This window comes from Syngnathus leptorhynchus, chromosome 15, assembly GCF_054491065.1.
Source record: "Syngnathus leptorhynchus isolate UIUO chromosome 15, UIUO_Slep, whole genome shotgun sequence".
NCBI classification, from domain to species: Eukaryota; Metazoa; Chordata; class Actinopteri; order Syngnathiformes; family Syngnathidae; genus Syngnathus; species Syngnathus leptorhynchus.
Genome location: NC_141209.1, coordinates 10,197,925 through 10,270,013, shown reverse-complemented (window position 1 = coordinate 10,270,013; position 72,089 = coordinate 10,197,925). Strand labels below are relative to the sequence as shown.

Genomic DNA, 72,089 nt, shown 5'->3' with positions numbered 1-72,089 from the left:
GTCACTCTGGTTAAAGTGTTATGAAAAAAAAGGCTGTTGGGGGCTAGGGAGTATCGAGTTGATCATTATACATGAAGAAATAACCAATTTCATCGTTTGGTTTATGTTTTACACGCGTTTTAAATTTTATTGCCGAAATCGCTTTTTCTCGCCGAGATAAGCACGTTTTCTCAAATGCCGCTCTCCCGTCACTCTGATTAAAGTGTTATGAAAAAAAAGGCTGTTGGGGGCTAGGGAGTATCGAGTTGATCATTATACATGAAGAAATAACCAATTTCATCGTTTGGTTTATGTTTTACACGCGTTTTAAATTTTATTGCCGAAATCGCTTTTTCTCGCCGAGATAAGCACGTTTTCTGAAATGCCGCTCTCCCGTCACTCTGGTTAAAGTGTTATGAAAAAAAAGGCTGTTGGGGGCTAGGGAGTATCGAGTTGATCATTATACATGAAGAAATAACCAATTTTATCGTTTGGTTTATGTTTTACACGCGTTTTAAATTTTATTGCCGAAATCGCTTTTTCTCGCCGAGATAAGCACGTTTTCTGAAATGCCGCTCTCCCGTCACTCTGGTTAAAGTGTTATGAAAAAAAAGGCTGTTGGGGGCTAGGGAGTATCGAGTTGATCATTATACATGAAGAAATAACCAATTTCATCGTTTGGTTTATGTTTTACACGCGTTTTAAATTTTATTGCCGAAATCGCTTTTTCTCGCCGAGATAAGCACGTTTTCTAAAATGCCGCTCTCCCGTCACTCTGGTTAAAGTGTTATGAAAAAAAAGGCTGTTGGGGGCTAGGGAGTATCGAGTTGATCATTATACATGAAGAAATAACCAATTTCATCGTTTGGTTTATGTTTTACACGCGTTTTAAATTTTATTGCCGAAATCGCTTTTTCTCGCCGAGATAAGCACGTTTTCTGAAATGCCGCTCTCCCGTCACTCTGGTTAAAGTGTTATGAAAAAAAAGGCTGTTGGGGGCTAGGGAGTATCGAGTTGATCATTATACATGAAGAAATAACCAATTTCATCGTTTGGTTTATGTTTTACACGCGTTTTAAATTTTATTGCCGAAATCGCTTTTTCTCGCCGAGATAAGCACGTTTTCTGAAATGCCGCTCTCCCGTCACTCTGGTTAAAGTGTTATGAAAAAAAAGGCTGTTGGGGGCTAGGGAGTATCGAGTTGATCATTATACATGAAGAAATAACCAATTTCATCGTTTGGTTTATGTTTTACACGCGTTTTAAATTTTATTGCCGAAATCGCTTTTTCTCGCCGAGATAAGCACGTTTTCTGAAATGCCGCTCTCCCGTCACTCTGGTTAAAGTGTTATGAAAAAAAAGGCTGTTGGGGGCTAGGGAGTATCGAGTTGATCATTATACATGAAGAAATAACCAATTTCATCGTTTGGTTTATGTTTTACACGCGTTTTAAATTTTATTGCCGAAATCGCTTTTTCTCGCCGAGATAAGCACGTTTTCTGAAATGCCGCTCTCCCGTCACTCTGGTTAAAGTGTTATGAAAAAAAAGGCTGTTGGGGGCTAGGGAGTATCGAGTTGATCATTATACATGAAGAAATAACCAATTTCATCGTTTGGTTTATGTTTTACACGCGTTTTAAATTTTATTGCCGAAATCGCTTTTTCTCGCCGAGATAAGCACGTTTTCTGAAATGCCGCTCTCCCGTCACTCTGGTTAAAGTGTTATGAAAAAAAAGGCTGTTGGGGGCTAGGGAGTATCGAGTTGATCATTATACATGAAGAAATAACCAATTTCATCGTTTGGTTTATGTTTTACACGCGTTTTAAATTTTATTGCCGAAATCGCTTTTTCTCGCCGAGATAAGCACGTTTTCTGAAATGCCGCTCTCCCGTCACTCTGGTTAAAGTGTTATGAAAAAAAAGGCTGTTGGGGGCTAGGGAGTATCGAGTTGATCATTATACATGAAGAAATAACCAATTTCATCGTTTGGTTTATGTTTTACACGCGTTTTAAATTTTATTGCCGAAATCGCTTTTTCTCGCCGAGATAAGCACGTTTTCTGAAATGCCGCTCTCCCGTCACTCTGGTTAAAGTGTTATGAAAAAAAAGGCTGTTGGGGGCTAGGGAGTATCGAGTTGATCATTATACATGAAGAAATAACCAATTTCATCGTTTGGTTTATGTTTTACACGCGTTTTAAATTTTATTGCCGAAATCGCTTTTTCTCGCCGAGATAAGCACGTTTTCTGAAATGCCGCTCTCCCGTCACTCTGGTTAAAGTGTTATGAAAAAAAAGGCTGTTGGGGGCTAGGGAGTATCGAGTTGATCATTATACATGAAGAAATAACCAATTTCATCGTTTGGTTTATGTTTTACACGCGTTTTAAATTTTATTGCCGAAATCGCTTTTTCTCGCCGAGATAAGCACGTTTTCTGAAATGCCGCTCTCCCGTCACTCTGGTTAAAGTGTTATGAAAAAAAAGGCTGTTGGGGGCTAGGGAGTATCGAGTTGATCATTATACATGAAGAAATAACCAATTTCATCGTTTGGTTTATGTTTTACACGCGTTTTAAATTTTATTGCCGAAATCGCTTTTTCTCGCCGAGATAAGCACGTTTTCTGAAATGCCGCTCTCCCGTCACTCTGGTTAAAGTGTTATGAAAAAAAAGGCTGTTGGGGGCTAGGGAGTATCGAGTTGATCATTATACATGAAGAAATAACCAATTTCATCGTTTGGTTTATGTTTTACACGCGTTTTAAATTTTATTGCCGAAATCGCTTTTTCTCGCCGAGATAAGCACGTTTTCTGAAATGCCGCTCTCCCGTCACTCTGGTTAAAGTGTTATGAAAAAAAAGGCTGTTGGGGGCTAGGGAGTATCGAGTTGATCATTATACATGAAGAAATAACCAATTTCATCGTTTGGTTTATGTTTTACACGCGTTTTAAATTTTATTGCCGAAATCGCTTTTTCTCGCCGAGATAAGCACGTTTTCTGAAATGCCGCTCTCCCGTCACTCTGGTTAAAGTGTTATGAAAAAAAAGGCTGTTGGGGGCTAGGGAGTATCGAGTTGATCATTATACATGAAGAAATAACCAATTTCATCGTTTGGTTTATGTTTTACACGCGTTTTAAATTTTATTGCCGAAATCGCTTTTTCTCGCCGAGATAAGCACGTTTTCTGAAATGCCGCTCTCCCGTCACTCTGGTTAAAGTGTTATGAAAAAAAAGGCTGTTGGGGTCTAGGGAGTATCGAGTTGATCATTATACATGAAGAAATAACCAATTTCATCGTTTGGTTTATGTTTTACACGCGTTTTAAATTTTATTGCCGAAATCGCTTTTTCTCGCCGAGATAAGCACGTTTTCTGAAATGCCGTTTTCCCGTCGCCTGATATTGATGCAGTTGTGCAGGCTATAAAATGCCAAGGTTCAGGGAGAAGTACTGAGTAAGACTGAATTTTATGGAATGCTGCTTTGAATGTTGCACTCTAAAATAAACAAATGTGAATATTTTCACTGGTAATTGCTGTGAAAGTTAGAAACAGATTTACAAGAGAAGAGTATTGTTAAGTGAAATATTATGTCTTATGCATGGCACATATGTCATCTATGTGTGTTTTTTTCTATGCATTAACAGAGAAGGGGCCATATATACTTAATCAAATGTCTGTTTAAAACAGCTGCCACTTGAAATTTCAAGTGTGTGGAAAATGGATTTTAAATTCGTTGATTTCTAAAGTTAGATGTGTTTAACGTCCAGGGCAGTGTTTTTAGGTTCCACAAAACTGTTGACTAAATGTTTTAAAACTTTGTACAATCACTGTAATCAGTTTTTTTTAAATGTACAATGCACGTAAATATCCATCCATCCATCCATCCATCCATCAGTACCGCTTATCCTCACAATGGTCACGGAGGCATGCTGGAGCATATCCCAGCTGTCATCGGGCAGTTGGCGGGGGACACCCTGACCCGGTTGCCAGCCGATCGCACGGCACACAGAGACAAACAACCATCCCCACTCACACTCACACTCTTAACTGTGAGGCGGACGTGCTATCCAATGCCCCACCGAGCTGCCTCCAACTTTCATTCCTTCCATATTTATCCCTCTGTAAACGCGGCCGCAACTTTGGCTTCACTGCATGTTTTGTAGAGACCGTTCTCATTCGAAAAAGAGAAAATGTCACCCAGTTTCATCGTTTCCTCTTGTACTTGCACAGGCTCCGACAGCCATTCAATCTAAAAAGAACTACCGCATCTCTTGTTTATTTTGACTTGGCGAGTGGATTTGTCGCTGCTCATTTGTTTCACCATGATTAGCTAATTTAGCATTTGCATCGCTTGACTCCTTTAGTTAGTTAGCTAACCTGTGAATGGGCAGGACAAATGTTCAGGCACTGTCAAACCTATGATTGGCTATGTAGCGTAAGTGAACCATATCATATCATTGGCTGGACACCTGTCAATTACTGATATACACTACAAAAAGGCAGAGAAAGAAAATCATTCGTCCACTTAATTAGATTAGATTACGTCTAACATTAGATATTAATCAATCAGTTTATGCAAAATGTTATTTGGTGGGCAGCATTTAGTTTCTTGTGCGCAGAGATCGCGCGACCAGTGCGCAATTTCGCAGCTGCGCAGCTTAGAGGGAACACTGCACATGAACCTTTGGTACAATGTAAAGTTGTAGCACCACAATTTTTGCTTTCCGGATAGCTGGCTCTGGCGTAACCCCGACAGCCCTCTTCAACAGGGTAGGTGGTCGTGGACCAACCTACCTCTTCTGCGTATTTTTGCTTTCCGGGTAACTGGCTCTTGTGGATGATCACCAGGCCTTCTGCGAGTTGTTTCTTCCTTGTTACATTATAAATAAGGTGATGTAGGACAGCACTAACCTGGTTGTTGGTGGGGAAACCAGCTATGTATCCTCCGATTCCAAAGTTTTAATATAATTGTCAAGAAAATTCCATACAGTGGCCCAGCAATTAAGTATTGTGGCCGAGCGGTCTAAGGTGCTGGATCTAAAGCTCCAGTCTCTCCTGAGGTGTCGGTTCGAAATACCACCACAGCCCCTTCTGCATCAATTCAGGTCTGGTCTCCTTGCCCAACTCCTATCAGTGCAGCTGCAAAGTAACAAGACCCTTCATATTGTTTCACCTCTGTTGTGTACAGGCTTCATTACATTATGAATAAAGCTCAGTCGGGAAGCACTAACCTGGATGCTGGTGGAGAAACCAACTTATCCGCCTTCACGTTTTAATAGAATTGTCAACAAAATTCAATGTCGAAACTGCAGGTGGTAGGTGGCAGAAAACGAAGAAGAACAAAATAATGAGAAAAAGAACCATAAATTAGGCTCCCGCTGTCGTCGCCTTTCGTGACCGCTTTGGTCTCCAGTCTCTCCTGAGTTGTGGGTTCAAATCCCACCACTGCCACTTCTGCATCAGTTTCACTCTATACTTATGGCCCGACTCTTTTCGGCGCATCCGTTGGTTACATATGATGACCTGGAGTTCTTTGCGATTTATCAATCTTTGCCTTTCATGTTCATCGGGACTACCTTTTTAAGAGGTGTATTTGGATAGAGACTGCTGAAAGGAGACACATATATGCCTCGTGAACAAATAAGTCGGCAGACAAGTTTGCCGATTTATTAGTGCCCAGAAGAGCAGCACTCTGTTCTGTACTGTAACCGTTGGTGAGAATGGGTTGACAGGGATGCCTGTAAGCGAGTCCGTCACTCGTATATTCCATCGCTTCTCGGCCTTTTGGCTAAGATCAATTGTAGTATATGTTCTTAGCTGGCTCGGGAGGCGATCACCTCTACTGATTTGTAAGTTCTCAGCCACTGACGTGACGGTGAACTTGACTCACTTTGTGGAGGAAATAGTAACATAGCATTGTGTTACAAATAACCTTATACTTTTGTTACAGAATCTACTATGGTAAGTTACTTTAATTGACTTTGTGTTATTTTGTAGTTGTTTGGAATTATTTATGTGTTTCTTTCCTTGAATCTAAATCTCTTTAAGTGGTGCTTCCGCTATGGTAGCTCCCCATGCTGCCATGCGGAGGCACCATAGTGTACGCTTTACTTTTAAGGAAATGAATGGTGAGTCGCTTGTAATGTCAATGTCTGGGAAGATATTGCACGGTTAAAGGGCAGGCTATGACGGTGAGTAGTGATGGGTCCTGCAACACTGATGCGTCGGCGCATGTGTCGAGCTCATAGAGCGAAGCCCCGTGTCAGTGCGCGTATCGCTTTAAAAAGGTCACGTGACCAAACGAGCAGCAGTAGAGTCTGTCAAGGAAGCGTGCCAAAGCTCTGTTAAAGGAAGCGCATTGTCAATTGAAGGATCTGCTAAAACAATATTTGATCTTTTGCGGTTCATCCTCGAAGTTATCAAGAATTCTGGAGCAGCCCCAAGTCAGATACTGGGACAATCAAAAGACACTGCACACCAGCCTCATCTGTGCCGTGTGAGTGGGTGTTTTCAAAGGCGGGAGAAATTGTGTCCAAAAAGCACAACAGGCTCAATTTCAAAACATTTGAAAAACTTAGTGTTTTAAATAAAAATTTGTAAAAAACAAATCCTACTGCACAAGCATCCTCTTTCACGACACGTTCACTTCGATTTTCGTGTTATGATACATGTTCACATTATTGATTGACTGTAACTAAAAAAATAAAGTATATTTTAAATTTAAATGAATATGTGAAAGAATACAATATAAAATATACTTACTTAAATCAATTAATGTATACACTACGTCGTCAAATCAGTGTCAGTCGAGTCTGCCACCTAGGTTGCCTGTAGTATATTTAAGGTCTATCAGGTGTCAACAGTGAGCGACACAGTATCGACACAGTGTCAATACAGTTTGGTAATGTGTCCAAACAATACACGAGGCCTCATGGACCCATCACTAACGGTGAGAGATGAAGATGGCATCAGGAATTGTTCCTGGCGGGCCCCCATTCAACAATGGGAGGACCCTCAGGGGTTCCAGGGCCTCAAAAATCTCTCATCAATGATAGTTTTGGGAGAAAACCGAGGCTACATCTATTATCAGGGCCAACCCAAGCTCTGCCGCAAGTGTGGACGGCATGGGCACTTTGCAGAAGCGTGGGAGTAAATAATATGCCGGAAATGTAGAGTAATTATTCGCACTTTTGAAGAGTGTACCAATGGCAGAAAGTGCATTCTCTGTAAATAACCTGATCATCTCTACAGAAAGTGCCCAAAGTCTTTTGCCAACTCAAGGCTGGGAGAGAGTTGACACATGTGAAAGAAAATAAAGCTAACAAACATTTTGGAAATTCAAATTTCCCGCCAAGGCCTGTCTGTCATTGGTGGAGAGGAAACGGATGAGGAGGGAACAGGTGAGGAGGAAACATGTGACGAGGGAACAGGTGATGAGAGAACAGGTGACGAGGGAACAGGTAACGGGGGAACAGATGAGGAGAGGGAAGGGGAGGGGCATGTGTCACCCCCACCAACAGAGAATGCAGAGGAAATTGATAGAGTAAACGAAATGCCTACAAGTAGTGGAGAGGAAACAAGTGAGGAAAAGGAAGGGGCATGTGGGAAGCAGACAAACGAAAAGTGACATGTCACAAGAAATAGCCACAGATGAGTTGAGTGCAGACACCCAGATTCCTTGTGCACAAAAAGCTAAACGACTCGCATCTGAACAGTCCTTCCTCTGAATCGCCGTCAATATCAGAAAAGAGAGGAAAGCCTGGGAGCCCAGATAGTGAGCTGGAAAAGTGCACAGAGTATTCACTTCCTACTTGTTAGGGTATATAAACTATCTTGATCGTATGATTATGTCGGGATGTAGACTAGAACGATGAACTTTGTTTGAACCTTTTACCTTTCCTTGACCCTGAAAGGTTTAACCATTCAGTTGTTGAACCTTTCCTAATGCTGTGGAAACATCCTTGTTTACATAGTCATCTAAAAAGCTCCACTAGGTTTTATTTCCACGACCTCGTAAAACAATAAACTGGGACCCTCTGCACTGATTAACCATTTGCTGAGGTGACCACCAACTGGGACCCTCTGCACTGATTAACCATTTGCTGAGGTGACCACCAAACATGTCAAATGTCACCCCCACCCTACTTGTTCTCAATAAATATGCTCTTGTAAGAGACTAACGGCAGAGTCTGTTCGAACATTGCTGTACCTACAGTAACGGACTAGCTCTCCACTTGCAAGTGCTTAAAGGGCATACTGTCTCCCGTGTGGTTCTTGCAAAATAAGTTAAGAGTCAGAACATCTCTAACACTACTCACCAAATGAAATCTCCTTTTTAAATATGGCTACATTCGACACCCTAAAGCCGCAATACCTTGAATTTAAGGTTGAGAGAGATGGACCGTGGTCAACAACAGAAACAAGAGAACTCCCACTAAATTTAGGGGTCAGCACAACCGGAGTGCAATGTCTGAGCCTCGCCCTGAGTGAACCACCTTTTTGATCATGGTGTCTTCCCTGACAGGTAAGTATGAGTTGTACAAGTTGCCGGGACGTCATCTTTATCACACATCTTCAGTCACGGGCTTAATTGCTACAAGTGTGTGGCACACACACACTCAGTAGATGAAGCAGGATTCGTAGATCTGTTTAAATAGTACTTTTAGTTCTTACAAAACCAAAGCATTATAAATGAAGTAAAGAATAGATTAAAAAAAACTACCATCATGCTTTAATTATTTTTCTACCCAAAATTGCCCTTACCCCCACCCAGTGTTCACCTCCTTTCTCTTAGAGTCGCCATCTAGTGGTGATGGCAGCAACCATAGAGAAAGTAAGACAATGTGGCTCGCTTTGATGTCTATTGTTATGCAAATGTAGCAGATGTTTATGCTAATGAGTATGGCATCCTTGTGTGACATCCGGTCAGGTGTCTCATCCTGTGTCAGGTGTCACATCCTGTGTCAGGTGTCACATCCGGTCAGGTGTCTCATCCTGTGTCAGGTGTCACATCCTGTGTCAGGTGTCACATCCGGTCAGGTGTCTCATCCTGTGTCAGGTGTCACATCGTGTTGTGACATCCTCTGATGTCAGACAGAAAGGCGCCATCTCGTGGGGTCAGGTGTCACATCCGGTCAGGTGTCTCATCCTGTGTCAGGTGTTACATGGTGATGCTCGTCCCATCCGGTCAGGTGTTCTATCCTGGTGTCAGACAGAGAGGCGTCATCTCGTGCGTCAGACAGAAAGGCGCCATCTTGGCTGGCCAAGATGGCGTCTTCCTGGTTGTCGCGGGGGGAGATGACCCTATTGGTTATTGCGGCCGGCGGCATGTCTGGACATGTATTTTTTACTTTACCAAGCTATTTTAGCTATTTTATCTATCGCCATATTGGTCATGGTTAATATTACGCTGGTGTGCATGCTAAACATGCTAATGTGTTTGATGGCCTGATGGTGCATGTATTGGGGGGTATCACCAGTCAATGTGTAAATTGATGAAAGCGGATGAAGACAAACTGTCTTCATTTTACCAGTTCGCATCACATATGATGTGTAAATGTATTTTAGCTATCGCCATATTGGTTGGTGGTATTATAGCTTTAGCCATATTGGTGGAGGCAATGTCTGTGGCCCCACATGCTAATGTGTGGTATTTTAACACGTTAATGTATTTGGTAGCATTTCATGACTGTATCCGTGTCTCTTATAGTACCTCTATCTGCGGTTCTACGTGTTAGTGTGTGGTATTTTAAGCCATATTGTTGGAGGCATGTTGGAGGATGGTTATGTATTTGGTTGCATTTTTTTTTTTCTGCTGTAGCCATGCCCTTTGAAGGCGTGTTGGGGGTGTTAATGTATTTGGTTGTAGTGTTGATGGCCTTGCATACTAATGTGTTTGACGGTATTTTTATTTTTTAGCCATATTGGTGGAAGTGATTTGGGGTATGTTTATGTATTTGGTTGTATTTTTTGATTGTATCCATACTTCTTGTAGCAATGTCTGCAAAAGAAAGCATGGTCAATGTGTTTTTTCACATGACTAGGCCATCATAGTCGTCTCCATTTGATGGCTCTAGCCGTCTCCTTAGGGGGGTGATGATCAGACAGGATGGAGCCGTTGGTGGAGGTAAGTTGGGGCATATTGGTGGAGGTAAGTTGGGGCATATTTATGTATTTTGGTTGTATTTTATTTTATTTATTTTTTTTGGGTTGTATCCATGCTTCTTGTAGCAATGTCTGCAAAAGAAAGCATGGTCAATATGTTTTTTTCACATTACTAGACCACCGTGGCCGTCTCCATTTGATTGTCTCCGTTTCTGCGTTGGTGTTGATGGCTCTAGCCGCCTTCTTAGGGGGGTTGATGATCAGACAGGATGGAGTCGTCGTATGAGTCGTCAATGTGCAAATTGTTGAAGGTGTCTCAAGACAAACCGTCTCCGTCAACCATTAGCTTTAGCAGAGCGTTCTAGTGCAGGTTGTATCTCTGATAGTTATAATTTGTTTAGATGGGTTTATGGAAGTTGTGTAAGTTAATAGCATTTCCTGACTAAAAAACATGTGATACAGAGAGGTGTGGTTTGAAAAGGGGTGGGACCGGTAGCATCTATATTACGGCTCGCTTGAGGGGTGAGTTCACAGAAAAAATTTAAGCTAAAGCTACGCTGCTAAACTACAAACCTGAAGATCGGATCATGATTGCGGAAACGCCGGTCAGCATCCACCTATGCCACAAAGGCTCAGCTGGACTTGCAGATGCTCCCAAGAGGAAGAAAATGTTTCTCCAACGTGTACAGAGGCCTCCTACAGAGAAGCTTGAGCAAAACTGGCGCTTAACACCGGAGGCCGTGTGGGGATTTAGATTTTCTTACGAGGTTGGTGAGATTTCATTCTACATGAGGGACGAAGCCCCGCCAGGAGCAGCCAACGTCTGCAGATTTGACGATGCAAGCACAGCATGTGGTGATGACAGCTCAAAAGGATCTTTGAACTCAAACGACTGGGCCATCGTAAGTGAGCTGGCACCCAGAGTGATGGAAGATTTTCTTGATGAATATGGAACACAGGGCGAGTTAAACATCACTTGGGTATCAAGGATTACAGCGAGCGGGAAATGTTTTTTACGTCTTAAAGTTTCTCCTCAAACTATTGATGGCCCGGAAGATGGGGAGGTGAATGAAATACTGTATTTCGCCATACAAGTGTTTAGCAGTGAATGTGGGATTTTTCAGACATTATTGAATATACCGCTTTCTGAATGGTATCAAAGAATGGAAGGCTGTGGAGACACTATTTCAGAACTTTTTCTTTCTAGCCGTGCTTGGGTCAACATTGTAGGAGTGAAGCGGAGGTTAGTTTTAGACTAAATTAACTTTAAACTGTTCAAAAAACTCTCCCCAAACCACACCCCCCACCTCCGCAACCCCCCTCCTTCACCTCTTGTCATAGAAAGGCGGGATCGTAGTCATTAGCATACCTGTGTAAATTGTATAAGAGAGGTCATGATCGTATGGCCCATCCCACATGCCTTCCCAAGCCGTCACAGCTCAACCATCTAAGAGAGAGAAAGAGACCGAAGATTGAAAGCAGCGATGCCTCAAAGAAGACCAGCAAGACGACTTCTGCCAAGTTTTCCTGCCATGGAGAATGGTCCAGGAGAAAAGACTTCCAGAGGTGTGAAGACCGTGCCTGATAGTACAGTTACACTCTGGTCTACTCCTGACAGCTCCGACAGAGTCGGGTCTGGGGAGCATATCACCAAACTCAGAAGGACCAAGCACCAGCTTATCCGTGTCTACAACGAGGCCGCAGCCAGAGAGACCGAGCGTCGACTTTTCAACAGCTGCAACGAGGCCGAGCGTGTCACCTTCAGCTATGGGGCTGCCTCTCATCACGTCTGCAGCTGTATCCCCGTCGCTATTGCAGCAACGACCTGGAGGCAAAGGTGTACGCACAAGCCAGCCGATTCGACCGTCTCTTCCCAGGACCCGGCGTCATTTTGCCTTCATCATCATCAGCCTTCGACGCATTTGGCAGTCCTGCAAGCCCCCCACAGCCATCACCACAGAGAGGTGACGGACCACGATATGCAACAGCGGAGGAGGAGTTTTGGTCAGCGTCTCCTTCCGTAGAGCTGTTTGACAACGCATGCGTCTCATATCCGCTAGCTGGTATGTACCTGGCGCCATTAACAGGGGGTGACGTGACACATGTGCTCAGTCCAGACCAGGGCATCATGGTAGCCGGTGACTGTGGTTTTGCTGGCTATGAGGATGCCGTTGCGAGCCAACCCGTAAGGCCCGATGACCAACACCTCGTCATGGACCCTACAATGGCCGGGGAGCTCACGTCAACAGAGGACATGGATATAGGATGGTACCTTGATATCCTGGAACAACCTACAACGACAGAGGCCTGCAACAACCAACCAAAGGAGTTTGTCCCGCTGGGTGAGGATGCTGACTGGGATGAATTCGCTATGAAAATACCACAATTACCCTGGTTAGTAGTTGAAGATTACATGCGTGTCAAACTTTTGATTGTTCATCTTCTGTACAATACATTGATGGAGCATGCTAAGGAGACGTGTGACGGTTGTATTTTTGATGATCTGAGTCAAATGCATCATACCTGCCTATATGTTGAAGAGAGCTACTTTTATTTTTACAATAATTACGCTAAGGTAATGGCTGAACTATGCAACACGAATTTTCTCCACACATTATCGACCATGCTTTACTATTTCAATACAGCAGCCCCTCTTAAAACCATCCGCAGTACAGCTACATTCATTTTACAAGAGTTGGCCCCAGAGTGCAGTATCTTCACGCGATTAAGGGCTATAAAAAAAGAATATAAAGCTATTGTGGAATTGACCGAATCAGACATTGATCTTCTATTCAGAACTTTTGGAAAGCGAGAATGGGTAACATTATCAGGAAAATGATTGTGAAATATTACTACCGTATCCAAAATTGGACGGATATTCTAGAGAAAGTCATCTCACAAAACAATGTCAATGATGTTTCTCTCCAGAAAATGCTTGCATTAATGTCAAAAGTCCGATCCCTGTCAGAATCATTGTTTCAAACACCATGGGACAATTTAGTCATCCACTCTGTCATGTCAAGTTTAGCAGGTTTGTCTGAAAAAATGAACTGTATTCTTAATGTGTGGACTCAAATCGGTGTAGGGCAATTGATGACTGTTTTGACTTTGTTTACAAATTGTGTTAAATTTCACAGACAAAACAATATGCCAATTTATATTACAGGAGAGTTAAAGAGATTTAAAAATCTAATTGAGTCAAAGGTTTCCCCCTCTGTATTATATACTCTGATCAGTGTTTTTACTCAATAGTGTTTTAATAATGTGACCTGATTGCTTTTTACTCCTTAGTAGTGTTTTTTTTTTTTTGGGTTGTTGTTTTTTAAATAAAAGTGTATTATGTTTTTTATACACTAATGTGATCTGATTGTTGTTGTTTCTTTTAAACACTAATGTGATCTGATTGTTTTTCTATGTTCAATCTATTAAAAAAAGAAAAGAAAAAAAACGTTTCTGTGTGTTTCATTAATCCCACCACACGCCGATTTGCATCATAACAAACCTAACAATGCTTCGGAAGAGATGTCTCGAGAGAGTCTATTATAATGCTAAGAATCCAGGTAGTTTCGGTGGTCCAGAGCGTTTACATAGAGCAGCGGTTGTTAGCTGTAAAAACATTAATATAAAAAAGGTGAAAGCATTTTTATCACAACAAGACACCTATAGTCTGCATAAACCGGTCAGAATAAACTTTCCTAGAAACCGAGTTTTTGTCAGAGCCCCAAAAAGACAATTTCAAGCAGATCTGTGTGATATGCAATCGTTTGCCCGGTACAACGACGGCTATAAGTATATTTTAACCGTGATTGACATTTTCACAAAGTATGCATATGCTCGAGTTTTGAAAGCTAAAACAGGAGCGCATGTTACAAAGGCATTTGAATCTGTCTTATCAGATAGCGGTGCTCCTTTACGACTCCAGACAGATAAGGGAAAAGAATTTTTCAACAAGCCCTTCCAAAAATTAATGACCCACCATAATATCCAGCACTTTTCAACGTCTTCAGATACGAAAGCGCAAACTGTGGAGAGATTCAACAAAACACTAAAAACACGCATGTGGAGATATTTTACAGCTAAAAATACACATAGGTACGTGGACGTGATTGCGAGTCTTCTAACCAGCTATAACAACAGCTATCACACCAGTATAAAAATGGCCCCAAGTGCCGTCACCGTTGGTAACATAGATACTGTGTTCCGGCATCTGTATGCAAATGCTCCTATCCGTCATGAAAAAAAGCCCCGTTTTGCCCCGGGGGAAATTGTTAGGATTTCCAAATTAAGAGGGATTTTTGATAAGGCATACCTGCAAAGTTTTAGTGATGAGCTATTCAGAATAACAAAATGTCTCCGCCGTGTTTCACCCGTCTACAAGATAGCTGATTTAGATGATGTGGAAATAGAAGGTACTTTTTATGAAGCACAATTGCAAAACGTGAAAATTAGTAATAATAAAATTTTACGCATACAACGAATTTTGAAATCACGCGTCGTGGCAGGCAGACGTGAGATGCTGGTGCAATGGGTCGGTTGGCCGTCCAAATTTAACACTTGGGTACCAGCGAGCAGTGTCAAAAACATATGATGCAAGATAAAACAGCCATTGTGTGAAACATACAAGATGAGTGAAGTTCAGAGAGAATTTTACGTCACGTTGGCTTCGAATGCTAGCATGCATGTTTTCAAAGATAATAGCTTATCCGAATTTAAAATTGAGTTAGCGAGACACATAGAGTTAGAGGGGTCATGGGAAGTCGGTTTATGCGAAATATCCTACGTTAATTCAATCCTCGACATCCCTGAGAAAAAGCGCAGCTTTTACCTCAAACAACCCAAGATGGATACACCCCGCGGAGATGGGTTTCAGAGCGACCTGGAATCACGTCATATGCTGAAAGTACGAGGTGGGATCTTCAAAAGCTACGACTCCTTGGCTTCTGAAATTCAAACTTTATTAAGTAAAGCTAGTAATAAAAAGACCGCTGTGAAATTTGACCATCATAAGCAAAGGTTCATGTTTACGGGGGAAGAAGGTTTAAGAATAATGTTTAAAAGCCCTCTAGCGTTCGTTTTAGGAACTAACCATGAACATTGGATAGCACTGAAACCGGAAGGTGTCATTGCCCCCCACCCCGCTGACAAGAGAGCTGGACGTTACCACATGTTTGTTTACACTGATTTAATTCACCACCAGACAATCGGAGACGCATTCGCGCCCATGCTTAGAACAATCGCTATCGAGGGTGAATACGGTTATGTTGTTTGCAAGATATTTAATCCTGTTTACTATTTAAAAGTAAGTCGACGGCACATTGAGACCATTACGATCAGTCTACGGTCAGATCAAAACACTCCGTTAGATTTCGAATACGGCAAAGTAATTCTCATTCTGCATTTTAGATTGAAATAAAAATAAAAAAAATGATGCCCTTAACTACACACCCCGACTTGAACCGTTTTATAAACTATTACGAGAACCAAGCAGGTGGCTCATTTACAGGCTTTCAAGGTAGCCTGGTCCAATACGGACGAGGCCTAGGTTCTATTTTCTCTAAACTTTTCCGTTTTGTTGCGCCGATGTTCAGAAGTGGATTTAACCTGGCGAAGCCACACCTCCAAAACGCTGCTAAAAACATAGCTTCGGATGTAGCGGGTCGTGTTATACAGAGAATACAACGGAAACCGGAAACAACGCAAGAAGGCTCGGGACTTGTAGTTTTATCACGCAGAGGCCTGCATCCTGGTGGGCGGAGGAAGAGAGTTGTTAAGAATAAAAAGAAAAGGCGCTCTACCAGCCGCAAGTCAGTTGTCAGACGAAAGCGTTCGAAGCGGAGTACAGATATATTCTCTTGAAAGAAATGGCTCTCCTCCACTATCGCTCACAAGAATGTGTTCTGAGTGAGTTAGATTTGTTTACAGCGCCATTGACACAATTATCTATCGAGGACAATCAATATGTAGAGATTCAGCCTTTATCCGCTATATTGGACCAAGGTCCAATTGAATTTTTTATCCCTGGAGACGGTTCAAAATATCTGGATTTATCTGATACGCTACTTCACCTACGTTTAAAACTTACACGGAGAGATGGGAGTAATTTACCACTGAATGAACCTGTAAGCTTAATCAACTTCCCGCTAAATACAATTTTCGGTCAAGTCGATATATCTCTCGGAGATCGGCTCATATCACAATCCAGCGCTACACATGGTTATAGGTCTATTATAGAATTGTTACTAAACTTTTCAAAAAGCTCGTTAGAGTCACAATTCACAGCCTGTATGTTTGCAAAAGATACAAGCGGGCGTATGGATTCCATCGCTTTCGAAGGGGCGGGGGTGAATGAGGGCTTACTCAAACGCGCACAGCGGGTAGCCGGGTCACGCGAGTTCCATCTCCTAGGCCCGCTTCATGCCGACATATTTTTTTCTGAGCGCCATCTGTTGAATAACGTGGATCTTCGTGTGAAGTTGACTAGAGCCCCTGATGATTTCTGTATCATGAGCCCTCCTGACAGTGATTCTTGTCTTAAGATACTTGGAGCTTCACTGTTTGTAAAAAAAGTTACAGTGTCCCCAGCAGTGGCTTTGGGTCACGCGTCCGCTTTACTTAAAAATAATGCCCTTTATCCACTTACAAGGGTAAATATTAAATCTTTTTCCATACCTCAAAACTCACGGATTTGCCACCAAGACAATCTCTTCCTAGGACAAATACCCAAACAAATTGTAATAGGTTTGGTCAATCACAACAGTTTTACAGGGCGTCGTGATTTGAACCCCTTTAATTTCTTTCATCACGATGTCGAGTATCTCGCTTTGAGCCATGAGGGCCGTCAGATTCCGGCTAAAGCTTTTCAACCCAATTTCGAGGCTGGGATATGTACACGGGAATTCCATAATTTATACACCGCATCTGGACGTTTTTTAAAAGATTTACCTCTATGTATCGATCAACAAGATTTTAATCACGGCTACTCCCTTTTTGTTTTCAATCTAAATCAAGCAGATGACTCAGGAGCGTTATCGACGATTAACAATGGTGTATTAAGACTTGATATGCGCTTCCGTGTGCCCCTCCCACACACAGCTACTCTTATTGTGTATGCAGCTTATGATTCAATTATAGAAATCAATGCAAAGAGAGAGGTCTTGATGGATTATTACTAACAAGATGAACGGACGCGAATTAGATTTGATCATGACTCGAAAACAAAGATCCCTTTTCGGAGGGGTGTTTGCATCGGATGAGATCCGTGACATCAAAGACACACACCCTAAGCATTATATTGTGAATACCGACCCCCGCCATCTTCCAGGGGAGCATTGGCTCGCCATAACACTGGAAAGCGACGGAACCGCCTCATTCTTTGATCCTTTTGGTTTACCACCGAATAACCCATACTACCCCGCTAGTATATACGAATTCCTGAAAAAACGCTCGAGTCGTATAACATACCACAACAGACAACTCCAACACGAACTGACGGACACCTGCGGGCAGCATTGCGTGTATTATTTCTGTCAACGCGGATGCGGCCTTACCTACCTGGAGGTGTTATCTCATTACACTACTGACCCTTTAAAAAACGATGTTATGGTCCGCAATTTTGTCAAAAAACTACAAAGGCCAGATCGGATGTGTGGAGGACAGATAGCTTGCTCGCTGCATAAATTTAAAAAATGCTATTGTTTGAAACAACGTTAATGTTTTATAAACCTCTTTATTCAATAAACAATGTTAAAGAGATTTACAGAGTCATGTGTTTTTTTTCCGGTAACAGTTCGTAATACAACAAAAAAAACATTTTCATATCTAATAACTAACCCATTTTACAGTCGGCATTGTTTTCTTCCTTTTTCGTTTACTTATAACGCTTACATCTTTCTCGTAAGAAGCAGCCACATTGTCATCCTTAGCATATTTCACACGTTGAAGATCAGCACGAGCCAGGGGGTTGGAGATCGAAGATTCAGGTAGGTTAAGATTAGCTAGTGTATTTAAAAATTCGCTTCAGCCAACAGGCTGACCAGGTAGTTTTTTTCCACTCACAACTAGATGTTTTAACAGACCACTCATATGGGAGCCTTTGACCGTTTTTCCTTTAAAAATAAATTCATTTAGCGGTGTCCATTTTATGTCAGCGGCCGACAATCTTTTCAGCACATAGCTGGCGTTGCGACGATAATGGGGTCCGATGGCATCCAGAATATCTCCCCAATCTCCATCGGTTGTCTTCTCAAAAGTCTTTCTTTCAACCGTCTCCCTCTCATCGCTTTGAATCGTGATAGGTATTCGTTCGATGTCCTTTTGTTTCACCACACCCATGTAACGTTGTAGCAGAGTTTGATACATTTTGATTTTCTCATATTGATTTAAATTTTTATTTTCCAAAACCTGTTTCATTTCACGATCGAGATCATTTTCAAGCGTATCACGTATGGTTGGTGCAGGTCGGCTTAGCCTCTCTAGCTGATAGGGTGAGATCCTGTACATTTTTTGGGCTGTTTTCAAACTCATTTCTCATTTGTTTATGAAAGCGCCGGCGAGGCTCCACAGAACAGGTGCAAAAGCGGCCAGCAGTGGTAGTATAAAACCGCCCTTCTGAACCAACACAGCTCTTTTCTTCTTCAACGTATTTTTCTTATCAGCCAGAAAGCGGATGTTTTTCTTTTGTTTTTGAAGTTTTTGATAATGTTTTGATTTTAGAGTGATCTGCCCTTTCAAAAGATTCAAAGCAATCTCACACAATGCTTTCACTAGACTAGCAGGACCTCTAAGGAGTAAATGCTTACGTTTGGCAGGTTTGGATGTAAACAGAGAGCGGAGTAGCGATGCGTTTGTTTTTAATAGTTTTGTCATGGTTTTATTGTTTAGGGATATTGTTAGGGTTGAATAAATTAGGTTGATCATATTATGTTGGAATGTAATCAGTGGTGATTGACCTAGATTAGGGTGATCATATTATGTTGGAATGTAATCAGTGGTGATTGACCTAAGCTTGTCCTGTCTTAACAAAGGAGCAGAACAAAGTGCTAAGATCCTTTGCACTGATTGACCAATTGTAGAAGACGCAATCAAAGTTGTTTTGTCTACTCAACATTGTAAAACATCCCCCGCTATGATGTGATCAGAGGCCAGGTGTTTCAACCCCCACCTTGGCCACCACACATGTAAATTGTCACCCCCACCCTTCTTTTCTTAATAAATACTCTCTTGCATGGGTGCAGCGGCAGACTTTGTTCGGACAGTGCTGTGTCAACAGCAACGAACAAATTCTCCACTTGCAGAATTTGTTCGGACATTGTTCTATCTACAATGACGAACAAATTCTCCACGTGCAAGTGTTCAAAGGGCATACTGTCTCCTGTGTTGTTCTTGCACAGTAAGTTAGAGTCGGAACATCTCTAACATTTTGGTGCCCTGACCCGGATCCAACATACCCGCTGCTGATCGACGGAGGACGACGTGCTGCATTGTCGACAAGCCAGCGTCCATTAGGAGGACCTGGTAAAGAAAAGACCTGGCAAGTAAATTCTTCGCTGGGCCAGCATCTAAGGTCTGCCTTCGTCGAACAGCAGTGGATTGACGGAATCCGAACGTGCAACGAACCAGGGGACAAGTAAGTTAAAGCCCTAAGTGTAAACGCGTAAAGGTGCACAAGATATACGGCTTTGGTTTGTCCGAGCTAAGAACAGCTTGGGTTAAAGTCCCAGTGGAAGGAACAGACTAAGGAAAACAGAGCTTCCTTTTCATTCATTGAAGAGGTGCGTAGATTCTTCTTTGTCTGTTCTTCCAAGCTGCGGGATCTGGCTTGGGTTAGAGTCCCAGTGGAAGGAACGTGCTAAGGAACACAGAGCTTCTTTTTTGTGATTCAAAGAAGAGCGTAGATTTTTCTTTGTACGTTTTTCCGAGCCAAAGAACAGCTTGGGTTAGAGTCCCAGTGGAAGGAACAGGTTAAAAAAAAAAAAAAAAAAAAAAAAAAAAAGACAGAGCTTCTTTTTCTTAATTGAAGAAGGGCGTAGATTCTTTTTTTTGCCTGTTTTTCCGAGCTGTTTGCATGAAAGTTGTGTGGTTGAGAGTGTGAATGGTAGGATAATTTGACTAAGAGGCAATTGTTGTTGAACGGTCAATTTAATCCTGCATTGAGGATCCTCAAAAAAGTAAAACAAAAAATTGAATAAAAATTGGAAAAATCGAAAAATACCAAGTTAAGATAGGAAACAAAAAACGGTAAATCTCTAACTCTTGAAGGTGATGAGAAGTACATGGCAAGTATGCGATACATGCCAAAGTGGAAGAAAAAGTATGGAGTAGAAGGGAAGTTGAAATGTGGAAAATAGTGGTTGATGTTTTGGAGGAGAGTGTGGCTGGGAAGACAAAAGGACTGAGAAAGGAAAGATAAGAGGGAGAATTGCAATGTGCTAGAGTGTGGTTGAAAACTTCACGAGCGATGTGAACAAATTCAAAAGACCAAAAATGGAAAGATAAAAAGTGATGAGGCTGCCATTCCATTAACATTTGAAAAAGAATTTAGGGTGCATAATGGCATCCCATTCAATGATGCAGCTGAGAGTGCTTATCAGCAACAGCTAAAATATGCGCTCCCCAATGGTTCCCCACCTGAATTAGACAACAGGGTGCGGAAACAATTGGTGGATACAGATAATATCCACCGCATCAATGACAAACCTGTTTTACCAAAATCACTTTTTAAGGCAGCAGCAATTGCAACACATGGGCCTTGCCATGCGTCGACAGGAGGGATGAGGTCAATTCATGGTCAATTCACTACCTTTGGTTCAGATGCTTACTTAATTTTTTTTGTAAAGCATGTCCTGTTTGTGTAAAACATAATCCACAGGGAAACATGAGACCTAAGAGAGGCTCGTTTCCAAAACCATCTTACCCATTCCAAATCATGCAGTTGGATTTTGTTGGACTCACAGAGAAGAACCTGTGATCAAACTCTTTTGGATTGATGTCAACGCAACTGTTAAAGGACGAACGTTGCCGCAAGTGGCTTACACAGAGAGACCAGCTGAAGTGAACTATACATGTTACATCCAAGGAAACAAGACCCACAAATGCATCAACGACGACTGCTCTCCAGGAGGACACTGGATGGGAGCTTTGGATGTCACTGCTAAGTGTCAGGATGAGAGAGCCATTTCAAGTGGTTGTCCGATGCTGCCCGCCAACTGGACAAGTGTCTGCACCAGTGTGGGTGACAGACCACACCTACAGGATACAACATCATCAGCTGACGACAGCACGCAACTCTTCTGCACGTCCAACTCTTCTGCACGTCGACGCAGGACCGTTGTGACCTTTGACTCTCATGATCCTGTCTGGGGATGGTTCTGGACTTGATGACTGCAACACGACGGTTCCAGCAAGGAAGCAGATCCACCATCGACAGCGTCCCCGCCCCCAATTCAAATAGAGGCAGAATAATCCTCTTCCCCCTTGGTGGCCAGGTAGTCTACCCTGGCCACTGAAGACGACAACCACACGGCAGACACTTCCAGGTTCTCCCCCGATGAAGCAGTGCTGCAGAGGGGGTGAGAATTGTGCTCACCCTCCAACAGTGGGCGTGCCAAGCCCCCGACGGCTGAACAATCACGAGCAATTTTTGTCTTGACTGTTGTTATTGGTAACATTCTGGTCGCCTAAGGCAGAGGGACCGTGTGAGACTTTTCCTGCATTATAACATCTTGCCGCAGGTTTTTCACTCACACACTAAAATTGATCTACGTAGATTGCAATGATACGCTGTTTCTGTGTGTTTGTTGTTTTGTTTTTTTTTTTTTTGTTTTTTAAAATTGTTTTTCTTGACAACATCATATGATAAACAGGAGGGATATGTTAGGGTTGAATAAATTAGGTTGATCATATTATGTTGGAATGTAATCAGTGGTGATTGACCTAGATTAGGGTGATCATATTATGTTGGAATGTAATCAGTGGTGATTGACCTAAGCTTGTCCTGTCTTAACAAAGGAGCAGAACAAAGTGCTAAGATCCTTTGCACTGATTGACCAATTGTAGAAGACGCAATCAAAGTTGTTTTGTCTACTCAACATTGTAAAACATCCCCCGCTATGATGTGATCAGAGGCCAGGTGTTTCAACCCCCACCTTGGCCACCACACATGTAAATTGTCACCCCCACCCTTCTTTTCTTAATAAATACTCTCTTGCATGGGTGCAGCGGCAGACTTTGTTCGGACAGTGCTGTGTCAACAGCAACGAACAAATTCTCCACTTGCAGAATTTGTTCGGACATTGTTCTATCTACAATGACGAACAAATTCTCCACGTGCAAGTGTTCAAAGGGCATACTGTCTCCTGTGTTGTTCTTGCACAGTAAGTTAGAGTCGGAACATCTCTAACAGATATAAACAGTAGGCCACTGGTTATGTAGTACACCTGTCCGCAGTCTATATTGTTCTGGACAAGATGGTGTCAAATCTATCAGTAAATAGCCATGCGGGTCCTTTGTAGCATCCTCAAAACACTCTAGGAAAAACTTCCGATTGCTAGGGCAAATCTGATTTGCCAGAACATTCACTTGTAATTTATCGCGCGGGTTTTTGAACAAAATCAAATAATTACTGTTTAAACTGATTGTGCGGCTGAATTTCCCCTGGTGGAATACATTCTGCGTCAGCATTATAACGCTTAAATTTTTATGATGTCGATATTGAGTGAATATTCGAACCACTTCTGGATTATCTGAAGCCTGGAAGACGATGTCATCCAAAATCAGCAGATGATGTTGCTGCGGCGGGAACAGCTTCTCGTCATCAAAAGATTCAGGCAGTCCTTTGATAAATGTGATTTCTTTATTCAACCTTTTGAGCTCATCGTACATCGGTTGATATGATGTGTAGACCCACACAATATTATCAGGTTTTTTTCTCAAAACATGTTCAGGATTTTCCAATACATTTTTTACAAAAAAGGTTTTACCACAACCAGAAGGCCCTGCTACTAAAGATGAAAAAGGAAGTTCTAATCTAGGGTCAAAATCAACCTGATTAAAAGCCATTTCCACACGCATACACACACACACACACACACACACACACACACACACACACACACACACACACACGTATGGATAGAGAGTTGTCAATAACCAAAGGGTTCAGTGGTGCCTCGCTCGAGTAACCTCCTTTTATCATAGACCACACGAAGCCGTTTGGAGAATGACGTGTTTCTGAGATGAAACCCCCTCTTATCACGAACAATGCTGTGTTGGGGGGCGTATAGCACATCTGAGTGGGCACCTGCTGTGTCAATGTAACCCTGAACCAAACCGAGCATGCTATCGAGATTGATGTTTTGACCGCTCTCGTGAGTCTGCGTGATCCCCTTAACCTTCATTACAACGCGACCTGTCTCCCTCGTTCGGTAAGCGTACGTTTTTGGCCCTGCAGAGACAAATTCTTGAATGGTGTCATTCGAGAGCTCATCTGTCAAATCACCCAGATAATCCCCTAGAGGAAGAACACTTTCACCCGGTTTCACAGTGTACACGATGCTGTCGGTGTCTGTGTAAAGCACTCTCCTCTGTAAAACCTCCAAATAGCTATACATTTTCAAACGTGCATAGGCTGTCGTGAAACACGCTGCAGCCACATTTGATGTTTTTGACGCAGGTATCTCTGTGTTTGTGTGGAGACAATACTGTACAATCGAAAGCTTTTCACTAATGAAGTGGAAAAACCTCACGTCGTACAGGCTTGAAAACAGAAGTTCAAAAAACTCCTCAGATTTTGTCACAATTTTGGTGTTTGCCATGTTCTCACGCTGCGCGAGCTTACCCCACAAGTTGTTAAGACAGAGTTTTGACACTTGTCTTTTTCCTGGGTTTACAGCAATTTTAGAAGGGTCGAGCTGGATACCCTGGTGAGTTGCGTAATTTTCTATGTATTTTTGTCTATCAGCTTGGTTGACCACGTGAGCCGGATAACCTGAAGACTCTTGTTTACCTTTAAGAAATGTGCGCATATAACCCTGAAAAATTGTGTCGCTTGTTCTTGTGTAGTGCCATACTTCTGTAATACTTGCAACCGTGTAGCCAAGGTCAAGTGCCTTAACAAATTCAGGGGTTGTCCAAACACCTGTTAACGATCTTTGATCATCATCATGTCTACATGCTGTTTGTTGATTATTGAGCTCAGCGCATGTACGACACAGTGTGAAGACAAGTTTACCTTTAGCTGTTTTGAAGGGTAAGATCGGCAAATACAAACCACGTGGTGGGTTGACTGTGGCGCTGATGAAGCCGAAATACGATCTGGGGTCTTTAAAACCATCATGGATAATCGTCGGATGCCCGATGGGGTAGATGCCTGTGCTATTTATGTAAGGGTATAATGACGTTACATCAACATACAACACACGCTCGTCAGGTTCTGCTGTGTATCTTAAAACAAACGCGTTTGTTCGACCTCCAAAGAGGGCTTGCCTCGGCTTGAGAGGTGTGGGGAATTTGGCCTTTTTCAGGAATTCCTTCACCTGTATGTTCACCTTTTTCATCTGCAACCACTCGTGCTCCCACATGATTACAAGGTGCACATCCTGTTTAAGCTGTAGTTCCTGAATTTTCCTTTGGGTGCTATCAAACCTCTCCTGAAAGGGGCGTTTTGTTGTCGGGCATATTTTGGTAAGATCGTAGCATTCTGAACAGCCGTGGTGATAACAACCAAAATACTCAAACACTATTTTTACACCGTCAATTTCGGTATAACCGTCCACAGTGTACTTATCTATCATGACCTCACCTCCGTTCAACGCATGTCTGATGTGAATATTCTGGCTATGCATGATCCATAGCAGGTATTGTATAGCATCATGTGAGAAGGCTTTATACTGACGCATATAGTTGTCTGAAGGTGTGATGGCTAGTGTTTGAGGGGTGAGGAAGTTAGCGCGAAAAACATTCATGCACGCCGACGCAATTGTCACAGCTTTGAATGGATCTGTTCCTGTGGCTTCAAAAAACTCACCCCTGAATTTCTCACTCCCCAACATTAACAGGTCAACATCATTCTTACAATAGGCTATCGCCTGCTTAGCAAAATCGAACACACCATTAGCTTCATTGTTGTACCATTCATCAAACTTAGCTCGTTGAGAGGGTGACATCCGATCGACACCGTAGTGTGCACGGTCAGGGTAACACCCTACATAGTTTAGATGTTCTAAAGAGCTGAATTTGTGCGGAAAATACCCCTTTGATTTATCTTCAAACCCGAGGGCCTTAGGCATCGCACTTAAGGGCATGGTCAGAAATGAGAGAGAGTCTATATATCGAGATTTCATGTCTAAATCGACAAATGACAAAACTTTACTCCCTTGCATCAGAATGTCAAGTTTGATACCGAGTTCGAGCATTCTCTTTATCAAGATGTATGAATCAAAACCTCTCGCATTATGCGCGACAAATGTCGTTTGTTTAAACCGGGGGTTTCGAAAAAAACTAAGAAAATCATCAACGCATTCGTCACCAAACCAATGTTTCTCCAATCTATTTGATTTACAGCAGATGAGAAAAGGTTTGTGTAAACCATCTGTATCTACATAGGTTTCAAAATCGTAGTAGACTACATCTTTGCAAGGTGGATGAGGCTTGATGGGCTGAATGTAACACACATGAGGGTTTAACAGAGCACCGTTTTGACTCAAAACCTCGTCACAGACAGTACACCTGTTAACAGGGCAGCGATGTTTAGCACCTGTGCCATCAGCTTTCACATAATATTGCAGACCACATTGGATGCATTTTTTGTATGAGCTGCAGTTGCTCACACGATTCGCCACCCGGGCCTCTTTATGTTTGGCAAAGCATTCCTCATTACAACAAGTTTTGTTACAATCAGGGCAGATGATTCGCTTAAACCGCTTTTGTTTACAAAACGGGTCGAGACAAACATCACAATGCCCTGCACAACGGTGTTGATGCCAATTCTCGTGCCCCTTATAGCAATGTCTGCAAAAGTAAGCGTGACCAACAAACGCCTCTATAGCTTTCACACCATAGAAATGACCCTCGAGTAGTAAGACAAATAAGGTGTCTTCATCTGATGCGGGGTAATGCGTGTCAAAAAAAGTCATCGGACGACAATCCTCTTTTCGATACATTACAATTATTTTCCGTTTGAGGATTTTTTCAAATTTGTGGACATCCCCTAGACTCACAGGTGTCTGGCAATTCAACCCTACACTCTCGTGTAAAAGTTGTGCATGCCTTGTGGCCTGTTTTGCTGTTAGTGTGTTATTTAGCAGATAGGTTAGTGACAAAGCAAAACATAGCTTGTTGTCTTTGTTACGGGGTATGTGTAAATGCCGTTTTTTTAACCTCAAAATTTCTCTGTTGGTACTGTTTACCAGCCTGCGCCGCATTCCACCACCACCTTGTAACGGTGTGACTAGTTGCACAACAAGCTCTAAGCTGTCGTCGGCAAGAAGCTCTGTGTTTGATTGAGCTAGACGTTCGAGCATGTCTGTTACATTATCTCTGATAGAGTTTATGTCACTCTTTTGCCTGTAGATATGCGCTCTCTCATTACCACCCACTAACTCAACCTGAATCACATCACCTTGTTGTGCCAGCCTATCCACCTCGCGCATGACATCATCGATCTTATCCTCAATCTGGAGGTATAAGGTTGCAAAATCATTGCTGTTCGTTTGTGATGGTATATTTAGCTGGTTCCTTACCTCCACATTATTGAAATGCGGTCTGCTAACTACAACAGAACCACCTTGTTGGGAATTGACATTATTCACAAACATATCTGTGTGTGTGTTTTCATCATTAGCATCATTAGCATCAATCTGATGCTCGTTTATTACAGAACAGTTGCTAGGTCGGTGAGGCATGTGTTGAAATGTTGATGTGTCGGCATCGATAGCATCTATTTGATGATCAATTATTACAGAACAGTTGCTAGGTTGGTGAGGCATGTGTTGAAATGTTGGTGTGTCGACTTCGATAGCAGATGGAAGAGGGTCAACAGGATTAACGGGCAACTGGTCAACCATAGGCTGTGTATTTAGATTTCTGATCATAGTTAGCAGGTGTATAGGAATATCAGGACTGATACGGCCGTTGTTATCATTAGCATGGTTGTTTAATTCCTCTATAATTTCTACCAATTGTGGCGGGATCTGTGTAGGACTCTGTCTACCTTCATTCAAACTTTGATTGTTCAAATCATCTACGGCAGTTTGTAAATGTGTAAGCATATCGGGGGTTAGGGGGCTCTCACCCCCCGACACAGCAGCATTCATATTGTTGAGAACCAAGAGTAGATCTGACACATGATCGTCAGACGCATCAGCCGATAGCAAATCAATATCATTGTTAACGCTAAGCAAATCTAACTCAGATGCGTTACTTCTTTGGTTTGTACCCGTTTCAGAACATGGTTGCAAATCTATTTCATTCATGCTTGTTAGGAAATCTGACTCTGTTGACGACAGGTTACAACGCTCCATTATATTTCTTTAAAAAAAAACACAACAGAAATAGTACAAACAGTGATCTAAGTTGATTCAGCCAATTTCGTCAGGATTCGTATAACCCTAAAAGACTCTTGGAGTCGACTTTTGTAAATGCAGTTACCACCACACTCTCGTCTTCTATTGTTATGGTGATGACCCTCGCGTGCCGACTCTCGCGCGCTGTTGGTCTGACGGCTCGCGTTGTAGATGGCGGCCCAGCGGCTCCTCCTCCTCCTCCTCCTTTCCTTTTGAACCCCACGACTCGTGAAAAGGCGTTTGGCTGGAGGGTAGATATTTAAAATCAGTAAAACAGCTATAATAGCAAAAAATAGTTAGTCGAATGATAACATAAAAAAAAGTATACCTTTAACTTTGTTTGTCGATTCGTGAGGGTGGTTCACACCTTCGTATGCACTTAAAGCATCCGCCAATTCTGTGTCAGTCAACGCTTCCGGCTCCACCTTCTGCCGGTCTGCACAAGGCCCAATGCTAGCACGTGACTCTGGTGCGCTTGACTCCTGCGGCTCAGGTATTTTGAAACACCGTTGAGAGATGTCTGCTAATGCCTGCGCTGTTTTTGAATCAGCTTCTGTCGGCAGCCCGTTTTTTCTGATATCCTCTTCAGCGGCGGCTATGAGGTCTGGTACATACATAAAATAAATCTTAAACCAGTAGCATTTATATTAACAACCCTAGATGAATACCACATTCACTCACCGTAGTCTGATTGTGTAAGAAAAACCCCGCTAAGATCATCGTTGAATGGGGCTGTAGGTGAATGAAAAAAAGTATTATAAAGTAGAAAAAATAAGAGTAATATATTCATGTAAATAAACTCATAAATCATTTACTTACGAGGATCATGAACATCAGCATAAACGATGATATCTATGACACAATACATAAACATTACACCATGTTTTTACAAATAACCTTAGTGCCTGATAATAAGCTTAATGTATTAATATATTGATAAAAAACTAGCAACACTCACCTTTAACCATCTCGGTACAGTATTCAGCACTCTTCGACTCAGCTGCTCAGAGCTTCTACGCCGGTCTGCTCTCTCAAATGATTGATGGTTGTCTGCCCCAAACTAACTTCAAACTTGGCGGGCGGAAAAGAGCACACCCCCCGGGGTCATGTGATGCGAAAACACTCTGCTAAAGCTAATGATTGGTGGAGGGGCTTGTCTTCATCACCCCTTCAAACTTGGCTGGGGGGAAATGTCACACCTCCGACGTTATGTGATGCAAAAACACTCTGGTAAAACGGAGACGGCTCGTCTTCATCCGCTTTCATCAATTTACACATTGACTGGTGATACCCCCCAATACATGCACCATCAGGCCATCAAACACATTAGCATGTTTAGCATGCACACCAGCGTAATATTAACCATGACCAATATGGCGATAGATAAAATAGCTAAAATAGCTTGGTAAAGTAAAAAATACATGTCCAGACATGCCACCGGCCGCAATAACCAATAGGGTCATCTCCCCCCGCGACAACCAGGAAGACGCCATCTTGGCCAACCAAGATGGCGCCTTTCTGTCTGACGCACGAGATGACGCCTCTCTGTCTGACACCAGGATAGAACACCTGACCGGATGGGACGAGCATCACCATGTAACACCTGACACAGGATGAGACACCTGACCGGATGTAACACCTGACCCCACGAGATGGCGCCTTTCTGTCTGACATCAGAGGATGTCACAACACGATGTGACACCTGACACAGGATGAGACACCTGACCGGATGTGACACCTGACACAGGATGTGACACCTGACACAGGATGAGACACCTGACCGGATGTGACACCTGACACAGGATGTGACACCTGACACAGGATGAGACACCTGACCGGATGTCACACAAGGATGCCATACTCATTAGCATAAACACCTGCTACATTTGCATAACAATAGACATCAAAGCGAGCCACATTGTCTTACTCTCTCTAACCATAATAAACCATAAAAAATGAAGTAAATAATATATCTACAAAAACATGCCCATCATGCATTGCCTCTTTTAACATAAAAACCCTAAAACTGAATGAATTTGTATCTCCAACAGTACCACTGAATAATATATATGTTTTTTTTAACGAGTTTTGTATTTGACATTTTCTTAAAAATTTCCGAATAAGAATTGTAATAGGTGGGCGGCTTGGTGGCACACTGGTTAGCACGTCTGCCTAACAGTTAGGAGGGTGCCGGTTCGATTCCACCTCCGACCCTCCCTGTGTGGAATTTGCATGTTCTCCATGAGCCCTCGTGGGTTTCCTTCGGGTACTCCGTTTTTTTCCCACATCCCGAAAACATGCTTGGTAGGCCGATTGAGCACTCCAAATTGCCCCGAGGTGTGAGTGCGGATGGTTGTTCGTCTCTGTGTGCCCTGCAATTTGCTGGCAACCGGTTCAGGGTGTCCCCGCCTAGCGGTACAGAAAATGGATGGATGGAATTGTAATAAAAATTCCTGGTACAATGATAGGAAAATGTCAAGCAAAGAAACATCCATCCATCCAGTTTCTGTACCGCTTTGTCCCCATGGGGGTCGCGGGGGTGCTGGAGCCTATCCCAGCCATCATCGGGCAGTAGGCGGGGGACATTTAGAAACACATTTTAATTATATTTTAGAACGGGTACGTACATTCTTGCTGCCTCTCAAGTCAAAACGTCTTACATTTAGATCAGACCCCATCAAGTCATAATTGACTGCTTAATCCTGTAAGAATGAAGAGAACGGATTGAAATTGTTTTCTAACATACAGACTATTGATTTGACCAGTAGAGGGGGTGCATCTTTCCTGGAGATACTGCTATACCAGGTCGATGCGTGGAGTGAACAGGGCAAGCCCCTATTCCAACTCCCTATTCCAAAAATCTATTTAATATGTGGTCCCCAGAAAGGGGATGTATCAGATATTAAACTCTCTCATTTCACAGACAAACAAGTTCCGGTTTGATTGAGCTTCGCTCGGCATGGAGTACCAGTTGTCTCTCGTCGCCCGTTTGACATCAAGTCAGCAAATTTGCAAGCAGAATCAAGACGCGGTGTAAGCCAGTGCTGTGCCGCCCAACTCGCTTGTATTCTTCGATCAAAAATCAACAAGACCTTGAGCTCCAAGCGATTCTCCTAGAACGCCGGAGTTACTTGATTGAAAGATGGCGAAGGAGGAGGCGCACGTCCCAGGGTAGTGACGACGATGACAACGATAAAATGGAGGAGATTAGGAAGGCCTTGAAAGACCTGGCAAAAAAAATGGACGGAATGGTGGAAAATGTAGGAAAAATAAGTGGTCTGGTTGAAGATGTGAGGAAAGTAAACAACCTACTCGCGCTGAAGGATGAGAAAATTGCGGAGTTGGAAAAGAAAGTTGACAAGTTGGAGCAATATACACGGTAAGAGGACGTGATCATCAGCGGTCTGAAAACAACACACCGCAAATACTCCAACATCACCCGAGGAGAGAACAACGATGCGGACTTGACTGAGGGAGAAAAGCAATCGCTGGAGAAACAGGTGATTCAGTTCTTTAACAGAAATGACATCACCATTCATAAGGAGAGTATTGCTGCCTTCCATACTCTTCCCTAAAAAAATGCACAATCAGAGCGAATCATCATTCTGAGATTTGTAAACAGAAGACACAAAACGGAGCTTTTGAAACAAGGAAGGAAACTGAAGAACACACAGGTGTACGTGAACGAACACCTTACGAAGAGGAACGCCAAGATAGCCAAACGTGCGAGGGTTCTGAAGAAACAAAAGAAAATCTATTCAACATGGACAAGAGACTGTAAAATCTGGATTCGCACAAATGGTTCACTTGGTGAGGAGGCGAGTCCTGCTTATCCGGGACCTCAAAGACCTGGAGAAATATGAAACTGCATAGCCGAATAGAACATCCTCTAGCTGCCCAGATTTATTATTTTTGTCACTGTTCGGTATCCTTCCGCCAATTGTTTTTTGGAATTACTGGAAACAGTTCTATCCTATTATCGCTGGACTAATCTTGGAAGTACTCTTTTTTTTCATATTGTGGATGCCTTTTTTGCACTTGAAGAGCACGGCTTGGTAGTGGTGAGTAGGTGTCTTGATACTTACTATGCCGGATTACTGGTAATTTTTCTCTTTTGGCTAAGAACGCCGACTGACTCTATCACAATCACACTTTCTTTCAATATCCCCCATGAACTCAAACTGGACTTGTTTTTCATCAATACACCTGCAGAATTTTTATACCACCATTACGCAACTTTTTTGCTGGATTTATATTGGTTAAATTGTCTCAACTATTTGGCTGCCATTACAAATGATATGTGTGCATGCGGGTGCGTGTGTGGACGTGAAGCTGTGGGTGTGTATGTGCTCAAATTTGGATGTGTGTGGATGGGAAGACGGCTGTTTGCATTTATCTCAAACAATTACCATGCAGGTACAGAATGTAGATATAGACCCGGAAAGCCATTTCTTTGACTATGTAAATAGAAACTGCTGTTATTACACTGAAAATCAATTCAAGGAGAAATTCAACTTAGAGCAAGATATATCAATATTACACTTCAACAGTAGGAGTTTATACGCAAACTTTGATAAGATTAAAAATTATTTACAGCATTACACCATGCAATTCAATATAATTGGCATTTCTGAGAGTTGGCTTAGCCACTAAAGGAATATAAGAGTTTGATCTTAAAGTAGTTCATTAGACATCTTGTGTATGAGAGTATGAAACTGTAAAGTGCTGAGTGTGTGACGGTGGAGACAAAACAAGATATGTGGCAAGGATGTGCACGAATGAAATGTTCCAGATTAAACAATGACGCAGGAGCAGCAAGGAGTACAAGATGACCCAGGGGCAGCGGGTAGATAACAACTAGGGGACCCTGTATGGAAAACTACAACCAGGAGGAGCGAGCAAATGATTCTGCAGAAGAAGAAAGACCAATAAGAGCAAGCTAAAGTTAAATGCAGTGTACACATAGCCAATAGAATAATGACAGAATGCCTTTGTTTATGTGCCATTTGCATATTGTGTAGTATAATTATTGGCTGGGCAACTCGGAAGTAGAGTACGTCTGCTGGTGGCAACAGAGGCGTACAGAGGTGTATTGAGAGGGACCCGAGACCCAGGTGATGGATTAGATTTGTGTGTTAGGAATAAATCCACTCGTGTGTGAAAATGCCAGCTTCCTGATACCTTTCTATTGCAGAACGAGCGCGCATATTGTTGGATGAGTGGCAGTTGGGTAAGGTCACAAATTGGAGTCAGATTAGTAACTCGCGTTCATGTTAAATTAGAAAAATAAATTCCAACAATTTATGGTGACCCCGACGTGATGCATGAGAGGTAAAAGAGTCTGGGACTCTAAAGAAGTCTGGGACTTCGGTAACCACAAGAGTCTGGGACTCTGGGTCTGGGACCCACGTCCACACCAGGTGACGACCTGATAAAGACGCCACACGTCCGACCGTCTTTCCTCTTGGGCCCACAGTGAGACAAGGTAAGCAGATTCCTTTTCAAATTCTGCATATTGACAACGCTAAATTATAAGAGGAAGGATGAGCGGAACAGTGAAAGTGTGTAGTAGGGTATAAAATCTGGGATTTACCTACTAGAATAGTTTGGAACTATTTGCGGTTACTATACGGTTTAAAATCTGGGATTTACGTATTAGTACAAGTGTGGACTTAGTAGGGTATAAAATCTGGGATTTACCTACTAGAATAGTTTGGAACTATTCGTGGTTACGATACGGTTTAAAATCTGGGATTTACGTATCAGTGTGAGTGGGAGTGTGAGTGTGGAAACTAAAATTCTTTTGTGTGAAAAGTGGTGACGTGATGCAAGAGAGATAAAAGAGTCTGGGACTCTAAAGAAGTCTGGGACTTCGGTAACCACAAGAGTCTGGGACTCTGGGTCTGGGACCCACGTCCACACCAGGTGACGACCTGATAAAGACGCCACACGTCCGACCGTCTTTCCTCTTGGGCCCACAGTGAGATAAGGTAAGCAGATTCCTTTTCAAATTCTGCACATTGACAACGCTAAATTACAAGAGGAAGGATGAGCGGAACAGTGAAAGTGTGTAGTAGGGTATAAAATCTGGGATTTACCTACTAGAATAGTTTGGAACTATTTGCGGTTACTATACGGTTTAAAATCTGGGATTTACGTATTAGTACAAGTGTGGACTTAGTAGGGTATAAAATCTGGGATTTACCTACTAGAATAGTTTGGAACTATTCGTGGTTACGATACGGTTTAAAATCTGGGATTTACGTATCAGTGTGAAAGCAGTGTGAGTGGGAGTGAGAGTGTGGAAACTAGAAATATTCTGCGTAAAAAGTGGTTGGGAGATACACGAGTGGATTTAAAGATGGCGGATAAGAGGAAGTGGGATAATGGTCTCGGGTCCCTTCAAATTAAGGGTCCCTTCAAATTAATGGAAGAAAAAGTAAGAAATAAGTGAAAGGCAGGATCCTGATCGAAATAAAAATCTAGATAAACGGATCAAACCCATGTAACAGAGTGGGAACCTGGCTGAAAAAAAAAAAAAAAAAAAAAAAAAGAAGAAACGGAAATTATCTTAAATGTAAGAGAGAAACACTGAAGTTAAAATTTGCAAAATAAAAGGAAAAGAATTACAAATAGCGTCTAAAAGTAAAATAGAGAATAAATCAGACAAGTAAGATGAGCAAAAAAAGGTGTTCTTAGTGTGGTCTTTGTGGTCTTTTATGTTGTGCGCCAAACGTGTGTGTAGCGTGTGTGCGTGCGTGTGCGCGCACAGGATCCTCATGAATGAGTGTGTGTGTGTGTATATGTGGGTGTGTGAGTGAGATGTGTGTCCTATGGAAGAAATTAGTCATGGAGAATGTTCAGGAGCCTGTTGAGCGATAATAGGGAAGTTGAGAAGTAGACGATGAGTATGTTTAAGTTGGTTGGAGAAAATAAGATGATCGAGGTGTGGCAGTAGAGACTATAAAGTGTGTGACAGAAAGTGACTAGAAAGGTGGCCTGATAGGATGAGAATAATAGACAACAAATGTTGTGTAGAAGACAGTGAAAGATGTTGAATGTGAACATGATGAAGGGGAACAGTAAAGTAGGCCTGCCCTTTGAGAGGGTGAGATTGAGGAGCGTGCCTGCGCTTGCGCGTAGTCATGGGTCTGTGGTATGCTCGTGTGTGTGTGGCTGGCCGGCATCATGATTGTTGCAGGAAAAGGCCAGCCTGTGGGCAATCAACATTGATGCCACGCCCCCCCTCACACGAAAGAGGCAGAGAAAGTGTGAGTTTTTCAGAGAATGTTTGAAGAAGAGTGATGCACATTTGCATAAAGGATAAAAGGCACTGATGAAAAAATATAACCAAAACGTCATCCTCTATGACGTTAGCGCAGCATTATTTGTTTTTATTGTTTGTGAGCTGTGTCTTTGCTGTTTTTTGTGTTGTCTGTGTGCTGTCAGTGTTATGTGTTAAAAGGATGAAATTGGCTAAAATAGGTAAATAAAAAGAATTTATTAGACTGTAGTCTATCTGATTTGCAACGCAAAACAAAAGCAATTTGGAAAGATGTGTCAAATTAAATGATAATGTAATCGTATGTAGTAATACGTTATTGCATGTTAGGTGGCCATCAGGGTTGCGGTTTTGTTAACTTTAACAATATGGTATTTGTGAGAAGAGATGAGAGATTAGTTGGCAATTTATATAGATCACTCCCAAAATTATGCTGCATTGTGTTGATTTAAAAAGATCTATTTGGCCTTTGCAGGGTGAGCTACTGTGTTGCATGCATCTGGCCATGGAGAAAGTATGTTGTTTATTTGTGTACTTTGTCAACAACCAATGTAGATGTTAAAGAATGAAATTAATATCTTTAAAATGAATGTGGATTGAGACCACAGGTAAACACCCAGGCAACTACCCTGAAGCTAAGATGATGTTCAGGACGGCGATGCTGAACGGCCTCCCAAATGAGGTGCAAGCGATCATGAGAGTTGATCTGGACATTTGGTCTGTCCGGAACCGAGATTCAAGAGGCATTTGATACACCATTGCCGCATCTACATGGAAAAAGCAAATAAAGATCAAAAGGAAACTGACGCTCTGGCGACTAGTTTGGTTAAATTACAGTTGGCAAAGTTGCATGGTGAGGCAAAACAAGAAAAGGTTAAACAAAAACAGATGTATCAGACTCCAGTGGGGGCTGGACGGGGCTGAGGCCAAGGGTTCCGTGGTGGATACAGAGGGCGAGGTTAAGGCGCCCTCCCAGGACTGGGGCGGAATTGGTTCGCTCCAGGGACTTGCTTCAACTGCGGGGCCCCTGATCACTGGGCGCGAGATTGTAATGGCAACCCACCACCAGCAGGGGCGGAGCAGCAGAACCAGCAAGCAGGGCCACCACACCAAAGTGGACCACAGCAGCCCCGCCCGGGGCCACAGCCGAATCCACATGGGCAGTATTACCAAGCCGACCCGTGGTACGGCCCGGACAAATAGTGGGGCCTGGGAAGCTCGGGAAGCACAGGCCAGGCAGAGCCAATGCTTCGGTTGACAGTGGCAGACACTCCGGTCCAGATGTTGATGGACACTGGAGCAACACATTCATCGATCAACATGCCACGGCCAAGTACAGCGTTGTCGAAACGAGTTACAACGTTGGTCGGCTTCTCGGGACGTCCTCAGACTCTGCCCTTCACTCGACCATTGAAAACGGAAATCACAAACACCGGACAGAAACTATATCATTCATATGTTCATGCAATGGACACACCCATCAACTTGATGGGCAGAGACATGTCAGCATTGAGAGCCCAGATTCTGTGCGGCGAGAAGGGACTTACAGTGACATTTCCTGACGGACAGGTTCTGGAATGCTCCCAGCCTGTGACACCTCAGGGTCAGTGGTTGATGGCACCACTCCCCACAGTACCAGAAACGGCACGAATCTACTGGGCGAGATTGAATCCTGAGACTCCGTTTGGGAGAGGTGTCTACTCCACGTACCTCCTGTGGAAACCATGGATCCAGGCATTGGCACCGTACCACCCCCCAGTGGATCCATTGCATTGCACTCTATATTATGATAGAGAATCAGATGAGATATATAGAGATGCGTTTGAAGAAATTGGGAGATGATTGGACATTACAATCACCATGCATCTTTGTGGGCCCCGAGGGGGTGGCAGCATATGTATAGTTGTCGCCGAAGCAAGAGCAATGGTATCGAATGAGTGAGGAAGGTTTGCCTGTCACTGGCTGTGTCGCCAGGCCATGAGCCCCGCCAATTGGGGCCCATGGTGAAACGATTAACACAACAACATGACTGGATGATGACTGAGATTTCAGATGTGTGGCATTCGGCCGCAACCAAAAGTTACAGAATAATGCAAAAATGGTAGATGAGTCAGACCTTGAATTGGTCTTCCTGGCCCGCCATCATGGGCGGGAACAGACGGACCATGAGTCTGCACAGGCGATGCTGGATCAAATGCCACAGACCTTGTGGTCACAGGGTCCATTCGATGTTGGTTTTTGTCATACGGTTCAGCCGATCCAATTGGAAGTTGATTGCTCCAGTCCGGTCCGCCGTCCTCAATATCGATGGCCGAAGGAAGCAGCCAAAGGTATGGAGGACACAGGGGCACAGTGCCTGCCAATGGTGGGCTTAAAGATTGACCGCCCGAACAGGCAGGTCAAGAGGGAATGTGACAATGGCGAGAATTGGATCCAAGTCGGACTCGAAAGTGTCTGAACAACGACGACGACGATGCAAATGTTTAAGTTTATTGACTATTTTCAGAAGTGATGGAGCGAAAGAAGAACGAGTGATGGTGTATCAGTCCTGCAATGGAATGGTATGGTAAGAAGCAGAGCAAGATGGTGGTAAGACGCTGACACAGACACAACAACTACTGCTAAATCTGAAGTGTAAACAACTGACACAGGTGAAAGCTTGGGTGACAATTTTCAACTGGACTCAACAATGGCTTGATTTGTTAGATAAATTGGACAATTATCAACCACGGTACAAGGACTGGCCCTGGGATTGGAAATATCCAGGAGTCAGGGTGTAATGAAAATGTGTCTTTGCCAGCAGGAATCCCTCCCGCTCGTGCTGATGTTTGGCTGTGGTGTGGAGCAAAAGTGTTGTACGATAGGCTTCCCTCCAATGCCTCAGGTAAGTGCGCCCTAGTAACGCTGATCATGCCAATTAGTGTGACAGCATTAGACGTGTCCAGAATAAATTGGGAAGGCGTTGGACGGTGGGGAAGAATCCCCTTCCTTGTGAGGAGGAAAAAGGACATGCAAGAATGGTTGAATACAGGAGACCCCACGTACATAGATGCAATTGGAGTTCCGAGAGGGGTCCCTGACGAATACAAATTGGTGAATCAAGTGGCGGCAGGATGGGAGAGTATTTTCCTGCTCATTACAGTAAACAAAAATGTGGACCGGATTAATTATGTCCACTACAATGTCCAACGATTGGCGAACTTCACCACCTCGGCACTCCAGGCAGTGCATGAGCAATTAGCAGCCACGTCTCTTATGGCATTCCAAAATAGAATAGGTTTAGATATGGTGTTAGCGGAAAGAGGAGGAGTCTGTGGTATTTTTGGGGATCAGTGCTGTACTCTGATTCCCAACAATACGTCTCCTGACGGTCGGCTCACTAAGGCATTGGAGGGTCTGCGCACGCTAAGTAACAAAATGAAGGAGCACTCAGGTGTGGACACCAGTTGGTACTCTGACTGGTTAAACGTCTTTGGCAAATATAAAAGCTTGATTGCATCAGTACTGATTTCTATCGCTGTGTTTGCTGCTATTATGGTGCTATGCGGATGTTGCTGTATTCCATGTATCAGATCATTAACTGTTAAGACAATTGAACGCACGTTGGGGCCACTCCCTCCGGGTGGCCAGTACATGATGATCCCTCAGAAGGACCCCCAGGAGGCGGAGACAGCTGTGGCCCTCCGGGATGTGAGTATGTGAAGGTGGCCTCAGGGACCTGAGGCCATGAGGAGGGTATGAAATTTTGTGTTTAACAATAAAACAAGGTATTCGAGTGATGACCTCAGTGGTCTGAGGTCATGAGAGGGATTAAAGGAATATAAGAGTTTGATCTTAAAGTAGTTCATTAGACATCTTGTGTATGAGAGTATGAAACTGTAAAGTGCTGAGTGTGTGACGGTGGAGACAAAACAAGATATGTGGCAAGGATGTGCACGAATGAAATGTTCCAGATTAAACAATGACGCAGGAGCAGCAAGGAGTACAAGATGACCCAGGGGCAGCGGGTAGATAACAACTAGGGGACCCTGTATGGAAAACTACAACCAGGAGGAGCGAGCAAATGATTCTGCAGAAGAAGAAAGACCAATAAGAGCAAGCTAAAGTTAAATGCAGTGTACACATAGCCAATAGAATAATGACAGAATGCCTTTGTTTATGTGCCATTTGCATATTGTGTAGTATAATTATTGGCTGGGCAACTCGGAAGTAGAGTACGTCTGCTGGTGGCAACAGAGGCGTACAGAGGTGTATTGAGAGGGACCCGAGACCCAGGTGATGGATTAGATTTGTGTGTTAGGAATAAATCCACTCGTGTGTGAAAATGCCAGCTTCCTGATACCTTTCTATTGCAGAACGAGCGCGCATATTGTTGGATGAGTGGCAGTTGGGTAAGGTCACAAATTGGAGTCAGATTAGTAACTCGCGTTCATGTTAAATTAGAAAAATAAATTCCAACAGGACCGATATTGAATTATTAATTCATTCATTCATTTTCTGAACCGCTTAGTCCCCACGGGGGTCGCGGGCGTGCTGGAGCCTATCCCAGCCGTCATCGGGCAGTAGTCCTGAACTGGTTGCCAACCAATCGCAGGGCACACAGAGACGAACAACCATTCGCACTCGCACTCACACCTAGGGACAATTTGGAGTGCTCAATCGGCCTATCAAGCATGTTTTTGGGATGTGGGAGGAAACCGGAGTGCCCGGAGAAAACCCACGCGGACACGGGGAGAACATGCAAACTCCACACAGGGAGGGCCGGAGGTGGAATCGAACCCGCACCCTCCTAACTGTGAGGCGGATGTGCTACCCACATCACATCAAGTGCCCTCGAAGCCTAACTTACCCCCGGTTTCTATCTCAAGTTCAAATCAACAAGACAGTGCTACAAACTATATACAAATAACAAGGAACAAAAAATAAATTCACACAAAAATAATTTGCACACCATGCAAAACTTGAAGCTTCGCCAGAGCCGCAACAGCTCCCCTCAGCGGCGAAAGACACAACTGCTTCGACTTTGGCAGTTACACCAAGGAAGCCTCATTGTCCATCACTACTCAAAAGCGTTCAGTGTGTAACAGCACTGTAGACCTAATCTCCGTGTGAGTACTACTGCGCAAAATGTTTGTCTTAAACAGAAAGAACACAATCCTCCACTACCAGAAATTATGCAGTCGAGATTCCCACATTTGGGGAAATCGCAGGGGTCAGTATGTGGCATTAGCTTTAGTTGATATATGTAACCGTAACTTGAATTGGTGATCTCTTCATTTAAGTCGTTGCCTCAAGCTCATTTCTGGCTATCGCTTCTTGGCCTTTTAGCTAAGATCAAGTGTAGTATCTGTTCTTATCAGTTTAATATCTGACATTTCTCCTATCCGGGGACCACATATTAAATTGATTTTTGGAATAGGGAGGTGTAAGGGGCTTACCCCGTCCACGCCACGTATCAACCTGTGATTGCAGTATCTCCAGGAACGGTGCACCCTCTCTACTGGTCAAATCAATAGTGTGCATGATAGAAAACCATTTCAATCCTTTTGCCCCATTCTTACAGGATTAAGCAGTCAATTATATTTGATGGGGTCTAATCTAAATGTAAGACGTTTCAACTTGAGAGGCAGCAAGAATTTACGTAACCGTTCTAAAATATAATTAAAATGTGTTTCTTTGCTTGAGATTTTCCGATCATTTTTCCTGGAAGTTTTATTACAATTCTTATCCTCAAATTTTTAAGAAAATGTTATTTTCGAAACTTGTTCAGAAAAAAAAGATATATATTATTCAGTGGTAATGTTGGAGATTTTCAATAAATACAAATTCATAGTTTTAGGGTTCTCAGGTTAAAAGAGACAATGCATGATGGGCATGTTTTGACAGATATATTATTTAACTTCATTTACTATGGTTTATTATGGTTGCTGCCATCACCACTAGATGGCGACTCTAAGAAAAAAGAGGTGAACAAAGGTGTGGGGCTAAGTCAATTTTGGGTAGAAACAAAAGCAAAGCATGATGGTAGTGTTTTTGAATCTATTTTTTACTTAATGTATAATGCTTTAGTTTTGTAATGACTAAAGGTACGATTTAAACAGTTCTAGGAATCCTGTTTCATCCACTGAGTGTGTATGTGTGCCACACATTTGTAGCAATTAAACCCGTGACTGAAGATGGTGTGGTATATTTTTGCCTGCATGTCTCTCTGTATGTTGCATTCACAGGGCCGGGGTCATGCCTCAGGTCAAGCACAGGCCTATTTGTGTGGACAGGGTGGTTTAGTTTCAGTAATGTAGATGCACGACGAAATATAGAATGGCCAGTTGTTCAGGACCAGGAGAACATCCGAGTCGAGGGACTTGTAAGGGCAGAAATCCAACACATGTAGGGGGTCTAAAAGCGTAGCTACTAGGGAGAGCGGTGAGATCATGGGTCTCGCCAGGTATAAGAAAGGCGTTGGCTTTTTGAACATCGTGTCTGTGGGGCGTGAGAAAAACATCTTCTGACATCGCCTGAATAAAATCTTTTTCCAATCAGCCGTGTGTCCACGAAGCATTTCCTTCTTTAAAGCCAGCATTTTTCAACAAGTGTTTTGAGAAGACCAGCGAACTTGTACAACTCATACTTACCTGTCAGGGAAGACACCATGATCAAAAAGGTGGTTCACCCAAAGCGAGGCTCATCCATTGCACTTCGGTTGTCCTGACCCCTAAATTTAGTGGGAGTTCTCTTGTTTATGTTGTTGACCACGGTCCATCTCTCTCAACCTTAAATTCAAGGTATTGCGGCTTTAGGGTGTCAAATGTAGCCATATTTAAAAAGGAGATTTCATTTGGTGAGTAGGAAGTGAATACTCTGCACTTTTCCAGCTCATTATCTGGGCTCCCAGGCTTTCCTCTCTTTTCTGATGTTGACGGCGATTCAGAGGAAGGACCGTTCAGATGCGAGTCATTTAGCTTTTTGCGCACAAGGAATCTGGGTGTCTGCACTCAACTCATCTGTGGCTATTTCTTGTGACATGTCACTTTCCATTTGTCTGCTTCCCACATGCCCCTTCCTTTTCCTCACTTGTTTCCACTCCACTACGTGTAGGCATTTATTTTACTCTTTCAATTTCCTCTGCATTCTCTGTTGATGGGGGTGACACATGCCCCTCCCCTTCCCTCTCCTCATCTGTTCCCCCGTTACCTGTTCTCTCGTCACCTGTTCTCTCATCACCTGTTCCCTCATCACATGTTCCCTCCTCACCTGTTCCCTCCTCACCCGTTTCCTCTCCACCAATCACAGACAGGCCTGGGCGGGAAATTTGAATTTCGAAAATGTTTGTTAGCTTTATTTTCTTTAACCTGTGTCAACTCTCTCCCAGCCTTCAGTTGGCAAAAGACGTTGGGCACTTTCTGTAGAGATGATCAGGTTCTTGACAGAGATTGCGCTTTCTGCCAATGGTACACTCTTCAAAAGTGTGACTAATTACTCTACATTTCCGGCATATTATTTACTCACACGCTTCTGTAAAGTGCCCATGCCGTCCACACTTGCGGCAGAGCTTGGGTTGGCCCTGATATTATATGTAGCCTTGGTTTTCTCCCAAAACTATCATTGATGGGAGATTTTTGAGCCCCTGGAACCCCTGAAGGTTCTCCCATTGTTGAATGGGGGCCCGCCAGGAACAATTCCAGATGCCATCTTCATCTCTCACCGTTAGCGATGGGTCCATGAGGCCTCGTTTATCTTTTCGACACATTATTAAACTGTATTGACACTGTGTTGATACTGTGACACCCGGTAGACCTTAAAAATGCTACAGGCAACCTAGTTGGCAGACTCGACTGACACTGATTGGATGACCTAGTATATACATTAATTAATTTAAGTAATTATATTTTATATTGTATTCTTTAACATATTCATTTAAATTGAAAATATATTTTATTTTTTAGTTACATTCAATCAATAATGTGAACATGTATCATAACATGAAAATCTAAGTGAACATATTGTGAAAGAGGATGCTTGTTTACTGGGATTTGTTTTTTACAAATTTTTATTTGAAACAATACTTTTTTCAAATGTTTTGAATTTGAGCGTGTTGCGCTTTTTGGACACAATTTCCCGCCTTTGAAAACACCCACTCACACGGCACAGATGAGGCTGGAGTGCAGTGTCTTTTTATTGTCCCAGTATCTGACTTGGGGCTGCTCCAGAATTCTTGATATCTTCGAGGATGAACCGCAAAAGATCAGATATTGTTTTAGCAGATCCATCCCGTTGACAATGCGCTTTCTTTAACAGAGCTTTGGCACGCTTCCTTGACAGACTATACTGCTGCTCGTTCGGTCACGTGACTTGTTTAAAGCGATACGCGCACCAACACAGAGCTTCGCTCTATGAGCTCGACACATGCGCCGACGCATCGATGTTGCAGGACCCATCACTACTCACCGTCATAGCCTGGCCTTTAACCGTGCAATATCTTCCCAGAAAATAACAAATGTCCTCTGCATTCACTGTTTCATTAAACATTCTGACAATAACTGTTTTCGCAGCATTGTCGGTTAGCTTTTCAACATTAAACAAAGAGAACTGGGATTTAACATTTTCATAGCCATTCCAAAACTCACGCAGGTTTGCCGCAGAGCAAAAGCTCACATCAAAGCCTTTGCTAAAAGTCAACGTTATAATGCAGTTCAAATCATCCATCCATGCATCCATTTTCTGAACCGCTTTGTCCCCACGAGGGTCGCGGGTGTGCTGGGGCCTATCCCAGGCATCAGCGGGCAGTAGGCGGGGTACACCCTGAACTGGTGTCCAGCCAATCACAGGGCACACTGAGACAAATAACCATTCGCACGCACACTCACACCTAGGGACAATTTGGAGTGCTCAATCAGCCTACCAAGCATGCTTTTGGGATGTGGGAGGAAACCGGAGTGCCCGGAGCGAACCCACGCGGACACGGGGAAACATGCAAACTCCACACAAGGAGGGCCAGAGGCGGAATCGAACCCGCACCCTCCTAACTGTGAGGCAGACGTGCTACCCAGTGCACCACCAGTTCAAATCATCTGCTTTAAATTTCCGTGTTTGTTGGATGAGCTTTCTGGAAAAGACTAACCTTGACATTACCAGCGGCTCACCATTCATTTGGTGCCTCCGCATGGCAGCATGGGGAGCTACCATAGTGGAACATATACTACAATTGATTTTAGCCAAAAGGCCGAGAAGCGATGGAGTATACGAGTGACGGACTCGCTTACAGGCATCCCTGTCAACCCATTCTCACCGACGGTTACAGTACGGAACAGAGTGCTACTCTTCTGGGCACTAATAAATCGGCAAACTTGTCTGCCGACTTATTTGTTCACGAGGCATATATGTGTCTCCTTTCAGCAGTCTCTATCCAAAAACACAGTGTAGGTACCTCTTAAAAAGGTAGTCCCGATGAACATGAAAGGCAAAGATTGATAAATCGCAAAGAACTTTCCAGGGTCATCATATGTAAGACATTAAAACCAAGCCTTGTCATTTTGGGGAAGAACATTAGCTGCGCCGAAAAGAGTTAGGCCAGAAGTATAGAGTGAAACTGATGCAGAAGTGGCAGGATTTGAACCTTCACCTCAGGAGTGCCTGGAGCCTAAATCCAGCACCTTAGGCCGCTCGACCACACTACCTACCAGCTGCGGTCTTGACAATGAATTTTGTTGACAATTCTATTAAAACGTGAAGGCGGATAAGTTGGTTTCTCCACCAGCATCCAGGTTAGTGCTTGTACACAACAGAGGCGAAACAATATGAGTGACAATCAAAATCCAGCTCTAAGTTGGAACCAAATGCTTGTTTGCCAATTAGAGGACATCATGAATTACTAGCAGAGTGGCGCAGCGGGAGCGTGCTGGGCCCATAACCCAGAGGTCGATGGATCGAGATCATCCTCTGCTATTTGTAACTTGTATCCTTTGGAAAGCTTTGGACCTTCTCTCGAGTTGTTGTATTGAGAAGAAATGTCGTGCCTGTATTTTCCGCACGTTGGTTGTGCTGCATGGAAGTCGACCCATCCTCAATGCACACAGTTTATGAGGCATATATGTCCCTTCTTTCATCATTCTCACCCCAAATACACAGTGCAGTTACATATTAAATGGGTACTCCAGGTTTGAATAAAAGGCAAAGATTTATATTTCGCAAAGACTTTTGAAGGGTCTTGATACTTTCCAGCTGCACTGACAGGAATTGGTCAAGAAGACCAGACCTGAATTGATGCAGAAGTGGCTGTGGTGGGATTTGAACTGACACCTCAGGAGAGACTGGAGCTTTAGATCCAGCACCTTAGACCGCTCGGCCACAATACCTGATCGCTGAGCTACTGTATGGAATTTTCTTGACAATTATATTAAAACTTTGGAATCAGAATACATAGCTGGTTTCCCCACCAGCAACCAGGTTAGTGCTGTCATACACCGCCTTGTTTATAATGTACCAGAGAAGAAAAAACTCGCAGAAGGCCTGGTGATCATCCACAAGAGCCAGTTACCCGGAAAGCAAAAATACGCAGAAAAGGTAGGTTGGTCCACGACCACCTACCCTGTTGAAGAGGGCTGTCGGGGCTACGTCAGCACATCGACTTCGACAAGGCTGCTTCGTGATGTGTGAACAACTGGGGCTAAGCTCCGAAGGGAAGGGCAACGTAAGCCCTGACTGAGGAAGCAGAGAAGGGAAGCTTCTGACTGTGGCTGAGGAGGAGAGATAAAGATTGGGGATCAAGGCAGTAAAATGGGCCAGCTGCAAGGGGGGGCAGGGACGTCTCCACCAGGACGCGTTCCAGGGTTAAAGTGAGCGAAACTCTGATGAGCGGTGGTCCCCGGTTGACGACCCTGCGGCTCACTCAAGGCGTCGTAGGAGGCGCAACAGGCACATGTGCCCTACAGAAACAACACCATACCTTGATTGTACCGAATCAATCACAACAGGCGAAACGACTTCAAAGACAACCAGAATCCAGTTGCAAGTGTTGGTACCTAATGCTTGTTTGGCGATGAGTGGACAGAAAGAGTTTTGACTGATCGGCTGCTGGGTAGCGCGGATGGAGCGTTCTGAGGCCATGGCCCGGAGCTTCATTGAGTGATTGAAAACATTTTCTGCAATCTGGAGCTCGTTGTTTCCTATTGTTAAACAGCCTCCAAACTTCTTTCAATCGTTGCTCTCGAATGAAGTATTGGGAAGTTCAGACTGTCTATACGTTGATTGTTGCACATGGAAGATGGGTAAACATCGTCACTTATGTTTCACATGGAATGCGTGTGCCTTCTTTTACCGGTCTCCTCATGAGAGACCGGAACCTTAATTCAGTGCTTTAAAGCAGTGGTCCCTGTTAGTGATGTTCACTCTAACTTATTTTGCAAGAACCACACGGGAGACCGTATGTCCTTTAAGCACTTGCAAGTGGAGAATTTGTTCGTTACTGTAGGTACAGCAATGTTCGAACAAAGTCTGACTTTCGATTCTTGCAAGAGAGTATTTATTGAGAGAAGTAGGGTGGGGGTGAGAGTGGCCAAGTTGGGGGTGAACCCCTGGCTTCTCAGGGTGTCACACCAGGGGCGTTTTTACGATGTTGTGTAAACAGAACACCTCTGATTGCTTCCTCTGCAGTTGGTCAATCATTTCAAAGGATCTTAGCACTTGGTTCTAATACTTTTGTTGGGTCTAAATATGATCAGACATTAAATCACATGCTGGAACGAAGAGGAGAAGACAACCAGGATGAGTTTACTCGCGAGGAGAACGATAGAGAAAGGAAGCTCAGTTATAATCTCCACCAGTTCTGAGTTCCTCCTCCACGTGCTCCTCTTTTTAATGTCTTGGTTGCCCTGGTTACAGAGGCGTTGCCACACTAAAGGGAGGAGAGATAGTGGTTGTAGCAACGCTGATTAGCTAAGGAATGTAGTGTAGTGTGACCTAGCACTTGTCGGCCCTCGACCCCCGCATTGGGACTGCAGAGTCTGCTCTCTTCCCTCAACCAGTTGTCCTCTCCATGGGTGGCCGACTCCTCCTCGACTGTGATCAGATAACTTGAAACACGTTGAATGCCGCTTACCTGTGGAACAATGCAACTAAACCCTTGCTAAGTTTATCTTCTTAGTAAACTAACACAACACATAATAATAATAATAATAATAATAATAATAATATCTAGCCCTACCTACACATTTCAACACATATTAAGTAAATGTAAGGTAACTGGTATACAGTTCCTTAAATGAACATTGAGTAAATATGGAATAACTTTAATGTGACTACTTCAAACTGTATATAACCAGTTTCGATCATCTACAATCAATGAATCAAAGCTACAGTTAACTAAAAGGAATGAAGTCCCTTTAAACTGAACAAAGAACATTTTGCCTATGCAAAGAAGCTCTGCTCATTGTTAGTTTAGGCCTTTTACAAAACAAACACAAAAGTAACATAAGGACAGGAAGGAACCATAAGGCTGACGGAGATCAAAAGACATTCCTTAAACTAAATACAAAGCATTTAGTTTAAAGGAGAGTCGTAAACTCGTAAAAGATAAGGCCTCCTGGTCTGGCAGGCCAAGGCTTCCCCCGAGATTATTCCAACAACTTTGTTAAGACAGGACAAGCTATGTTAATTATTACAGGTTACATTCCAACATAAGCATAGGATCAAACTAATCTCTCAACCCTAACAATCCCTAACTTTTTTTGCGCCACGGACCGGTTACGCGTCAGAATTATTTTTGCGGATCGGCCTATATATAAATGAATATAAAATTTATATAAATAAATAATACATTTATAATAAATAAATAAATATGATTAAATAAAAAGGCTGACTGGCATAAGAACAAATATAAACCACATACAAATAAAACTCACCATTTCGTTGATTTATTGGGCGCACCGATCAGAAACGAGTCGGTCCCATCTAGGCGTCATCGGAAACATTGACACCCGAAGTGGTTAAAGTTTGTCTTTTAATGCAGGATGCTTGGTCTCCATGTGTCGAAGCAGTTTTGAAGGTTCATTGCCTCGTTAGCTAGCCTGTCGCCGCATGTGCCGAGTGCGCTTGGCGCGTAATGCTCCACTATTACGCCTGTGACCTCTTATGCCCAGTGAGTAGTACACACACACTTCTAACCCACTAGTACCATCACGTCATTCGCCAGTTTACAAATGGCACCGTCATCTAACAGAGAGGATGTAAGATAAGTGGTCGCGTGCCCTGGCCTAAGAAGTCATACTTACTTGACAGGGGAGACAATGTGATCACAAAGGTCTCTTCTCTGTTTCTTGCTCATTTTTCCTTGCCTCGCTGTCTTGACTGGGATGACGTCACGTGACCGAGATGAGCATCTTGTGTCAAGAGACACAGCGACGGATGTAATTGGGAGAGAATTGCCAAATTATTTATATTTTTCAAAATAAATTATTACTCATTTTTGCTAGCTTTGGGGGCTCGACTGGGAAAACATATCCCGGTTTTGAGTGTCTTGACCAGAATGAATTGATTGTCGATTAACAAAAAAAATAAAAAATAAAATATATATATATATATATATATATATATATATATATATATATATACCGAGGGTTGGGGACATCTGCTTTAAAGCGCTTGGCCACATTACCTAGAAGCCTCAACTTCAATTTAAGATGCAGATGCCAAGTGCCTGCTGCGGCCCTGCAACAGGATTTGCGAGCATTTGTTTCTCATTTGGTTTAGGACTCTCTGTATTTAACGATCAAATCAGGGAGAGCGCAGACACACTTCCCCGTTCTTACAAACTATGCAGTCAAAATTGCCGCATTTGGAGAACTCGCAGGGGTCAACACGACCCTCAGTGCAATGGGCACACCTCACACTTGGTGAACCACCTTCGTGATCACGTTGTCTCCCCTGTCAAGTAAGTATGACTTCTTAGGCCAGGGCACGCGACCACTTATTTTACATCCTCTCTGTTAGATGATGGTGCCATTTGTAAACTGGCGAATGACGTGATGGTACTAGTGGGTTAGAAGTGTGTGTGTACTACTCACTGGGCATAAGAGGTCATGCCAATGAGCTAATGCGACAAGCCTCTGGTGATGGTCGCAACCTGGGTTTGACTCACTGGAACTGGTGAGCAGTAGAGCAAATGTTTTTCGGTCAAGTGTCCGTCTGGCTGTCCTGAAGGCATTGTTTTCTTTTGCAAGACGTGCCATAAAAAACTGAGCAGTGCTCATAAGCCAAACAGCATCTGAGCGGTCCTAGCTGTGTTTTATTGAATTTGCATTTCAATTGACCAACATTGGAAGGTGCACTAGTCCCAGATATATTGCAATACCAGTTGATGCGCAGAGTGGGGAGAGCAAGCTCTGTACCCCATCTTCCTGTTCCAAAAAGTAATTTCATATTAAGTCCCTCAATAGTGATGTATCAGATATTTACCTGATAAGAACAAATACTACACCTAATCTTAGCCAAAAGACCGAGAAGCGTCGGTGTGTATGAGTGACGGACTCGCTGGCAGGCTTCCCTGTCTACCCATTCTCACCAACGGTTACAGTATGGCACAGAGAGCTGCCCTTCTGGACACTGGTAAATCGGCAAACATGCGTGCCGACTTCTTTGTTCACTCTTCTTCAGCTGCAGAATGCATGTAGTTCACGAGGCATAAACTGTATGTGCCTCCTTTCAGCAGTCTCTATCCAAATACACAATGTAGGTACCTATTAAATGGGTAGTCCCGATGAAGATGAAAGGCAAAGCTTGATATTTCGCAAAGAAATTTGCAGGGTTTCTGATAAAAAACTAGCAAGTTGGTCCTTTGCGCTACAGCTAGTAGCGCTCTAGTATTTGTTCCTACCACAGTGCATGCACAGTTTGAAAAATAGAAATTAGGGGGAACTACAACAAGCCCCATAGAGCAGAATTGATGAAAGCGGCTGTCGGAGTAATATTGCATTATGATTTATTATGTGTTATGATACATTTGTGATCACTGTGGAAAGTGTGTTGTGAAAACTAAACAGGAGCAGAGGAGCCATAACTTGTTTCCTCTGGTTGGCCCCAGCTGATCTCAAGCCGGCGGAGAGGAAAGAGGAAAACACCGAAGACCTTTCTGCTGTTAGATGATATGATGAAATGACGTGCAAAAGAGCTAATCTGTTAATGTCTGCTTGCAGAGACTCTGCTAGAAAAACATGTAAACAAATGCTGATTTCCCCACGCCTTAGAGTGTGTAATTTAGGGATCTCAAACCAAATAAAAGTGGGATTGATGGGAGAGCTGATTGGAAGTAGTTGAGACCAGCGTACGTCTCTCCTATTTCTCCTTGCGGAGGGAATTGTGAGAACCATTAAGCTCGCCTATTCTCCTTTCAAAAAAACGGAAACATACAATCTTCATTATTTATGAGTTGTTTAGGAAATGAAACCTGGCAGTGGTGGGATTTGAACCACCATCTAAGAAGTTGTTTGCTTCTTAATACAACGCCTTAGACCACTTGTCCTTACTACCGACCACTGAGGGCTCCCATGTCAATTCTATTAAAAAGTTAAATTGGAGGATGAATACATTTCTCCACCAGCATCCAGGTTATTGCAGCCCGACTGAGATTTGTTCATAATGTAATGAAGCCTGTATACAACAGAGGCAAAGCAATATGAGTGACAATCAGAATCCAGTTGCGGGTCGGAACCGAATGCTTGTTTGCCGATTAGAGGACATCATGAACAGGTACTGCTGAACAGCAGAGTGGCGCATCCAGAGTGTGGTGGGCCCGCCTGGGGGTTTAGTCCGGTCTGTTAGGGTTTATAAACTATCTTGATCGTATGATTATGTTGGAATGTAGACTAGAATTATTTTCTTTGTTTAAACCTTTTACCTTTCCTTGACTCTGAAAAGTTTAACCATTCAGTTGTTACCAACTCAGTGGCCTCGTAGTAGAGTGTCCTCCCTGAGATTGGAAAGTTGTGGGTTCAAACCCTGGCCGGGTTGTACCAAAGACTATAAAAATGGAACCCATTGCCTCCCTGCTTGGCACTCAGCATTAAGGGTTCGAATTGGGGGGTTAGATCACCAAATGATTTCCAAGCACGGCACCGCTACTGCTCCCCTCTCCCCCAGGGGATGGATCAAAATTACATGGGGATGGGTTAAATGGAGAGGACAAATTTCACCACACCCAGATATGTGTGTGACGATGATCATTGGGACTTTTGTTGAAACTTTCCAAATGGTGTGGAAACACTTTCTTGCTTAGTTAGTCATCTACAATGCTCCACTAGTTTCTGTTTCCACGGCCTTGTAAAACAATGAGCTGGGACCCTCTGCACTGATTAACCAGTTGCTGAGGTGACCACCAAACATGTAATTCAGTAATACATGTAGTGGTAATAGTTTGTCTTCTTTTTTGTTTTTCAAAAAAGTAATTTAGTAGTTTGTTGGAGCTACTATTCACCTATTTCACCCACACCCTACTTGTTCTCAATAAATATGCTCTTGTAAGAGACTAACGGCAGAGTTTGTTCGAACATTGCTGTACCTACAGTAACGAACAGGCTCTCCACTTGCAACAATAGTTAATTTTGAAGAACTAACTTTGAAGTAACTCCTACTCAGGCCCCCTTCTTCCGGTCTTCCATGTCAAGCTTTGAAATTTGGAATTTCATCTTAGCCAATTCGTCTGGGCCAAATCCAATACACACTCACGCACCATCTCTTACCAACCTATCCACCATGTAACTCCACACACTTTATTTCCTACTTTTCTCCTTTTTCTTTCTTTCTATTTGTCCGTCGGCAATGCTGGTGCCTTCTACCGCACCTCGGCGTGTGCAGATCGTTTCGGATCGGATATTTTTTTTCCCTGGGAGCCGGGATGGCTGCGCACATTGGTCGGGACCGGCATGACTCTTCGACGGCCATCCTGCTCATCCGGCCGGTGCTGACCGGGTCCCTCGCCTTGGCCTTGCAGTCGCGGCCCCTGTGGGAGTTCCGCTCCCCCGTGCTCGTCGGAACCAACGACCTTAGCCGTGCCAGCCCCATGGTGACCATCTGCATGTGCCCCAGTGGGTGCCCAGGACACTGCTCACGTTTGCCTGTTTTGTGATGTTTTACCGGTTCACGACCACGGTCCATTGGGCGCCGTTGAACTTGACTGACCTACACCTGTGTATGGACCCCGTGGAGGCTATTTTGTGTGTTTCATAGTTTACATGCAACAAATTAATCTTATACTGTTACATGAATATCATATTGTTAAATGTCAATCCATTAATCAGAAAGCTAATTGGTCAATGCAGTCAAGGCCCTGCAGCGCATAGTGAACACAGCCGGTAGGATTATCGGTGCTTCACTCCCCTCCCTGAAGGACATTTACACCTCTCGTCTCACCCGCAAGGCGACCACGACTGTGTGTGATGTGCGTCACCCCACTCACGCTTTGTTTCATCTGCTGCCCTCTGGGAAGAGGTACAGGAGCCTGCGCTCCCGCACCACCAGACTCGCCAACAGCTTCATACTCCAGGCTGCTAGGATCCTGAACTCTCTCCGCCCTCGGCTGCATAACGTCCTGACCTTTTGGGCCGCGTTGGCTGCCTTGCACTACTCTTGCGCTATATTCTGACTCTCTGCTGTATGCACACTTGCTCCGTTTTTGCTCCTCTTATTTGTTTATTTATTTATATTTATTCATCGCTCTTGTTTATTTATTGTTTGTGCCTTCTTGATTTTACTTTTTGTGTTGTTGTTTTGGATATTTTGTTATGTCTTGTCACCGTGGGATAGTGGGTAACGGAATTTCGATCTCTTTGTGTGTCTTTGCATGTGAAGTGATTGACAATAAAGCTGACTTTGACAAATTCGTACGCACACAACACTTTGTAATTGCGTACTTTATTTCTACAGTTCTATGTTTGACACACTGGCGGTTGTCCTTATATGTTCTAAGTTACTGAATAGATATTTGAAAGAGTAATATGGGAAATGGCTTTAAAATATATGTAGTCTCCGCTCAGCATCCGTCGCCATTGAATGAATGCCAGTTTCAAGGCTGAATTCGTGTGTCACGTGACGTGAGTTCGCGTCGCACTGGAAGTCACGTCACGCAGCCTGATAACTGGCAAAAAAAAACGACTTTCTGAGGATGCAGCCTGTGTATTTGGACACAGCTAGTGAGTCCTTCTTTGCAAGACCAGTTCTCTTGCTAGCAATGAGGCTTTAGCACCTACCGCTCATCAAAAATTCAAACACACTACTATCAAGCAGGGTTAGCAGATGTAGCCGTCTGTCGGACCCTGGTGGGAATTTAACTCACGCCCTCTGATTTACAATTCTAGTGCTCTTATTAGTGAGCTACGCGGCCTTGCTTGGCAAACCTGTGTCAACCTTTTTGAGGATTAACCAAAGAAACACTTGAAAATGTAGTCTAAACAGGACTCTAAGCCAGCGATTTTCATTCAAGGTGGACACATTTGTGTGCCATGAGAAATTATAATATTTCCCTTAACATCCTCAAAGACAACAGCAACTCATCACAAAACTGCTGGTCACCAGTACCATGGACAAGATACATGGAATTACACCCTAAATTCTTATAAATCCAGCTTGCGCAGCAAATGTTTAGTATAAAATCAGAATTAAACTCACGACTCCTGGTTGACAAGACCAGCGCTCTAACCACTGAGCTACAAGGACTGTTGTACTGCTGCTAATAATAAAGTGTAAAGTATTGAAGTACAATATTGCAAAGTGGAAATCAGGATGTCACCACGTTTACCTCCCATGCTACTATTCTGCGAGCAAGCAAGGCTAGATAGCTTGGCCAAGTTTGAGTACCTGTTAGTGTGCTCGAACCTCATAGCTGGTTGAAGCGCTGGTCTTGGAAAGCAGGGTCGAGTCATGATTTTGATTCTCCTATATGTACAAGTTTGAATGTGACAACAGTCAGGAACAGCCATGCTTCACGAGCAAATGGACAAGGTGTGTCCTTTCATAAAAAAAAAAAAAAAGAGGAGGCAGAGCCAGAACAAGGAGGGAAAAGACCCCTACGACACTAAAGAGGAAGAAGAGGATATCTACAATATGCCCTCATCTGGTCTCTCTTTGAAGAGCATAGATGAGGCTCAACATGCAGTGAGCACAGGGGCGGAGCCTCCAAGTAGAGCACTTGTCAATAAATGACAACAGAAGAGAATGGAGACCACCGTGGAGGATCGCAAGCAGACGACCCCTTAGCTCCAACATCAGACAGTGATGACATGACGTCACATGCTTCTGACGCTGCACTCTGAAAACACTGGAAATGTTCTATGTTGGAAAATGTGTATATATTATATGTAAGAATACACACAGGAGAGAAATATGTTTCCAAAGATTCTTTCAGAAGAGGCACTTAACAAGTCACATGAGAAACCACACTGGTGGTTTTCCTGCTGAGTTTTTGGAAAAAGATTCTCTAAGAAAGAAACACTCACAAGAACCCACACTGGCCACAAACCCTTTTCCTTCTCAGTTTGTGGCCAAAGATTCTCTCAGAAGGTAAACTTAAAAATACATGCAAGAACACACACAGGTGAGAAAGCTTTTTCCTGCTCACTTTGTGGCCAAAGATTCTCTCGGAAGGGACATTTAAAAACACATGCAAGAACACACACAGGCGAGAAACCTTTTTCCTGCTCACTTTGTGGCCAGAGATTCTCTCTGAAGAGAAACTTCAAAATCCACTATTTTGTCGGACCCCACGGTGTCCAAATATGCAGGGCCTGGAACTGTTCCATCTGACTTGGCCCACAATAGCTCCAACAAGATGTCTCCCAGGTCTCTTAGCTGGCTCGTATCTTTGTTTATTAGCCTTGGAAACTCACCTATCTTTTTTTAGCAGTGCGTCCTCAATTGCTTCTGAGGAACCATAACACTCTTCAAGCCGTTCCCAAATCATCTTCACACCTCCAGCGAGTACTGCATGAATCCTCTTCTCCTGTTCTACAGATCTTGGACCACCTTGTTAGTAGGTCTAATTCCTCTCTTTCTGAAAAATATAAGTCTTTAGTCGCGCCAATAAATGATGCTTTCCATGCCCAATGATTTTCTGGTTTGTTTTCAAATTTCAGTAAACCAGCGCTGACGAGTTAATTGTGGATGAGGTATTTCGCGAAGTCCTGTGCTATGTTTGCTTTGACTGAGTTTCTATTTGCAGGTTGGAAAGCTTGGGCTAATGGTTTGAAGGCGGAGGTGTTGGTTGGACCTTTGTTTACTTCCGGTTCTTGTTTAATGTCCTCCATTCTTGGTGGTGACACGCGACGTTGTAGTTGAGAGTTTGAGCAACTTGTTTTGTTGTTCGACATATGCACTGGCTTGACAAGAGGTTTCATGCTCAGCTCCCCGCTTTCACGTTGTACTTCTTCGTATGCTGTAATCTCAGCTAATGATGCAGCTACTTCTTTTTTACTTTTCAAAATATGAAGACACACACGATTGGTGCTTTATCACAAAAGCAGATGAATGTGTTTGTGGTCTACATAATTTAACCACGACACAGAGCCACGGCGGAGAAGCGCACTTCGCCGAGTCCTCTCTCCACAAAGCCTTGGCACACACTTTGGCAGCATCTGTTACGAAGGTCTCATCTTTGGTGGCGCCAAACACTGCCCTCCTGCGATTCTGACTTTATCCTCAGAATTCTGAATCAGAATAAAAAATAACTCAAACGGTTAAAATGTTTCCATCAATTCTGATTCAGAATTCTGACTTTATTCTCAGAATTCTGACTTTAAAGTCGGAATTCTGACTTTATTCTCAGAATTCTGACTTTCCTGCCACCCTTCGTCTTTTTTTCTTCACTGGCCCTAATCCTCTTCCGTACATCAAAGCCTTTGCTAAAAGGCAACGTTATAATGCAGTTCAAATCATCTGCGTAAAATTTCAGGGTTTGTTGGATTAGCTTTCTGGAAAAGTTTAACCTTGACATTACCAGCGGCTCACCATTCATTTCCTTAAAAGTAAAGCGTACACTATGGTTCCTCCGCATGGCAGCATGGGGAGCTACCATAGCGGAAGCACCACTTAAAGAGATTTAGATTAAAGGAAAGAAACACAAAGAATACCAAACAACTACAAAATAATGCAAAGTCAATTAAAGTAATTTACCATAATAGATTCTGTAACAAAAGTATAAGGTTATTTGTAACACAATGCTCTGTCACTACTTCCTCCACAAACTGAGTCAAGTTCACTGCCATGGCTGAGAACTTGCAAATCAGTCGAGGCGATTGCCTTACGAGCTAGCTAAGAACAGATACTACAATTGATCTTAGCCTTAGGGCCAAGAAGCGATGGAATATATGAGTGACGGACTCGCTTACAGGCTTCCCTGTCTACCCATTCTCACAGACGGTTACAGTACGGAACAGAGTGCTGCTCCTCTGGGCACTAATAAATCGGCAAACCTTTCTGCTGACTTGTTTGTTCACGAGGCATATATGTGTATCCTTTCAGCAGTCTCTATCCAAATACACAGTGTAGGTACCTATTAAAAGAGTCGTCCCGATGAACATGAAAGGCAAAGATTGATAAATCGCAAAGAACTTTCCAGGGTCATCATATGTACTCAATGGCTGCACCAAAAACAGTTGGGCCAGAAGTGATGCAGAAGTGGGATTTGAACACACACCTCAGGAGAGACTGGAGCCTTAATCTAGCACCTTAGACTGCTCAGCCACACTACCTACCACCTGTCATTATGACATTGAATTTTGTTGACAATTCTATTAAAACATGAAGGCGGAAAATCTGGTTTCTCCTCCAGCATCCAGGTTAGTGCTGCCCAACTGAGCTTTTTTCATAATGTAATGAAACCTGTACACAGCAGAGGCCAAACAATATGAGTGACAATCAAAATCCAGTTGCAAGTTGGAACCGAATGATTGTTTGCCGATTACAGGACATCATGAATTCCCAGCAGCGAGCAGCAGAGTGGCGCAGCGGGAGCGTGCTGGGCCCACAACCCAGAGGTCGATGGCTCAAAACCATCCTCTGCTATTCGTAACTTGTGTCCTTTGGAAAGTTTTTGACCCTCTTACAAGTCGTTCTATTGAGAAGAAATGTCGCACATGTATTTTCCACACGTTGGTTGTGCTGCATGGAAGTCGACCCATCCTCAATGCATACACTTTATGAGGCATATGTCCCTTCTTTCATCATTCTCAGCCCAAATACACAGTGTAGTTACATGTTAAATGGGTACTCCAGGTTAGAATAAAAGGCAAAGATTTATATTTCGCAAAGACCTTTGAAGGGTCTTGATACTTTACAGGTGCACTGACAGGAGTTGGGCAAGGAAACCAGACCTGAATTGATGCAGAAGTGGCTGTGGTGGGATTTAAAACCCACACCTCAGTAGAGACTGGAGCTTTAGATCCAGCACCTTAGACCGCTCGGCCACAATACCTGATTGCTGGGCTACTGTATGGAATTTTCTTAACAATTATATTAAAACTTTGGAATCTGAGAATACATAGCTGGTTTCCCCACCAACAACCAGGTTAGTGCTGTCCTACAGCGCCTTGTTTATCATGTAACAAAGAAGAAACAACTCGCAGAAGGCCTGGCGATCATCCACAAGAGCCAACTACCCGGAAAGCAAAAATTGTGGTGCTACAACTTCACATTGTACCAAAGGGCCATGTGGCCACTGAAGATGAGTAATATCAACAGCGAACGGCCTGGACAGACGAAGGAAACATCTACATTCAGAAATGGCTAGGTCTACCGAAAGGTTTCTCTGACACAGGCTTGTTCGGGGCAACCACGCTGCAACTGCCAATCCAGTCCATACCTCGGGCTATGAGCAGGAAACGGCCAGGTTCGTTCTTGAGCTAAGAGAATCCTTGGATCCTACTGTGAGAAATCCACTTGTGGCGCTATCAACATCAGTAAACAATTGGCAACGTGAAAGAAGGGAGAGCGGGGCTTGGCTGGGGAGAGCCTCCACAGCTCTGGTCCAAGGCGACAAAGAGGGAATGAAGAGTCATGGTTGTGGAAGAGGTGTCAAGATCAAAGCAGGAGCAGTCCACCATCAAGGCCGTGTACAGGGTCGCCAAGGGAGATGGACCACTTGGGAAGGTACCATCAGGAAACCTTTCAGCTGGACTGAGCTCTGGAAGATGGCGCAAGCTTTGTGCTCAGGGCAACTTAGCCACAGAAACTGTTAGGGTTGAATAGATTAGGTTGATCATATTATGTTGGAATGTAATCAGTGGTGATTGACCTAAGCTTGTCCTGTCTTAACAAAGGAGTAGAACAAAGTGCTAAGATCCTTTGCACTGATTGACCAATTGTAGAAGACGCAATCAAAGTTGTTTTGTCTACTCAACATCGTAAAACATCCCCCGCTATGATGTGATCAGAGGCCAGGTGTTTCAACCCCCACCTTGGCCACCACACATGTAAATTGTCACCCCCACCCTTCTTTTCTCAATAAATACTCTCTTGCATGGGTGCAGCGGCAGACTTTGTTCGGACAGTGCTGTGTCAACAGCAACGAACAAATTCTCCACTTGCAGAATTTGTTCGGACATTGTTGTATCTACAATGACGAACAAATTCTCCACGTGCAAGTGTTCAAAGGGCATACTGTCTCCTGTGTTGTTCTTGCACAGTAAGTTAGAGTCGGAACATCTCTAACATTTTGGTGCCATGACCCAGATCCAACATACCCACTGCTGATCGACGGAGGACGACGTGCTGCATTGTCGACAAGCCAGCGTCCATTAGGAGGACCTGGTAAAGAAAAGACCTGGCAAGTAAATTCTTCGCTGGGCCAGCATCTAAGGTCTGCCTTCGTCGAACAGCAGTGGATTGACGGAATCCGACAGTGCAACGAACCAGGGGACAAGTAAGTTAAAGCCCTAAAAAATTGTGTGATTGTGTTGTTGTGAAAGGGGTTGAAAGAAAAAAAAAAAAAAAAAAAAAAGAAAAAAAAGAAAAAAAAAAGTTTACGGCTTTGGTTTGTCCGAGCTATGAAGTTTACGGCTTTGTTTACGGCTTTGGTTTGTCCGAGCTATGAAGTTTACGGCTTTGGTTTGTCCGAGCTATGAAGTTTACGGCTTTGGTTTGTCCGAGCTATGAAGTTTACGGCTTTGGTTTGTCCGAGCTATGAAGTTTACGGCTTTGGTTTGTCCGAGCTATGAAGTTTACGGCTTTGGTTTGTCCGAGCTATGAAGTGTACGGCTTTGGTTTGTCCGAGCTATGAAATACGGCTTTGGTTTGTCCAAGCTATGAAGTTTACGGCTTTGGTTTGTCCGAGCTATGAAATACGGCTTTGGTTTGTCCGAGCTATGAAGTTTACGGTTTGGTTTGTCCGAGCTAAGAAACAGCTGAGGTTCTAGCTGTTTGCATGAAAGTTGTGTGATTGAGAGTGTGAATGGTAGTATAAATTAAAAAAATAAAAAATAAATAAAAAATAAAAAAAAGGGTCAATTCACTACCTTTGGTTCAGATGCTTACTTAATTTTTTTTTGTAAAGCATGTCCTGTTTGTGTAGGTCAATTCACTACCTTTGGTTCAGATGCTTACTTTATTTTTTTTTGTAAAGCATGTCCTGTTTGTGTAAAACATAATCCACAAGGAAACATGAGACCTAAGAGAGGCTCATTTCCAAAACCATCTTACCCATTCCAAATCATGCACATGGATTTTATTGGACTCACAGAAAAGAACCTGTGATCAAAGTCTTTTGGATTAATGTCAACGCAACTGTTAAAGGACGAACGTTGCCGCAAGTGGCCTACACAGAGAGACCAGCTGAAGTGAACTATACATGTTACATCCAAGGAAACAAGACCCACAAATGCATCAACGACGACTGCTCTCCAGGAGGACACTGGATGGGAGCTTTGGATGTCACTGCTAAGTGTCAGGATGAGAGAGCCATTTCAAGTGGTTGTCCGATGCTGCCCGCCAACTGGACAAGTGTCTGCACCAGTGTGGGTGACAGACCACACCTACAGGATACAACATCATCAGCTGACGACAGCACGCAACTCTTCTGCACGTCCAACTCTTCTGCACGTCGACGCAGGACCGTTGTGACCTTTGACTCTCATGATCCTGTCTGGGGATGGTTCTGGACTTGATGACTGCAACACGACGGTTCCAGCAAGGAAGCATATCCACCATCACCAGCGTCCCCGCCCCCAATTCAAATAGAGGCAGAATAATCCTCTTCCCCCTTGGTGGCCAGGTAGTCTACCCTGGCCACTGAAGACGACAACCACACGGCAGACACTTCCAGGTTCTCCCCCGACGAAGCAGTGCTGCAGAGGGGGTGAGAATTGTGCTCACCCTCCAACAGTGGGCGTGCCAAGCCCCCGACGGCTGAACAATCACGAGCAATTTTTGTCTTGACTGTTGTTATTGGTAACATTCTGGTCGCCTAAGGCAGAGGGACCGTGTGAGACTTTTCCTGCATTATAACATCTTGCCGCAGGTTTTTCACTCACACACTAAAATTGATCTACTTAGATTGCAGTGATACGCTGTTTCTGTGTGTTTGTTGTTTTGTTTTTTTTGTTTTTTAAATTGTTTTTCTTGACAACATCATATGATAAACAGGAGGGATATGTTAGGGTTGAATAGATTAGGTTGATCATATTATGTTGGAATGTAATCAGTGGTGATTGACCTAAGCTTGTCCTGTCTTAACAAAGGAGTAGAACAAAGTGCTAAGATCCTTTGCACTGATTGACCAATTGTAGAAGACGCAATCAAAGTTGTTTTGTCTACTCAACATCGTAAAACATCCCCCGCTATGATGTGATCAGAGGCCAGGTGTTTCAACCCCCACCTTGGCCACCACACATGTAAATTGTCACCCCCACCCTTCTTTTCTCAATAAATACTCTCTTGCATGGGTGCAGCGGCAGACTTTGTTCGGACAGTGCTGTGTCAACAGCAACGAACAAATTCTCCACTTGCAGAATTTGTTCGGACATTGTTGTATCTACAATGACGAACAAATTCTCCACGTGCAAGTGTTCAAAGGGCATACTGTCTCCTGTGTTGTTCTTGCACAGTAAGTTAGAGTCGGAACATCTCTAACAGAAACCTCCGCCAGTGATTTGGCAAGGAAGGGAGCTGTCCCCTGTGCAGAGCACCTAACGCCAGCCTACAGCACCTACTGTCAGGCTGCACTGACACAGGCACGCTACAGTTAGTGCCATGACCCAGTCCTGACGAAGCTGGCCGAAGTTTGCGTGATTTAGGCTAACCATATATAGGCCAAATTGTAGACTTGAGCATTAATTTGGAAGGGGAAAGGTTTTTGGGTGATCGCTGATGTGATCTCTTGTCAGACCGTTTTTCGGGACGCTTGTAAGTTCCCGAAAGGGAGGTTATGTAGTGTATTTTTTGCCTGCATATCTCTCTGTATGTTGCCCTCACAGGGCCGGGGTCATGCCTCAGGTCAAGCACAGGCCTATTTGTGTGGACAGGGTGGTTTAGTTTCAGTAATGTATGGACACGACAGAATATAGGAAGGCCAGTTGTTCAGGACCAGGAAAACAACCAATTCGACGGCCTTGTAAATGCAGACAGCCAACACATGTATGGGGTCTCAAAGCGTCGTTATGATTGAGAGCGATGAGATCATGAGTCTCGCCAGGTATAAGAGAGGCGTTGCCTGGCAGACGGGGGACTTTTGAACATTGTGTCTGTCGGGCGTGAGAAAACATCTTCTGACATCGGCTGAATAAAAACTTTTTCCAACCAGCCGTGTCCCCAAATCATTTCCTTCTTTGTGAAGACCAGCGGAGCCACGAAGACAATACACCACAGTTCGAATACCGAATTGTTTGAGAACCGGGATGTTCAGAAAAAAAGTATATATATATATATATATATATATATATATATATATATATATATATATATATATATATACATATATCCCCAACACTCCGGTTACTCGACGACCCACTCTACTGCCTGAGCCATAGCTATATATATATATATATATATAATTTATTAATTAATTTATTTTTTTATTTTTTTATTTATTTTTTATTTTCGAATGTCCCGGTTCTCGAACAATTCGGTATTCGAACAAAAAACTCAAGATTTTTTTGTTTCGGATGTCGGGCGAAATTCGGTTGTCGAACCTCGCGAGATGAGGCAAGAGGACCCACATGCCAACTGATTCCGTTCGTTATTACATTCTCACTACTCTGAGGATTGCATGAACTCTAATCATGCCTCCAAATGAAGCAAGTGGGAGCAGTAAAGCCATCCTAAAACACAAAGACGCTCCAAAAGCAATGTGACAGTGAGCGCTCGGTGCGCTGTGGTGGCGCGATCGGACCAAATTAAGCTCTCTGCGCACAAAGGTCACCTTAAATTTTGGAAAGTCCATTAGGACTTTAAAAAACATTTTCTAAATTTTAGCGACCGCTCTGTCACAATAATGCGACCAGCGCGGTGCAGTTGCGCGGTCGGGGACGCGCTAGGGTTGCGCGTTCGGCTGTGCGCTGCAGTTGCGCGATGGGACAAAATTAAACTTCCTGCGCACTGAGGTCCACTTACATTTTGGAAAGTACACCAGGTATTTAAAAATATTTTATAAATTTCAGCGGCCGCTCTGTCACAATAATGGGACCAGCGCGGTGCAGTTGCGCGGTCGGCGACGCGCTACAGTTGCGCGTTCGAACAAGAATGCGCAAATGCAAAAATGACGTTTATTTATTTTATTTTTTTTGCTTGGAACGGATTCAAAATATTTTCCATTATTTGTAATGGGAAAACATGATTCGGAAATCGAATGATTCACTTCTCGAACAGCCTTCTGGAACGGATTGTGTCCGAAAACCGAGGCTCCACTGTACGTAGAATTACAAAACATACACAACAAATACAAAAGTAAAAGTAAAACATACTTTGGCCTGCCAGTGAAAAACTGGGTACTTTACTTCGACTGTTCTAACTTAGTAGCTTTGCGATGACGCATCCGAGGTCGGCCGTTAACTTGAATTGGTAGTCTCTTGATTGAAGTTGTTGCCTCAGACCCATTTCTGCTTATCGCTTCTCGGCCTTTTGGCTAAGATCAAGTGTAGTATCTGTTCTTATCAGTTTAATAGCTGATACGTCCCCTCTCTGGAGACCACATAAGAGAAAGGGAAATATGGATTAAATGACAAACTTTGATGGAGTAGTGATTTATGGCCTTAATTAAAAGGTAAAAAAATATGCTGAATATATATATATATTTTAAATGAGTTAATGAGGTCATAGGTTATAGGTTGTGGTTAGGTTGTGAGGTCAAATGTTATTTTTTTATGACCGTATTGGTAATAATGAAAGGCAAGGGATTAGGGTGAGAGAATGTGTGTGATTGAAAGTCAAAGTGTTGTGTTTTGTTTAGAGTTTTGTGTTGTGAGCTGCTGCTTCCTACCTCGTCCTGTAGGGGGTGTTTAAGTGGTTCATTCACTTTCATCCTAAGATAAGAAACTTGCACACCTTACCATTCGTATCTCAGGATGTCTGTAAATCTTGGTTTGTTTGTTTTTTGGTTGGGGGATATGTCTAAGCATGTCCTGGTAGGTCTTAAGATCACGGGGGTGTTAGATTTTTTATGACCCCGCGTGTGTCTGGAGTTGTGGGGGAGTCAGTGTGTGTCTCTGTATAGAGATGTGTTTTTTGAAACATATATTTTGTTTTTTCGTGGTATGTTTCATTTAAAAAAAAGATTTAAATATAGTATGAGGTGAAAATGAATCTTACCTTCCGAGGGATGAAATTAGCTGGTGATTGAGTTTCCATTTCAATAAAAAATCTGTATGGAGGAGAAATGAAGTTAAAAAATGTTCATTGAAGAGGGTGGGGATACGATGAGGGGGCTTCAGGTCAGAATGTTCTTTAGGGCGGGAAAGTATCTGGATATATAGACGTGCAACTGTTTAAACAGTCAGAAAAGGCCTTTACAAAGCTCAATCCACCTCAAGTCGAAGTCTCTACGCTCTGCGGATCTTTTTAAAGGGATGGTGAAAGGTAGGTATTTTTTTCTAAATAAAAACTATTTTGTTATAATGCGATTGTATTTATGACGTATGTTTTTTTTCTACATAGATATTATTGTCTATGCGGACGTCCACAATGCTCGTGAGTTTTATTATGTGTTTACATTATTCTGTTATTTTCTCCATCAGAAATGTGATGTTTTTTTTTTTTCTCAAAAAAAGCGCGGTTAAATCATGACTTCGGTGGAGTCTACTTAACGCAGACGGATTACGGTGAATCACACGATCACACGCGCACATGTTTATGTATGCTAATTAATATTAATACGCTGATCTTAAAATGTTTAACTTATGCATGTATGTTAGATCTGGTAGGCGCAGCGGAGCAAGACATCCAGAAAAACGGTCTGGGTGACACAGGTCGCGAAGGCTACGAAGAGCCTGCTTCACACGTGTCGGATGTGTTGGGAGAATCGACTGACGAAGTCTCAGCTCCGCATGTTTTAAGAGCATACGAGGACAGACAGAACAGGCTCTTCGCTCAAAAAGCGGATGACGTGCCAGAGGGTCACGTGACGGACGCAGAGCTAGCGAATATTAAGTACGAGGAGTTGAACCAAACTCGCGAATCGTTAAAAGAAATTGAAGGTATGTCGAATTTTGTTTTATATATATATATATATATATATATATATATATATATATATATATATATATATTATTTTTCTATCATATATTTATGTTATAACAATGTTTCTTCTGTATACTTCAGGCACTATTGACAGCCAACCACAGGCTGTTCAGCCTTTGAGACGTCAGAGGACTTGGAGTAGGAGGGGGCAAAGAAGGAGCAGGCTCACACACAACCCCCACCCTTCCTTTCGTGTGAGAGAGAGGCGTCTCGAAGATTCAAGGTCTAACGCGTGTAACGGTGAATGTATTTACAGACAGCAACTTCGCTCTTGTCTCAAAGTAATACAGACACTAACATCTGCAATTGAAACATCGTTAGTTTAAAAATAAAATAAAAAATACGCAATGTCTGACCCTAAACTCACGCCAACTGAGGCAGACGTCATAACAAGCATTGGTGAAATAGATTTTGAAACCGATGAAACAAATCATGAATCACGTACAAGGCAGAGATATTGTGATACCCCTGAACTAGATCAAGAAATCTTGACAATTAACAACGATATTGAAATGTTATCGGATGATGCGTATAGGAGTCAAATATCAGAATTAACATCACACCTGCTATCTGCTCTAGAGGGTGTAAATGCGGTGGTGTCGGGTGAGCAGAGTGCCCTCAGCCCCGATGTGCCCAATCATTTACTAAGTGTGGTAGAGGGTCTTAATAATCAAAGTGTAAATGATGGTAGCCAAAGTCCTATACACATTTCTTCACAATTGTTAAACTTGATAACTGAATTAAATAACCACACGTATGAGAGTGTACGTTGTCTCAGTCCTAACATACCGGCTCAACTGATTTACATTATCAACGAGTTAAATGTACAGTCGCCTGACCCGGCTCACGATAATCAGTCTGTGTTGAATGATGAAATAATTGATGACATGTGCGTTGACCCCCTGGCGTTCATTAATGGTACCGACATACCGCCAGACCTACAAACTCGCCAACAGCCTAACAACTGCGTTGTAATAATTGATCATCAAATTGGGGTTATTGATGATGATGATACAACGTCGTCTCAACATATGGCGTTTCAGCAACCTGTTGCTACCTCTCAGCCTCTAAGTCGTGTTCAACCCGCAGGCTCGGAACCTGTTGCTACCTCTCAACCTCTGAGTTGTGTTCAACAAGGTGGCTCGGCTGTAGTTAACAGACCCCATTTCAATAATGTTGAAGTGCGGAGACGTATAAATCCTCCCATGCAATCGGATAGCACGGATTTTGCTTCTTTTTACATGCATATCGAAAATAACATCGAAGGTGTTTTGGAGGAGGTAGATAGCATTGCACAAACGGGCGACGCAATTCAGATTGAGATTGTGGGTGGTGGTGACGAAAGAGCACATACCTACCAGCAAATGACCGATATAGACTCTATGAGGGAGCATGTACAAAGTATGCTAGAGCGTTTAGCACAGTCTAACACAGAACTTATGCTCGATGAAGGTTTAGAATTAGTGGTACAAATATTCAAGCCTTTGCGTGGAGGTATGCGCCGCAAACTGATACAATCCACTAATGTAGAAATATTAAAGAGAAAAAAACGACATTTGTACATAACTCTTAACAAAGACAACAATCTATGCTTTGCTCTCGCGTTAGCACATCTGCTAAACAGCTCGCTAACAACAAAGCAGGCCACACAGCAGGCTCGGCTCTTACAAGAGAGTGTAGGTTTGTAAATCTGGCTAATGTACACAAATTCGAGAAAGCCCTCAAAAGAAAGATAGTTGTAATGTACAGAAAAGCCGACTGCCGTCCTATGACATTTTTTGAGACTCACTACCCCAAATCAGCCGATGATATTTTGTTTATCCTTTTACTAGAGAATCATTACTACGGCGTTAAATCAATTGAAGGGTTTGCAGGTCATACATATTTCTGTAGACACTGCTTCAAAGGTCACGAGAATTGGGAGCAGCATTGCTGCCCGGGGCACTGTCACGTGTGTCTTGATGCGAGATGTAAACAGCTACCCTTTAAACGTGTAATCTGTCCTGATTGTAATAAGACTTGTTATAATGACGAGTGTTTTATCAAACATAAAGAGCCACGCAAGACGAGAAGGTCAGAGATCCTCAAAACTAACTGTGACACATGTAAAAAATGCATGCAATGCGGCCTGCAATATTATGTGAAACCAGGTGCTAGTCGTGTCAAGCATCAATGCCTCGCTAAAAAATCTGCTGTGTGCGGTGACGAGTTGAGGGGAGATACAATGCTAAATCCTCATCTGTGTTACATCCAGCCTCTAAAAGCACAGCCTCCTTGTAGAAATGTAATATACTACGATTTTGAAACCTATGTAGATGAAGACGGGTCACTCAAACCATTTCTTGTTTGTTGTAAATCGAATAGTATGGAGAAGCATTGGTTTGGTACCGATTGTGTCGATGGTTTTGTTAGTTTTTTCAGAAACCCTCGTTTCAAAGGTTCGACATTTGTAGCACATAATGCTAGAGGTTTTGATTCCTACATTTTACTCAACAGAATGATCGATCTGGGCGTCAAATTTGACGTTATAATGCAAGGGAGTAAGGTTCTCTCTTTTGTGGATGTTGATTTGAAATCGAGATACATAGACTCGCTCTCATTTCTGACCATGGCGCTAAGTGCGATCCCAAAGGCCCTAGGGTTTGAAGACAAATCAAAGGGGTACTTTCCACACAAATTCAGCTCGTTGGCTCATCTGAATTATGTAGGGTCTTACCCTGAGCCTTCGTATTACGATGTTGAACGCCTGGCCCCCTCAGAGCGTGCAAAGTTCTACGAATGGTATGACAAAAACAGTAAGGGATCGTTTGATTTTGCCCAGCAGGCTGTAGCCTACTGTAAGAATGACATGAACTTGTTATTCCAGGGTGGTGAGACATTCAGGGGGGAGTTTTTCGAAGCTACAGGTTGTGACCCGTTCAACGCTGTGACAATCGCCTCAGCCTGCATGAGTGTGTTTCGTACAAGATTCCTGAAGCCTCAAACACTGGCCATTACACCTGCAGACAACTACACGGGCCAATATAAAGCTTTCTCACAAGACGCTATCCAATATTTGTTGTGGGTCATGCACAGTCAAAATATTCACATTAGACACGCTTTAAACGGCGGGGAAGTCAAAATAGACAACTTTGTAGACGGTTATAGCGAGGTTGGAGGTGTGCGTGTAGTGTATGAGTATTTTGGATGCTATCACCACGGTTGTTCAGAATGCTTCGATCTTGCTAAAATATGTCCGACGACAAAACGCCCCTTTCAGGAAAGGTTCGATGCCACCCAAAAGAAAATTCGCGAACTACGTCTTAAACCGAATGTGCAACTTGTAATTATGTGGGAGCATGAATGGTTGCGAATGAAAAAGTTAGACGCGGCGGTGGACGAATTCATCAAAAAAGCTAAATTCCCATCACCGCTAAAGCCTAGACAAGCCTTGTTCGGGGGGCGGACAAATGCGTTTGTTTTAAGATATACCCCAAAACCTAACGAGCGTGTGCTTTATGTTGATGTCACGTCGCTGTATCCATTTATCAATAGCACCTGTCTCTACCCAATTGATCATCCTGAAATCTTCCACAATGACTTTAAGGACCCCAGGATGTATTTTGGCTTCATCAGCGCTACAGTTAACCCACCGAGGGGGTTATATTTTCCTGTTTTGCCCTACAAATCACCTAAAGATAAACTGCTATTCACATTATGTCGCACCTGTGGCGATGCCAACAATCAAAATACAGCGTGTGCGCACACTGATGAGCAAAGGTCATTAACGGGTGTCTGGACAACCCCTGAATTCGCCAAGGCTCTCGACCTCGGTTACACCGTTGTGAATATTTCCGAGGTATGGCATTACAGTCGAAAGAGTGACACCATTTTTACCGACTATATGAGGACTTTTTTGAAAGGTAAACAGGAATCTTCAGGGTACCCCGCACATGTGATCAATCAGGCTGATAGAAACCAGTATATCGAGGATTATAAGACGCATCAAAATATTCAACTAGATCCTTCCAAAATTAGAGTGAATCCTGGAAAAAGGCAAGTTTCAAAACTCTGTCTGAACAATCTCTGGGGTAAGTGAACATGCCAAGCACAAAGATTGTGACAAAAACTAAGGATTTTCTCGAACTGCTTTTTTCAGGCCTGTATGACGTGACATTTATCCACTTTCTCAACAAAAAACGAGCGATGGTGCAGTATTGTTTCCGAACAAACACTGAGAAACCATTGACGAAAACTACAAATGTGGCTGCGGCGTGCTTTACAACGGCGTACGCTCGTTTGAAAATGTACGGCTATTTGGAAATGCTACAGAACCGGGTTTTGTACACTGATACGGACAGTATTATCTATACAGCTTTGCCCGGTGAAAGCGTTCTCCCTCTAGGAGACTATCTGGGCGATTTGACAGACGAGCTTTCCAACGACAGCATTGTAGATTTTGTCTCCGCAGGCCCCAAGACCTACGCATACAAACTGAGAAACAGTGGGCGTGTCGTGATGAAGGTCAAAGGTATCACACAAACACACGAAAGCGGGCAAAACATCAATTTCGATAGCATGCTTGATCTGGTTCAGGGGTACATCAACAGCGAAGGCGCGTGCTCGGACGTGCTCTCTACCCCACAACACGTCATTGTACGTGATAAAAAAGGCTTCCGATTAAAGAATGCCTCATTCAATAAGAGACTGAGGGTCGTGTACGATAAGAGACGCCTAGTTGGGTGAGGTCAGACATTGCCTTTTGGGTTTTAACATTTTTTTTTGTTTTCCATGTGTAAAATGTCCATCCATCCATCCATTTTCTGAACCGCTTAGTCCCCACGGGGGTCGCGGGCGTGCTGGAGCCTATCCCAGCTGTCATCGGGCAGCAGGCGGGGGACACCCTGAACTGGTTGCCAACCAATCGCAGGGCACACAGAGACGAACAACCATTCCCACTCGCACTCATACCTAGGGACAATTTGGAGTGCTCAATCGGCCTATCAAGCATGTTTTTGGTATGTGGGAGGAAACCGGAGTGCCCGGAGAAAACCCACGCGGGCTCGGGGAGAACATGCAAACTCCACACAGGGAGGGCCGGAGGTGGAATCGAACCCGTACCCTCCTAACTGTGAGGCGGACGTGCTACCCAGTGCACCACCGAGCCGCCGTGTAAAATGTCTTTGAACCAAATTGAATTTGATCCTAGATTAGAACTACCTTTTGCCTGTATAATTAGCGGCCCTAGTGGATGTGGCAAGACTTTTCTGGTGAAAAATGTTTTAGAACACACAGATCATGTCATGAGACAAAAGCCTCATAATATTGTATGGGTTTATACTTCGGCCCAACCTTTGTATGATGAAGTCAAAAGTATGAATAAAAATATTGTATTTATCAAAGGATTGCCTGAATCTTTTGACGATGAAAAGTTGTTCCCCCCGCAGCAAAACCATCTGTTGATATTGGACGATGTCAAGCGTCAGACAATCAGGAAGTGGTTCGAATTTTTACACAATATAGGCATCATATGAATCTAAGCGTCATCATGTTAACGCAGAACATCTTCCACCAGGGTAAATTTAGCCGCACTATAAGCCTAAACAGTAATTATCTAGTTTTGTTCAAAAATCCACGCGATAAATTGCAGGTGACTGTTCTGGCTAATCAAATTTGCCCCAACAACCGGAAGTTCTTTCTGGAATGTTTTGAAGATGCAACGAGGGATCCATACGGCTATTTACTGGTTGATTTGACGCCCACGTGTCCAGAACAATACAGACTGCGCACAGGCATACTACACAATCAATGGCCTACTGTTTATATTCCTAAGCAATAAAAACAATGTCTAAACTGTTAAAAAGAAATGCGGCATTACTTAAGACTCTCTTTACCTGCAAGCCGGGCGAACGCAAACATTTACTCCTCAGAGCTCCTGCCAGTTTACTAAAAGCGCTATGTGAGATTGCTTTAAATCTCCTAAAAGGCCACATACCTCTAAATTCGAAACAATACAAAAAACTTAAAAAACAAAAAAGGAATATCCGATTTTTAGCCGTTAAAAAAAATACTTTAAAGAAGAAAAGAGCTGTATTGGTTCAAAAAGGTGGTTTCATTTTCCCGTTGCTGGCTGCTTTTGCTCCTGTACTTGGAAGCGTCATCGGAGGCCTCATAAATAAATAAATAAAAAATGAGTTTGAAAACTGCGAATAAATTGTACCTCGTCTCCCCATACCAACTGGACAGGATGACTCGGGCGCAGCCAAACATCCTCGATACAGCGGAACGGGATTTAGAACGGCAGATGAAACAGGTGTTGGAAAATAAACATTTAAATCAATACGAAAAAATCAAAATGTATCAAAGCCTAATGCAACGTTACAGGGGTTTATTAAAACAAAAGAATGATGAGAGTGTCCCCATCACACTGACCGTATCGCAAGATCAGATAGAACGCGCCACCCCTTCCAATCAGAACAACAGCGCCGCGGGGCTGACGGAGATGGAGACTAGAGAACAGGTGCATGAGGACCCGCCGGGGTTGAAAACTACGCAACAGGTGCAAACGGAGGAATAGACAGAGATTCTAGACGCTATAGGATCACGACATCATCGAAACGCCGCATACGTGTTGAGAAAATTAGCATCGAGCAATATAGGATGGACGCCTCGGGGCGAATTTATATTTAATGGAAATCTTATCAGAGGATCTCATATGACCGATTTGATAAAACAGCTCGTCGTGAGCGGTAAGAAAGTAGGCGGTCCTCCTATAGGCTGGAGTGAATTTTTGGAAACATTAACCCGTCTTAACTTACCGGAATCAAGAATTTCTAACCCTTCAGCTCGTTCTGACTTTAAACGTTTAAAATACGCTAGAGCTGAAGATGAAGACATTTCCCAAGCTAAAAATGCAAACGCAAAAAACATTAAGAAAAAAAAAAGAAAGCAAGCCGCAATGGCTCAAAAATGGGTTAGTTATTAGATATGAGAAATTTGATGTATTGTGAAATAAAAAATGTATATTGTATATGTTAGCATAAAAAAACACACTTGACTCTGTAACTCTCTTTTTAAAGATGTTTTATTGAATAAAAAGAGTTTTATAAAAAACATTAACATGACTACGTACAATGACATTTTTTAAACTTATGCAAAGAACACGAAGTCTGACCCCCGCACACTCGACGAGCCCCACGTGATTTTCGAACAAAGGAGCTAACCATTGCGTCATTGTGTAGGGGATCTGACGTGTAGCTTTCCAAAACATCCTGATAAGTTAACCCACATCCTCGTTGACTTAAATAATAAACACAGTGATGACCGCAGGTGCTCGTCAGTTCGTGTTGTAGTTGAATGTTATGGTAAATTATACGGTTAGAATGTTTTTTCAGAAAATAATATATACTCTGAGGATAATATATATTGTCGGGTTCTAAACCAAAGGGGTCAAAGAATGTGGCCGAACCGTCTTTTTCTAACGTTAACCC

At 43.2% G+C, this 72,089-nt stretch overlaps 1 protein-coding gene, 4 non-coding genes and 5 pseudogenes across 5 annotated transcripts; 5 read left to right on the top strand and 5 right to left on the bottom strand.

Annotated features, from left to right (window-relative positions):
- Positions 1-5,744: 5,744 nt before the first annotated feature.
- LOC147045685 (U2 spliceosomal RNA) lies at positions 5,745-5,951 on the top strand (annotated as a pseudogene).
- A 21,340-nt stretch (positions 5,952-27,291) lies between these two features.
- On the bottom strand, positions 27,292-31,557 carry LOC147045683 (uncharacterized). Its single transcript, XM_085931647.1, has 5 exons — positions 28,597-31,557; positions 28,458-28,490; positions 28,320-28,370; positions 27,967-28,242; positions 27,292-27,882 (listed from the first exon to the last, which is right to left on the bottom strand). The coding sequence occupies exons 1-5, from the start codon at positions 28,604-28,606 to the stop codon at positions 27,644-27,646; spliced, it is 609 nt and encodes a 202-aa protein (XP_085787773.1). The 5' UTR covers positions 28,607-31,557; the 3' UTR covers positions 27,292-27,643.
- Positions 30,407-30,570, bottom strand: LOC147045684 (U2 spliceosomal RNA; annotated as a pseudogene).
- Positions 31,558-40,228: 8,671 nt separating the features above from the next.
- On the top strand, positions 40,229-40,417 carry LOC147045682 (U2 spliceosomal RNA). Its single transcript, XR_015068398.1, has one exon. It is a non-coding gene; the product is annotated as a U2 spliceosomal RNA (small nuclear RNA).
- An 8,270-nt stretch (positions 40,418-48,687) lies between these two features.
- On the bottom strand, positions 48,688-48,852 carry LOC147045681 (U1 spliceosomal RNA). Its single transcript, XR_015068392.1, has one exon. It is a non-coding gene; the product is annotated as a U1 spliceosomal RNA (small nuclear RNA).
- Positions 48,853-49,230: 378 nt separating this feature from the next.
- Positions 49,231-49,420, bottom strand: LOC147045680 (U2 spliceosomal RNA). Its single transcript, XR_015068399.1, has one exon. It is a non-coding gene; the product is annotated as a U2 spliceosomal RNA (small nuclear RNA).
- A 6,636-nt stretch (positions 49,421-56,056) lies between these two features.
- Positions 56,057-56,257, bottom strand: LOC147045679 (U2 spliceosomal RNA; annotated as a pseudogene).
- A 632-nt stretch (positions 56,258-56,889) lies between these two features.
- trnav-cac (transfer RNA valine (anticodon CAC)) lies at positions 56,890-56,961 on the top strand. Its single transcript has one exon. It is a non-coding gene; the product is annotated as a tRNA-Val (tRNA).
- Positions 56,962-57,158: 197 nt separating this feature from the next.
- Positions 57,159-58,133, top strand: LOC147045677 (uncharacterized; annotated as a pseudogene).
- Positions 58,134-62,990: 4,857 nt separating this feature from the next.
- Positions 62,991-63,115, top strand: LOC147045676 (U2 spliceosomal RNA; annotated as a pseudogene).
- The last annotated feature ends 8,974 nt before the right edge of the window (positions 63,116-72,089 follow it).

Excerpts from the sequence above, each read along its gene's own strand:
- LOC147045683 (XM_085931647.1), bottom strand. Across the intron at positions 28,243-28,319 it reads TCTTACACAATCAGACTACG|ACCTCATAGCCGCCGCTGAA; the intron begins GTGAGTGAATGT and ends TGTATGTACCAG. Across the intron at positions 27,883-27,966 it reads ATCGACAAACAAAGTTAAAG|CCAAACGCCTTTTCACGAGT; the intron begins GTATACTTTTTT and ends TCTACCCTCCAG.